The following is a 72089-nucleotide window of genomic DNA, read 5'->3' as shown; positions in this document are numbered from 1 at the left end:
ACAGATCCTTTACTACTTGAGCCACCTGGGAAACTCTTTGTCAATATACAGTAAATAGAGATATAATAACAGGAAATAGTGATAAGAATTTCCCAAGTCCCTAAATCATTCTTTCAAAACCATGCTAATATATGAATCCCATCCTTTGAGTCTTTAGTTGTATGATAACTTAATTGTCAAGTTATCTGATAAAATTGCCGTTTTTACTGCTATAAAATTAATATCTTTAAAGGATATGACTTTCCATTTTTCCTTTCAGCATCTGAATCCTCTTTCTATGTTAGGACTCCTCTCCACCCTCGACTATAGAACCTGAAAGAGATGCCAGATGTTGTATTTTCCAGCCTCCTTTGCAGCTAGTGTGTGGGCTTTCCTAGACCTTGAATAGAAGGGTAGAGGACTGAAGAAGTTATTGTTAAGTAGGTGCTTCCCAGGTGGTGCTAGTGGTAAAGAATCCACATGGTAATGCAGGAGACTCAAGAGATGATGCAGGTTTGATCCTGGGGTTGGGAAGATCCCTTGGAGTAAAAAGTGAATTTTTTTACTGCTCAAGTATTCTTGCCTGGCAAATCCCATGGACAGAAGAGCCTGGTGGGCTATAGTCCACGTGGTGGCAAAAGAGTCAGATACAGTTAGGCACACAACACATAGGGTGAAGATCTCAGTATAACGTGGAATTTGGTTTGGGTATAAAACAAAACTGAATGCAAGTTATCCTGACACAAAGAGAGGTATCAAGCAACAGAAGAGTATAATGCTGTGCGTCAGACCCCTTTCTCTCTTGGGCTTCCTCTAGAATTGATCTGACCACATGCTCTGTCTTCAAAGTACAAGATGCTTGGTTCTCTGATATTGTTTTATAGTGTTCATCCTCATGGCCATTATTTGGCAGTCTAATCCTTCTTTATGTACTTTTCATTAAGCTAGCTCTTACATTTTTAAAATGAGAGACTCTTGTATTTACTGTAGTTTTTCTTTAGTGTTGTAGTTTTCTCTTTGTTTAATTAGGATTGTTACTTTTTTGTTAGTGCCCTGGTTACAACATTACACAGGTTTCGCATGGCCTTCCTTAAGTCTTATTTTTCTGTAAACTGTTATTTCTAGAGTGCTATTCAGCAAAAAAGGAGGTTTCTTAGGAATACTATGTTGGGCTAGAGAAGAAGCAAGGGTAATTCCTTCTCTTGCTCAGTCATATCAAATCCCAGAGAGTCTTGTTAAGTATGCAGCTTTCAGAATCCACCTCAGATCTGATTCAGAATCTCCAGGAGGGATGGTTCTGGCAATCTGTTAACAGGTGACTCGGGTGATTCTTATGTTATACAAGTTAGGGAAGCTTTGTGCCCTAAGGGGGCACAGAATAGTCACGCTTTCTCCTCCTCCCAACATTAACACAGTATTGCCTTCAGTTAAAGACCCATTTAAAAATAATTAATGGCAACTATATCACTTTCGTGATTTAAATTGTCCTGGTCCTTGGGATCCTTCACTATGTCTGGTTTTATTCGCAGTGTTCCTTTCAAGGCAAGTCTTCTCAAACTTCATTTTAGCCACTCACACCAATGATGAACCCAAGCAGCCTGCCCAAAGGACCTGCTCTATTTCTATTATAATACATGAATTATCAAATATGAGGTAATACTAAAAGCTTTCTCTTTAAATGATGCAGGCAGGCTAAGTGAATTTTTATACTGCTTTACAAATGCTATGTGCAAATCTTGTGAAGATGGAGGCTCAGATGAAGGACAGGGTATAGATGGTGGGGAAAAGGGTGCTTGTCAATAGAAGCTTTATATGCTTTTAAGCAGAAAAGTACCTTACATTTAGAGGTTGTTGTTGTTTATTAGTTTGTGTTAGTTTTTGGCTTGCTTTCTTGGTCTAGTCCTGAATATTTTAAAGTGGGAATTTTATTTTGTTTACTTTTCCTGCTTGAGCTAAAGTACGGAAAAGACACATTATAAGCCTGTCATAAAAGATTTGTTGTAAACTGTGTAGTTTGTGTAATATTCTGTAAACTCAGAGTAATAAAGATAAACCAACCCATAATGGCAATGCTTAACATCCAGCAATTTTCTTCCATAAAAGCCTTGTTCATTATTCTTCTTAGTTATACCTCGGAAACCAGAAATCCCATAGTTTATATCAACATTCAGCTGGACTTATTGTTAGTTTCTCTGCTTATTAAAGAGAAACCCAATATATACCAATCAATCAGTAATAAGAAATAGTTGTTTTATATTAATAACACTCTACTCCTTCCAGTTATTTACATGTTCATCGATGGGAGGATTTGAATGTTCAGCAGTCAGTTTGGGTTGATTATCATGAAGAGCTGAAGCAACACTTTGCAGGGCTTTGCATCAAGAGCAGCCTTGAATTTGGGCTCCCATCCTTAGTCACTCGGTCATGTCCGACTCTTTGTGACCCCATGGACTATAGCCCGCCAGGCTCTTCTGCCCATGGATTTCTCCAGGCAAGAATAATGGAGTGGGTAGTCATCCCCTTCTCCAGGGGATCTTCCCGACCCAGGGATCGAATCCAGGTCTCCCACGTTACAGATGGATTCTTTACCAGCTGAGCCTCCAGGGAAGCGCAGGTCTCTTGTAGTGCACACCAATATGTTGGTAACTCCAGCAATAAAGTACTTATTGTCCCCACATGAACTGGAAGAAACCATCTGGGATGGCTGTATACAATATTATTCTGGGCCTTTACCTCAACTGGGCCCCTTCACACTGGAGAATTTCTTATGATTTGGTTGTTTTTCAGCATATCTAAGATCCCAAGTGCAGAAGCTTGAGGCATTCAGAAGTTTTGTGAGCTAACACTGCCATTTAGGGAGTTTTTCTTGTGCCATTTTTAGTGAGTCAGGTCAGAACTTTGCAGCTGTTCTGTCCACCTACTACAAATACACAAGACTACAGCAAAGAGTTTTTCACTGGTAAACACTTCATTAGTTTAATTATAGATGCACAATGTATTAGTTCCACTTGTGTTTGGTATATCAGAATTATTCGAGCTGAGTGTGATAACAGTATATGTGAGTTATCCTCAGAGACTGACACAGCTTTAAGTTCAACAGGAAGTTTGATCATTTAGAGTTTAAAAGAGTTTTAGATTTCTCTTTTTTCCATCATTTCAACTGAAATTTTATTTCTTAGCTCCTCCTTTCTACATACGCCCTAAAAGAACTGGTTGTTGTCGTGGATTCCATACCCCATTGCAGCATCCAGGTTTGGGACGCTCACTCCCCTGGCTGCTCAGAGTGTGGGTGGCCAACCTCTCTCCTTACATTGCCCTCACCCAAAGCCATTCTTGGAGGCAGCCATTCCAATAAAAAGTCACAGTCCTCCATTCAGTTTTCAAAACTAAGCCAGTTTCTAATCTAGAACCCATTTACTGAAGGAGAGTTCAAAGTTCCTGGAGAAAAGTTGATGGTAAACCCATGCCAAGTGTATACAAAATTGATGATCCCCCTGCCCCCTCAGTCTTTCCCCAAAGTGACCTACAGCCATTTATTTGGGTATTTGTACAACAGAAAATGGAGAATACATCATTTCAAGGTGTGTCAAACTTGAGGTCCGAGTTGACATTGATGACCTCGAATTCAAGCATCACCATAACCTCCAAGTAATAAGTAGAGTCCTGGTCCAGCTCCAGCTCACTGTGTGTCTGCTGGACTCATGGGTATACCCCATGGTCATTTCCTTGGTCCCCACATGTGTAATTCCAATGGACACATTTGGTAGTTGGCAGAATATATTGATGACTTGATATATAGGGTGAGAACTACTCTCTAACCATGGGGGTCTGGGTCACCCCTTTAGCAAGTCAGCTGACCAGCAGAGGTGATAAAGAGGAAGTGGAGAGTCTAGAATGGTGGCAGACAAGGGAATGATGCTCCGCTGTGGCTTTGAGACCACCTGCAGTGGCAGCGCTGTTGTTTATCCCACTCACCTTTGTCAGTTTCCATAGGAAGAGTCCAAATGGAATCATGCGAGAGCTGGACCCAGAATTTATTATTTCACACACATGAATCTGAGTGGCATGAGTGATAGACTGGGGTAGATGCTGCAATGTACCCCCAGACCCCCTCTTGACATCTGAGGCCAGCATCTCCCCAACTGTGGGGAATGTCAAACCTCAGGAATTGCCTCAACTGATGAGTGCTGCCCGGCCCAAAATCACACACACACCTGTCCTCGGCAGCTTGTTTCTAAAGCCTGGTCAGTGAGGGTGAGGATAAAGCGAGACCCTGATTCCCCTGGGGAAATAACTCGGAAGGGCATCTAATTCTGGGAGTTCAGGGGAGGCCTTTTTTGTGAAACCGTGTCAACAGTTCAAGTATCTCCTTTGCTCAGTTTTGTTTCCTTCTCTCCGCTAGGTTGTTGATCACAGGGCATAAACCTTCTGCTTGCGAATCTCCATCTCAGAGTCTATTCCAGGGAACTCCACCTAAAGTAGTTATTAAAGCAGAAATGATGCCAGATGTAAGGTGTGTGGTCATCTCATCTCATGGAAGCTTCTGTAAGTTCTCTCATATCTATCTGGATGAACTTCTGCATTAAACAAGCAGTGTAAAATCCGGAATATAGTAAGTTTACCAATGCCCTCCTTTTTCTCTTCCTTATCATTGTTCAGTCACTCAGTTGTATTTGACTCCTTCCGACCCAATGGACTGCAAAATAGCAGGCTTCCCTGCCCTTCATTATCTCCTGGAGTTTGCTCAAATTCATGTTCATTGAGTCAGTGATGCAACCAACCATCTCATCCTCTGTTGTCCCCTTCTCTTCAGGCCCTCAATCTTTCCCAGCATCAGAATCTTTTCCAATGAGTTGACTCTTTGCATCAGGTGGCCAAATTACTGGAGCTTCAGCCTCAGCATCAGTCCTTCCAATGAATATTTAGGGTTGATTTCCTTTGGGATTGACTAGCTTGATCTCCTTGCTGTCCAAGGGACTCTCAAGAGTCTTCTCCAGTACCACAGTTCTCTTCCTTATACCCAGCCACTGATTATTTCTCTTTGCAATGACTCTTGAGCTAGTTACCATCACCATCATTATTATATTTAATATACATCAGTTGTTTCTCATCTAGTTTAGACTCTTCTTGCCTCCCACCTCAGCTATTTCAGTTCTTCACTGATCTCTTGCCTCCTGCCTCTTTATTATATGCAATGTTTTCTGATTGATTTCCCCCAAGTTCTACATTATAATAGTACCTCACTGCTTATAAACATGAAATAGCTCAACTGTGTGGAAACTGCCTTTCTTAGTGTGACATCTGAAAGGCCTCTGCATTCTGGGCCATACTTTTTCAAATTCATTCTAATCTAATTTATAATCTATTTTATAAATAGCTATTTATAAAACTATTTTATAAATAATCTATTGAGTTTTTATAAATAGTTACTAATCTATTTTATAAATAGTTACTGAAAATTGATGAAGATAAAAATGCAAGTCTGCCTTAAAGTTGCTCAAAATGATTCAAAACTCCTGCTGCTGCCTCTTTCTTTCTATGTGCAATGCTCTCCCTTGAATAAATTCTCTCACAAATATTGATCCTTTTAAAAATACATAAAGTATTAAAGCACAATGAAAAATATAGAGAATTATTTAAAAAAACCTGTGTACTAGGTTTTAGCAGTTTTCAAACTTATTTATTTATCTTTAGGTTTTTGATCAATAATTCATTTGAGATGCTCCTTAATAATTTTCTCATATCTCATTCATTTCCAAAAACATTTTTCATTTTTTTTCTTTCCTTATATAAATTTAAGATATATAAATATTTCTTATATAAATATAAAAAATATATTTTTATATACTGTCTTAACTGCATCCTAGGTGTTTTGCTGTGCAACAATTTCATTATCATTAAATTCTAAGTTTATAAAATTTTCTTGACATAAGTGTTTGTATTTGTATTTAAATTTCCAAATGTATGGAAGTGTTATGGTTGTTTTCATGCTTTTATTATTTATTTCACACAATAGTCTTTGTTAATTTAAGTGTGGTAAATTTGAGGATATATTTTCTGTAGACATGAAAGTAATCTATATAAGTTGAGGGTTTATAGTTCTATGCATGGTTACTAAATATAGTATGTGTGATGTCATTCCATCTTTTACTTCTTTAATTCTCTTTGGGATTGATCTCAATTGTTGACAGAAGTATATTAACATTATTCACTATGCTTATACACTCCTCAACTTTCTAATTTTATGAATTTGTACTTAATGTTTGAGGCTATGTTATTTGGTACATATGTTATAATCAGGGAAGAAAAGTCATTTGTTTACTGTGCTGGACTTTTTTTTCTTCTTTTTTTTTTTTTTTTGGTGATGTTTTCAGGGATTTTAAATGATTTTTGTGTATTTACTTTTGGCTGCCCCGGGTCTTTGTTGCTGCCCTCTCTAGCTGTGGGTGCACAGGCTTCTCATTGTGGTGGCGTCTCTTACTGTGACTCATGGTCTGTAATTGTGGTACACAGGCTTTAGGTGCTCTGTGGCACGTGGAATCTTCCTGGACTGGGGGTCGAACTCATATCCCCTTCATTGGCAGGTAGACTCTTATCCACTGGACAACCAGGGAAGTCCTGTTGTGCTTGATTTTTAGCAACAAATGGCAAGTATTAACACTGGCTGTTGGGAGACAATTCTCTGTGGGTTGTTTATGTCTCTCCATCTCTTATAAGTGAGGTAGTGATTGCCCTCTGCTCTGAACTGTCTTTTCGAGGATGTCTGTATAGTGATCAACAGAGGGAGATAGGTAGTATATTCTTCTGGAGCAAAGGGCAGGCATATCCATTATAAAAGATTTGGGTTCCCTAAGCTCAGGATTCCACTCCTGTAACACCATGAATAGGCAACCTTTGGTTTCAACACCACTGATACTACCGGCCTTGGCAGGGATGAGAGGACTGATGCAAATATGCTGATTCCCATGCTGCCTGAGAAGTCTCTTCCCAGAAGTCTTCCATAAGCAACCATGAAATTGTCACAGGCTAATACAATAAAATCCTTTGTCTCTATCCCGGGAATCTTGTGCCGTCTACAAGTATCCCTGAAACTATGGCAGGCTAATATGTTACCTCTAACGTAGGGTTCATCTTAGACCCTTTAGAGCTCTTCCTTTCATGTTACAACTTGTCTGCATTGCTGCTGCTACTGCTTCTTTCATATTCCACAGTGCCTATTACAGCAAGTTCTATTTGATTTATGTGGTAGTTACCTAGAGAATTCTCTGAAACACAGTAAGAGTTGACTGATTATCTTTATTCCATTGCTGACAGAACATTGCAAAGTTGTGTTTTATACACCTTCCAAGTGGCTTTAGTCTGGATTTTAGCCTTGAAACAAGTTTATAAAACGTCTCTCATTTTTTTCCCAGCCAAGCCAAATGAGCTTTTTTGATTTGAGATTTGATCTGTCTGCCTTTACATTTTCTTCAGCGTGTTTTGAATGGATCCATTAAGTTTTTTTAAATATATATTTGAAAATCACTAACTAGTATTATTATGTAAATAACTTGACCTAAATATCAGTTCTAGAAATAAGGTCAGAACTTAGTTATCCAGATGGTCAAGTTCCTCAGCAGCCTCTTTCAAATAGTCTGCATTCTTCAGCATGCTCTGTCATATTTTTTCACATATTGTGTGTTCAGGCAATAAACATCATTTTATATTATTCTCTGCAAAAGTAAATGTATCACAAGACTAATAATATGTAATCCATGGTCAAATAGTAATGACTTTTGCATTTTACACTGTTTTCATTAACCTTGCACTTAGTCACTCAGTCTTGTCTGACTCTTTGTGACCCCCATGGACTATAGCTGGCCAGGCTCCTCTGTCCATGGGATTTTTCAGGCAAGAAATATCAGAGTGGGATGTCATTGCCTTCTCCAAATCAAGCCTTATGACTACAGAACCTGTAGTTCTGTAGAGGAAACAAAACAAAAACTACCAAACAAAACTACTGCTGAGAAAAATTGAATGCTGCCTATAATAATTGCTGCAGTTTGCTCAAGGTATTTATACTAGGAAAAATTAATGGTCCAAACAAATTCTCAGATTTTCATGTCTCTTAGAGCTGGTTCAGTGAAAGTATACTTGTTGGAAGTATAGAAAATTCTAAAGTAGAGACATAGTTTTGAATTTTGCTTAAATTTTAAATTGCCCATACCCTTAAAAAATTTTTAAATGTTTTATTTATTATTAAGTACAGAAAGAGATGTATAAAGCACATGTAAAGCATAAAGAGTTAGGATTCAACAATATATGCATGCCTAAGATGTTTAGAGATACCAATACATGTGGTTTATCTATTTAAGAAACCCAGGAATTCATGAGCACAAATTTCAGGAGAGTGGATACATCTGAAGTGACAAGAAAGTAAGTGGAAATAATGAGGGACTCACAGAAAAAATTAAAGGTGATAGCTGAGATCTTTCTATAAAAGTTGGAGGTAAGCATGCATATATTGTGAATTCTGACTCCTTATGCTTTACATATATTTTATATATCTTTTGTACTATCTCTACTAGCACTGTTGATGTTTTCTGTGAGCCCCTCATTATTTCCATTTACAGTCTTATTCCTTCAGATATATCTACTCTCCTGAAATTTATGCTTATGAAACCCTGGGTTTTTAAAATAGATAAACCACATACATTGGTATCTCTAAACATTTTAGTTTTCTGTGTTTTTACATCATTAAGTAAACAAAAATAACCTATTTATTCTTTTATAATTTCCTATTGCATTCAGTATTATATCCTAAAGATTCATCTAAATCCTTTATGATTTAAATTCCATTCGTTTTCACTGTTATCACCTTCAGTTTATGAGTACAGCACAATTCATGTATCCATTCTATAACTGATGGACATTTGTGTTGTTTCCACATTATTCTTCCAAACAGTGTGATGGTAAACTGTCAGTCTCTTGGCACATGGGTAAGAGAGTTGAAAGCAGTCTTACAACTGGGCAGTGAGTACAGGGATAAATAAAATGTTTTCCCTGAGGTGTATGAAACACAGTTTTAGGGTGACCAATTTCCAAAGCCTTTACTTCTATGTATGCTCTTTACTAAAATTAATCTCCCTGAGAGCTTGCCTGAGATGCAGGTCTGACTTGCTCACTTCCCCTTTTCGCTTCGCAAAAGACATGCTCACACAAAAGACATGCTGCCCACTATTGGCCCATCTTACTATAATGCTTTATTCAGGAGTATAATAACCTCTGAGGTACCAAACAATAGGACAGTTGGAACCACTGCTCTAGGATAGTGCTGAGAAAGCTAATTATTTGAGTGTCTGGTATAATGAGTGAAATTGTGTACCCCCCAAATCCATATGTTGAAATCCTAATGCCTTGTACCTTAGTACTGTGACTATATTTGGAGACAGAGTTTATACAGAGATAATCAAGTTAAAAGGAGGTCTTTAGGGTGAGTCCTAATCCAATATGACTGTCCTCCTTATGAGAAGAGGAGATTACACAAACAATACAGAGGAAAATGATGTGAAGACCAAAGGAGAATGCTGCCATCCATAAGCCAAGGAGAGAAGCTTCAAGAAAAAGCAACACTGCCCGCACCTTGGTCTCACACTTGTAGCCTCCAGAGCTGTGAGGAAGTAGGTTTCTGTTGCTCAAGCCACCCAGCCTGTGGTATTTGTTATGGTAACTATTACATCTAGGTAAGAAGTTCTGTTATTCTGGTGGGATTCTCCAGGCAAGAATATTGGAGTGGGTAGCCTCTCCCTTCTCCAGGGGATCTTCCTGACTCAGGGATCAAATCAGGGTCTCCTTCATTGCAAGCAGATTCTTTACCACACTCCTGGGTATATGGGGACTGGAATGCAAAAGCAGGAAGTCAAGAAACACCTGGAGTAACAGGCAAATTTGGCCTTGGATACACAATGAAGCAGAGCAAAGGCTAATAGAGTTCTGCCAAGTGAATGCACTGGTCATAGCAAACACCCTCTTCTAACAACACAAAAGAAGACTCTACACATGGACATCGTCAGATGGTCAACACCAAAATCAGATTGATATTATTCTTTGCAGCCAAAGATGGAAGCTCTATACAGTCAGCAAAAACAAGACTGGGAGTTGACTGTGGTTCAGATCATGAACTCCTTATTGCCAAATTCAGACTGAAATAGAAGAAAGTGGAGAAAACCAGTAGACCACTCAGGTATGACCTAAATCAAATCCCTTATGACTACACAGTGGAAGTGAGAAATAGATTTAAGGGACTAGATCTGATAGAGTGCCTGATGAACTAAGGATGGAGGTTTGTGACATTGTATAGGAAACAGGGATCAAGACCATCCCCAAGAAAAAGAAATGCAAAAAAGCAAAATGGCTGTCTGAGGAGGGCTTACAAATAGCTATGAAAAGAAGAGAAGCAAAAAGCAAAGGAGAAAAGGAAAGATATTCCCATTTGAATGCAGAGTTCCAAAGAATAGCAAGGAGAGATAAGAAAGACTTCCTCGGTGATCAATGCAAAGAAATAGAGGAAAACAATAGAATGGGAAAGACTAGAGATCTCTTCAAGAAAATTAGAGACACCAAGGGAACATTTCATGAAAAGATGGGCTCAATTAAGGACAGAAATGGTAGGGACCTAACAGAAAAAGAAGATATTAAGATGAGGTGGCAAGAATACACGGAAGAACTGTACAAAAAAGATCTTCAGGACCCAGATAATCACGATGGTGTGATCACTCACCTAGAGCCAGACATCCTGGAATGTGAAGTCAAGTGGGCCTTAGAAAGCATCACTATGAGCAAAGCTAGCAGAGGTGATGGAATTCCAGTTGAGCTATTTCAAATCCTGAAAGATGACGCTGTGAAAGTGCTGCACTCAATATGCCAGCGAATATGGAAAACTCAGCAGTGACCACAGCACTGGAAAAGGTCAGTTTTCATTCCAATCCCAAAGAAAGGCAATGCCAAAGAATGCTCAAACTACCGCACAATTGCACTCATCTCACACACTAGTAAAGTAATGCTTAAAATTCTCCAAGCCAGGCTTCAGCAATACATGAACCGTGAACTTCCAGATAGTTTTAGAAAAGGTAGAGGAACCGGAGACCACATTGCCAACATCTGCTGGATCATCAAAAAAGCAAGAGAGTTCCAGAAAAACATCTATTTCTGCTTTATTGACTATGCCAAAGACTTTGACTGTGTGGATCACAATAAACTGTGGAAAATTCTGAAAGAGATGGGAATGCCAGACCACCTGACCTGCCTCTTGAGAAACATATATGCAGGTCAGGAAGCAACAGTTGGAACTGGACATGGAACAACAGACTGGTTCCAAATAGGAAAAGGAGTACGTGAAGGTTGTATGTTGTCACCGGCTTTTTTAACTTATATGCAGAATACATCATGAGAAATGCTGGGCTGGAAGATGCACAGCTGGAATCAAGATTGCCGGGAGAAATATCAATCACCTCAGATATGCAGATGACACCACCCTTATGGCAGAAAGTGAAGAAGAACTAAAGAGCCTCTTGATGAATGTGAAAGAGGAGAGTGAAAAAGTTGGCTTAAAGTTCAACATTCAGAAAATTAAGATCATGGTATCTGGTCCCATCACTTCATGGCAAATAGATGGGGAAACAATGGAAACAGTGACAGACTTTTTTGTGGGGGGGGGGGGCTCCAAAATCACTGCAGATGGTGATTGCAGCCATGAAATTAAAAGATGCTTACTCCTTGGAAGGAAAGTTATGACCAACCTAGACAGCATATTAAAAAGCAGAGACATTACTTTGCCAACAAAGTTCCATCTAGTCAAGGCTATGGTTTTTCCAGTGGTCATGTATGGATGTGAGAGTTGGACTATAAAGAAAGCTGAGTGCCAAAGAACTGATGCTTTTGACCTGTGGTGTTGGAGAAGACTCTTGAGAGTCCCTTGGACTGCAAGGAGATCCAACCAGTCCACCCTAAAGGAGATCAGTCCTGGGTGTTCATTGGAAGCGCTGATGTTGAAGCTGAAACTCCAATACTTTGGCCACCTGATGTGAAGAGCTAACTCATTTGAAAAGACCCTGATGCTGGGAAAGATTGAGGGCAGGAGGAGAAGGGGACGACAGAGGATGAGATGGTTGGATGGCATCACTGACTTGATGGATATGGGTTTGGGTGGACTCCAGGTGTTGGTGATGGACAGGGAAGCCTGGCATGCTATGGTTCATGGGGTCACAAAGAGTCGGACACGACTGAACAACTGAACTGAACTGAACTGAACCTGGGTATATATCTAAATAAAATAAGAATAGTGATTCAAAAAGATACATGCACCTCAATGTTCCTAATGGAATTATCTATAATTGCCTAGATATGGAAGCAGGGTTTCTCAGGCAGCGCTAGTGGTAAAGAACCCACCTGTCAATGCAGGAGATGTTTAAGAGTTGTGGGTTCTATCCCTGGGTCGGGAGGATCTCCTGGAGGAGAGCATGGCAACCCACTCTAGTATTCTTGCCTGGAGAAACCCCACTGACAGAGGAGCCTGGCACGCTGCAGTCCATGGGGTCACAAAGAGTTGGACAGGAATGAAGCAACTTAGCATTCATGCATGCACATGGAAACAATCTATATGTCCATCCACAGATGAATGGATAATGAAGATGTGGTGTAGATAGTTAGATAGATAGATACACACAATGGAATACTACTCAACCATAAAAAAGAATGAAATTTAGTCATTTGCAGCAACGTGGATGGACTTGGAGGACGTTATGATAAGTGAAATAAGTTACAGAAAAGCAAATACTATATGATATCATTATATGTGGAATCTAAAAAATATAACAAATTAGTGAATATAACAAAAAATGAAACAGACTCACAAATATAGAGAACAAACTACTTAGTAGTTCCCGGTGGAGACAGATAAGGAGGAGGGGCAATATAGAGGTAGGAGATTAAAAAGTATAAACTAATACGTATAAAATAAGCCACAAAGGTATGTTGTAGAGCACTGGGACTATAGACAATATTTTAAAATAACTATAAATGAAATATAAACTTTAAAAATTGTGATTATATTGTACATCTGTAATATATAATATGGTACATCAATTATACTTAAATAAAAACATGTAAGAAAAGGAAAAATTTAGAAATCCAACAATTGCAAATTATTAGGCTAATTATGGTAACTCAAATAGATAGAATATTAGTTAGTCATCAAAAGTGATCTTTATACAATGATCATTCATTGTAAGAAGAAAGATGTTCATAATAAAAGGTGGAACACAAAATTGAATAAAAATTCCAAGTTCAGGGTGGAAAAAAATTCATTTCACAGAGAGATAATATTATTTTTTGCTTAATAGTATTTAGATAATTCAAAACATATTCAATGTTGTTTTTTATTGTGTACTATTACTATGTAAGGTTAACTCAATCATATATCAACATTTAAAGACTTAAGGTCACAGGAAATTTAAAAAATTGTAATTTAAAATTATAATCCTGTTTATATTTTAAGAAGAAATATTAATAAAAGACCCACAAGTCTAGAATATATGAAGGTAAAATTCAGTTTAAAAAGTAGACTTTAAGAAGATACAGGAAAAAAAAGAAAAAGTAACTGAAAATTTTTATTCTGTTGAAATAAATAATTTAGTGTTTTCTAAATAGTTGGTGAGTTTTAAATTACCATGCTATTTACATTCCACTGGAAACATTCAACAAGGTGATGTAATCTTTCATTTAAAAAGATCATATTCACCACATAACAAACATGTATTATTTGCAACTTTTTAAACTTAGGATAAAAATTTTGGATGGCAATTAGAAAAATATAGCGAAGGGTGTACTTTTCCAAAATTCTTTTAGATATACCACAAGCAAAAAAATTTTGAAGAACACTGATCTAGGTTTGATAACTAAAAATAGAATTGCTAAATCATAAAATGTTTATCTTCAGCTTTACAAAATAATGCCAGGCTGCATAGATATTGGCATGTTGAAATAGGTTTTTTTCCTTTTATCTTCACCAAGATTGGAATTTTCAGAGTTTAACAACTCTTTTTTTGAATCAATATGGATGTGTATACATTGGTGTCTTGCGCTTTTTTTCTCATTGTGCTTTTAAGTTGGATTTCCCTATTTACTAATTAGGTTAAGCATCTTTTCATGTTTATTACCACTTAGGTTTTCCATTCAAGCTTTTGCAGACACTTTCTTTTTTTTTTTTTTTTTGAGTAGTTTTTGTTTTTCTAATTTCTTTGAAATAATTCTTAACATTCTGGCTACTACCTCTTTTCAGTTACATGTATAGTATCAAGATACTTTCAATTCATGACTTATATTTTTATTCTTTTTTAGTGTTATGTGATAGACAAAAAGTTTGAACGATTTCTTTGCATCTTAAGAAATCCTTTTCTGCTTTAAAATCATAAAAAATATATTGTCACCTAAAAGTTTCCCTTTCACATTTAATTATTTAATCAACCTGGAATTGATTTTCATGCATGTCGTGCATGCATTCAATTTCATTTTTTTTCATGCAGATAATTATTATAGCTCCCCTTACTGGAATACAGCATCATTTATTTGCTCATTGATCTAAAGTGACAACTCTGTTATAAATCAACTTTGTAAATACATATGTGTAGGTCTGCATCTGGGCTATTGTTTTAGAGACTAACTCGTCATTTTCTGTGTAGCAGAAATTCTGTTTTCAGTTCAAGCCTATTTCCTTCTGGGCATACTGTGCTACCACATTTCTCAGCCCCTCTTGCAACTGAATGAGGCCATATGACTGAGTTCTATAGGGGATGTAGACAGAAGTTATATACATGATTTCCACACCTGGCCCCAAGTTTCTCACAAGATCCTTCACAGTCTCTCTCATCTCGAGTTTGTGGCACGTGTGTAGGACCCAGTAGGGCACTTCGAGTCCATAATCAACGACAGAGTCTAGGCAGGAGTCTGGGATTTTGAACTCCTCCCAATGCATCTTCGTGTATCTCTCCCTCCTCATCTGCTACTAGTTTGCCTTGGACGTTTGTTTTTATTATCACTTGTTTAAACACATGCAGACAATTGAGACCCAAGTGCATGAAGGGAAGTGAGAAAGTAACCAGGTCAACTACAAAAAACAGGTGTGGAGGTGCCAGGACTGAAACGCATGTCTTTCAAATATTTAGGATTTTTATTCTAGGCATAGCTGTTCCAATGAATGGTGAATACTGTCAAGAGTTTCCTCATTCTTTTCTACCTGAAAAGAAATCACATTAAGAATTCCTTGAACTTAAGGGCAAATGTTTCTGATGTTGTTTTTATAGTCCTTCAGTGATACAGATATCTATGCTGCCTAGAGCATTTGGAGGCAGCATCGTGAGCACAGCTTCTGAAACCAGCTTTTTTTTATACTTACTTGTCTGCAATTCATCTTAATTGTGGCACACAGAATCATCTCTAGTTATAGCCTGCGGGATCTTTCAGTTGGGACTTTCAAACTCTTAGCTGTGACACATGGGATCCAGCTCCCTGACCAGCCACTGGACCACCAGAGAAGTCCCCCCACAGCAGCTTGGTTTTGTACCTTGGCTCTCTTGCATAACTTGGTGATGCTGGGCAAGTTATTTAACCTCTCTGTGTCTGCTCATTTAGCCATAAAATGAAGATGATAATGATCTCATTCCATAGGGCTGATGTGAGGAGTAAATGAAATAGTTTATGTAAAGCACCTCGAACAGTTAGGCAGCCTAGATGTAGCAAGTCTTATTAAATGTGGGTTATGTAGTGTGAAAAATCCGAAGTAATGACATATATTTGAGGAGACAGAAAAGATAGGTGGGCAAGATTAAAAATTCAAATTGATGAATAATTGTGGAATTAGAAAGATGTGTTGCTCTAATAGGATATTCTGGTAAAAATTAAAATACATACTGGTCTTACCATCTGATGTATTTGTATCTGGCTATTAGGAAAACTACAGAAAAAGCCTATACACAGTGAGTTTTTTTTTTGAAGACAGTTGCCAAAGGAGCTTAAATTATTAATGTCTTCCATGAAAAGTATTATTGTATTTGAAAAACTATGAAGTGAACAACTCTTTGGTACATAAGCACATGCAATTTACAACTAGAATGTTATAATGAAGGGTACAAATAGCCTTTGTCAAAATGGAGATAAATAATTGTTCTAAAAGCTTCCCTCAAATGCTGCCAAATATATTTTAAGGTGATCATTGCATAACTCAGAAAAGACAAAGTGGACAAGAGAATTAAAAATATATGCTGCTTTATTGTCAAAATTGACAAACTTAATTTCCTTTAACAGGAATATTAATTTAAGGGTCTCTATAAAGCCATCACTATTTTGTGAGTATAAAAGACAAGAGTCAAAGACAACTGTTAGTGGGAAAAGGACAACAATTCTACATGCAGGCCAGATTCCTCACCCACAGAATCACAATGACCTTCAGAGCCCTAGGCAATAATAGACATGCAATACCAACTCAACTGATCTTGGCCCAGTCTGGTAAGATTGGCTTTGCGGTATCTTTCCAAGCACTTGAAGAGTTCCATTTGTTAGAACACTTGCTGATTTGAATAGTGAAATTTTAGATCATTTATGGGATTAGAAACAGGATCACACCTGCTTTTGAATTACACTAGGATGAAGCCATGGTCCCTACAGTGCTGGCCTCAGGTATGTAAAGTCCTGCCAAGAGCTTGGGCAGGAGACCTAAATAAGCTCCTTATCCATGACCGACAGCAAGGATGTGAAGGCCTTCCTGAACGAACATTATAAAGTGGAGGCTATGCTTTCCCCTTAACATCAAAAGATAAAGATCTAGCTAGTTGGAACAAGAGAAAAAAATAAAGGCCTTTATTGTTCCCTAGGGACAGGTGTCCAAGGATGAAGAAATCTGGGTGTGCATGTACTGGTTATCTAGATCACAATTTTCATACTCTAGTCTATACTATAAACCAGATGTGTGTGTGCATTAAGTCACTACCGTCATGTCCAATTCTGTGTGACCCCATGAACTGTAGGCTGCCAGGCTCTTCTGTCCATGGGATTCTCCAGGCAAGAATACTGGAGTGGGTTGCCATGCCCTCCTCCAGGGGATCTTCCCAACCCAGGGATCAAACTCAAGTCTTTTATGTCTTATGCATTGGCAGGTGGGTTCTTTACCACTAGTACCACCTGGGAAGCCCATAGACCAGATATCCATAGCCAAAGGAGACCTTGTAAATAGGCCCATCTCAAAAATTAAAAGTGGTGGTGTGCAGCTATCTTTGAATTTTCAGGTTAAGGAAGTTTCCTTCAGATCCCAGGAAAGGTTAAGGATGAGATGATATGGTGAGACAGTGATATCTGAAATTAAGTATATGTAAAAGTAAAATGAAGCTAGATTATCAAGTGAATAAGAAAGGAACCCGAACTCACTTATCCTTGTATACACTCACCATTCACTCAATAGAAGAGTAATCAACTACATGCAAAAAACCCAGCATTTTCCATTTTTCTAGTTTAAAGATAAAATTAAGTACGTATAAACTAGAAAAACTGATCATGTATTGTACCATATTATTTAAAACAATACTGTGGTTACTGAAATGGTAGCTCAAGTTTTTGCCACCTCTTTGAAACAGAAGAATGGAGAGGATGCAAAGAAACAGAAGTTTGTAACTCTGTTCTCAATGCAAGATTCTGTATTCACTTTTGCACGAGGTTAGGATCTAATTAAGCTCACCCACTTAATTAATTCTATCCTCCCGTATAAGAACTCTTCAAATTTGAGTAGGGGCAGGAAATGGGTAGTATGAGCTTTTGGAAATTTCGATGGGCTAAACAGCATTCATTTAAGATTCTGTGATTGAGAGGATCACACTGAAAACTTATAGAAAAAAAGCCATATAAAAATCAAACTAGGCAAGGTGGGTTTCTACAGTCTATTAGCAATACTACCTGGAAAACTTGTGGAGTCACATAAAAAACTAACATGTACTGCGGCTTTTCTTTCCTTATGCTATCCCATTCCATTTTATAAAAACTGTGGTAAATGCAGACAATGTACTCTCTCGCTGGTCATTTCTCAACAGCCCCAAATAAGCCCTTCAGTTGGGGTGGCTGTGAATATGAAACACAGGAAGATGAATTCAGTTTGGTGTGCCTTGCGGAGAGCAGGCAAGGCAAACTACAATGACTTTGGGCGGCTGTGAAGTTTTTATTATCCAATCATAAAAAGGACTCTTTCAAGTGCTTCCCTTTTAGCACTCTTCAATGACTGTTGTGCCAATCAAGGAGTAAAGCTTTTTCTTAACAAGTCGGAATCCTGAGCTCAGGATCAGAGTTCGCCTGAGGCCAGAGGAGAAGCGACCTCGGCTAAAGAAAAAATCCCTGAAGCTCGTCCATGAGCAGGTCTCCTGCTTAAACACAAGGGTGAGCTCAAAGGTGGGCACCACGCTCGAATCACACACAATCCTATCCAGCTTTTTACATACATTTTCAATTTCCAAGTTCACGTGCATAACACAGCCCCGCAGACCGCAGGGCTCTGTGGAGGAAAGTCTCAGGACGTCTTGAGCAATCCTCTGGGTCAGTTTCTCAGGAACAAGGACTCTGGAGCAGCCAAGTTTGGTGTGCTTAGATTTGGACAGACAATTCTCCAGCATTTTCACCAAACTCTGGCAAGCTGTCTCCTCAAATACCACCTCACTGAGGTTGGGCTCAGGAACAACATAATCCCAGTAGTCAAAATCTGTGGGAAATGGAAGTTTAAGATTAAAACTAACAAAAACAAACCCAGGAGCAGGAAAAATACACCCAGATTTGGCAACACTGTTTATTTCTATCTATCAGATCTACTTGTTTTAATATTTGTTTGGAAGTCATCTGATCCCACTTTGCTGTTAACTTTCTTTGTAATAAAGCAAATCAATTGACCTGAGACTGAAAGTTCATCTATGAAATAAAGGTTTTGATAAATAGGGTAGGTAGGCTATAACCATTTTTCAATAAATTTATATGTGTATACACACACACAATCTTAAAGACTATGCAACCAAATCTATTCTTGGCTATTTTAGAATACTAGTGACCTTCTTTTCTTTCTTGCTCCCTGATTTGCTTATGGGGGTTTTCAAGTTTTCTTTTATAGAGACTATGCATTAGGTTTGGACTAAAAATGTTAGTAATATTTTTGGACTCAGGATTGTTACCTTCTAACTCTAAGAATTCATTCATTATTGTAAAACAGTTTTTTTTGCTATTATTCTTTAATGATGAACTTAAAATGACCTTGATGATGAGCTATATTAAACATCAATTAAGTTTGTATTTTCTTTAAAAGTCTTTACTGGAATGACCTGTGGATCCCAATTTTAGCTTCAACCTCTTTGATTAAAAATTGCCCACAGAGAAGACTTCTGAGGTTCGCAAGGATATTTATAACTGGCTGGGTGGTTTTTTTTTGGAGCCAAGCAAAACAAAATAGTCCTAGGAAAACAAAATTAGATTTGCTCAAAGGAAAAGAGATAGCTCTGCATTTGGTCACCTACCTTCCAAATTAATCCTACCCCTTGGCAGGATGCCACACCACACACACAGTCAACTGAGCAGGTCACAGGCAGATGCCCTGTGGGCTCCCTGCCTGAAGCCTACTGCACCTATGTTGGCTACTTCATCACTTACACACTTAGATCACTGTGTGTGTGTGTTTAATAAATAAAACAAATGCGCTCCAAATTATAAGGCTCTTTTTTTTTTAAATCTATGTTGAAGACAGAGAATTTTAGAGCTTTGGCCTATAAAATTAGATCATCAACCACTTCACCTTCTAAATGAGGAAGGCCCAGCGATATTAAGCAATTGATCTATGTCCACACAGATCCTTAGTGGCAGCACAGCATGTTAATTTAGAAACAGTTGTTTAAAATTACAAAACAATATGTCCAGCATCACTGCAGTTTTAAAGCTGCCCTTTGGCATTAAAAAAAATGAAATAATGGGTATATCCACAAATAGAATACTACTCAGCAACAAAAAGGAACACATACTGATAAATCAACAGCATGGAAAAGATCTCAAAATCATTAGGCTGTGGGAAAGAAACCAGATACAAAGAGTACATATTATAGGATCCATCTGCATGTAGTCCTAGAGGTAAAAGTAATCTATAATGACAAAAAGGAGATCAGTGTTTCCCTGAAGACAGGGGAGAGGGAAAGTGGGTAAGCAAATGGGTATGTGGGGCTTTGGGGGCAGAAGGTGATGGTACTGGTTACACAGGTGAATACATTTGTCAAAACACACATAACTGTATACTTAAAATTCACCATAATTTCATAATCATGTAGGGTAGGGACCTGTATAGTTTTTAATCCCAAGGAGTCTATCAGCCACAGACTAGATCAGGTAGCCCTTGGGATTTTATTTTTTGCTTCTTTTGATTCTCACTATCACAGACAGACGATGCTGTTTTAAAGCATCTCTTAAAGATGGATTTTACCGCATCTCTAAAATTCAAGGACAGGGTCGACACGGCATGCCCGCCAATCTTAATCCATCCAGGGAATGCGGCCTTTGGAGGGAAGAGAGGTAGGCGGTTGGGAAACTCACCATTTAGTAGGCTTCCCGGGTGGAAGCCATGGTCCAGCAACTCTGAAATGCTAGCCGGGTTCTTACTGCTCAAACTGCCAGTTGCAACCATGGTCAACGGCTCTGTTTCCCTCGCGGGGCGGAACGGCCTTTCCGGGGCGCTAGAAAAAGGAGGCAAGAAGGACAGATCTGCAAAAGCAAGCAAGACGTGCAGGAGCTCCTAAAATGCCCAGCGTCCCCGGAGCGAACAAGGCCAGGCATTCATTTTCCAAAGGGGTGGAATCGGCCTCTGCAACTCAGGTTCACAAAACCCCGGGAGCAAAGACGCCAACTAACAGCCACAATCTTCAACTAACTCAAAGTTTGCAAAACTCGGAACCGACGCGCCCCGCGGAGCTCACCCCTGAGCCCAGAGGAGCGGAGGCCCCCGCCCCGATTCCTCCCACCCAGGCAGCCCCCGGCCTCACTTGCTGGGGGTGCGCCGGGGCGGACGCGCTCGCTGGTCCAGCAGCGGGTAAACCGAGGCCGGCCGGTCTTCAGGAAGCCCCTCCCTCGGGGGCTCAGCGACCTGCAGGCCCAAGCAGCCACCGGCACCTTGCTCACCCACCGCCCGGCGGGTTCAGGCTCCACTAAGCAGCATCGCCGCGGGGGCGGCGAGCACTTTATAGTCCGGCCTCCTCACCCGGCCCCGGCCCGCCCACCTGCACCGCCCCGCCCCGGGCCCGCGCCCCGCCTCCCCGGGGTCCGGTTGCATCTCCGCCCGCACACTTCCAGCCGCCCCAGGCGAGCCGCTGGGAGTTAAGGAAAAGTTTGCGGCAGGGTTGACACCTGTTGTTTCTTGGGTGGGCCACGGGTCACCACGAGTGCAATCCTGGGTGCACGACTCGCCCCAAACTGATCGCTCGCCTCCGCCACCAACCTGGATTCTTTGGTGCGACCCCTCTCCCCAGCGTGTGCACACACACTCACGCTCCTGATGGCCTTGGTGAGGTTCTGTCCCGGGGAAGCGGGAAGCTTTCTGACCTTTGTCTATGACCGTGACCCGAGTCTTTGCTCTGACATGCCGAACACTTTGCTTAAATATGTTTAGCTATTCAACGGGCATCATGTATGCACTTCGTGCTGGCCTCTGACGGAGTTAATTCTACTCTGCGTCGCGTCCCAAGGCTTCTGTACCATCCTTTCCCGCACGCGGTCAGCTCTAGCTTGGCTTCCCGCATCCGAGGCTCCCCAGCCTGGGGTCTTATCTGCACCTTCCTAGCGTTTCATCTATGACTAATGCTTTTTCTCCGGGAGAAGGGTGAGCCTGTTACTCTTCTAATTAGACCTGGCTCCAGAGCTCCAGCAGCTTGAATGAAGGGGAGTTTGCCAAGACACTAAACAAAACCTTTAGTTGGTAGTTTTATTCCTAGTTGTTTTTTTTTTTTTTTTTTAAACAGAATCTCCAGAGTGGCTGTATCAATTTACATTCCCTCGAACAATGCAAGAGGGTTTCCTTTTCTTCACACCCTCTCCCGGATTATTGTTTGTATATTTTTTTGATGGTGACCATTCAAACCAGTGTGAGGTGATACTTCATTGTAGTTTTGATTTGCATTTCTCTAATAATGAATGTTGTTGAGCACCTTTTCATGTGTTTATTAGCCATCTGTCTGTCTTCTTTGGAGAAATGTCTGTTTAGTTCTTCTGCCCTTCCTGCAATTAAAAAAAAAAAAATTAGTGGGATTTTTGCTGCTTCCACTACCTGGCTAGGTTTCTGGGAGCAGTTGTGGTTCGCAGGGAGCGAAGTTCCTGGCCAGCCCCATTATGGGAAGGAACCTGGGCATGGGCAGTCTTGAGGGGCTTGGGGGAATGAAGACACAGTGTTTTATATCCCTGTGAAGCTTGATGTCCTGTTCTGAACCTGAGCGCGCAGTGGAACAGAGGAGCCGGGCAGGGTCAACACCCTAGCACATCCCATCAGCAAGAAGCTACACGTTCTGTGTTCTTCCACAGCGCCTAAGCCTGCCTGTTCACTCTCTGCTGTGTCAGTAGGAGATGATCTGGTCAGAGCGAGCTTTCCCAAAGACAAGTGGGTCAGGAGAGGTGGGTGGTGGGTCAGGAGAGGAAAGGGAGGGGCTGCTTCAGGGAGAAGACTTTCTACAAGTAGGAGGTGCTACCTTTGGCTCCCAATCCTGTAACCTACAAGGATCTGTAGGTTAGGGCCTTGAGAAGCAGTTTCAGCTGTCCAGGTTAAAAACTCTTCTGCAGTAAAACAACAGCAGAAGGGATAGGGAAGGTATGACAAACAGATCAGTGGGAGGCAGAGCAGCAGAAATTAAAGCCAGCTCGACAGTCCATTTTTAACTCGGCTCAGGCAGCTGTGCTGCCTGAAGGTCAGGGAGCCAAGGAAGGAGACGCTGATAGGCAGATTTCCACTTCGACTTCAGCAATAGAAAAGGGCCAAATAGACAAGCCCGTTTAAGCCAAGCACTTGCAGTGGCAAGTGTGGTCAGGACCAATGGATGGTCAAGTCGGGGACGGCAGCTGCCTGGCAGCTGGGGGTAGGGTCAGGACATCACCCTCCTTATCTGGGTGGCAGTGCTAATAAGGCTCACCTGCTTCTAAGGAGAGTAATTAGGATTGATATAAAAGGTGATGTGAACCTATACTAGTGAAGTAAAGAAACGACCCATTTCAGTTTCCTTAGTGTATTTAGGCATAGGGCTTCTCAACTGGCTCAGTGGTATAGAATCTGCCTGCCAAGCAAGAGACTCTGGTTAGAGATCCCTGGGTGGAGAAGATTCCCTGGAGGAGGAAATAGCAACTCACTCCAGTATTCTTGTCTGGAGAACTCCATGGACAGAGGAGCCTGCAGGGTTATAGTCCGTGGGTTTGCAAAGAATCAAGACGCTGAGTCACTGAGCACGCATGCTTAAATGAAGTACTCCCAAAGGGCCAGAAAGATTATTGAACTTATAGAAAGTAGCAGCTACTCTCAGCTCACCTGAGTAACTGAAATTTTGCCAAGTCCTTGGGGATTTTACCACAGAAAATAATTTACTTATGTATGAAAGATGAATAATGTAATTTTTTAGCTAAAAGGGCCTTGCTTTCAGAAATTATAGAACATAAGAAATTACTGACATAGAACACAGTTCCTGGGATAATGAGTGGAGATTGTCTTTTAAAAATCGACTTAAAAAGGTAAAAAATCCATTCTGTCTCTGGTTTGCATGTTTTCAGGGTTAAATGAAACAGAGCTGATTTTTCCAAAGGAACTATAGAACAGAATTAGGAAAAACTATTAATAAGTGCCACAATAGTCTTGTCACAAGATAACACACTTAGTGTGTTAGAGTTTTTACTGTTGTGAATACACTTAATTATTTACAACTGAAAGCTGATCATATTGGGGTACCTCAGGTGTTTACCAGATACAGTGATGAAGTTTATTTCATTACCATTTTGTCATATCCTTTCTAGTTAATATTATAAAGATAGGGAGGGGGCTTACTGGAAATAACCATTGTATATGAAGAGAAAATCTAACTGATTAAATAATTGATTAACTTTCATACACGAGTGTACTATAACAAGCTACCAAAATCATAAGCAAGGACTTTAACTTAAGCATGCTTGCTTTATGACTATAATTTACTCATCTGTCTTCCCACAAAAAAGAGAAATAGCAGTAATGAATGGCAACAGTATATTCATCTGATGCATACACTAATATTTAAGTTCCATGCTTCCTCATATATAAACATAGTGTTTATAATATCACTGCTTATATAAAGTGCAAATTCAAACTACCAGCGATATTGTAAAAAACAAAGACAATATGATGTTTTAATGTGTTGTTATAGGAAATACTGGTGTCTTGTGCATTTGTGATTTAGAGTGTTGAATATTTATTACTTGTTTTGCCAGCCAGTTTTCTTTTTTTATCCAATATGTACCATTGCTCCTGAGCTCTTATTAATACATTTACATTCAGTGCATTGCTTATTTCATTTCATAAACCATGACACCAGAGGGGGAAATGACTGTGTTTCTTAATCTGTACAATGGATTCAGGGAGGATTTATAGAACATTGAAGTTGATCTGTGCAATATCCAAAGCCTCTTAGCAAACTCATAGGGTTGTTGTGAGGATTAAAAGAGAAACCCTTATAATCAATTCAAAATATTATCCCTTTTTTAAGAAAACAAATCTGAGATCTTTGATTTCACTCTGTCTTTAGCCTTCCTTGGTTGTGCTAAATTCTAACCCTCATGTGAGGTCTAAGTGTTCTTAGAGCCTGTTACACAGCAAATACTTAATAAGCAATAGTTATTGTTGTTGCTTTTATTGTTATCTTGAAATTGTAGTTTTCTGGTTCAATGAAGTAAACGCTAGGAGGGCTACATGGGGTTAGAGAAATATTGCTAAAGTATTAATAGAACATAATTTATGGTCTTTAATGTTTTCAGGAAATCTAGAAAATATTTACCACTGATTAGGAAAACCTTTTTTATTAGAATATGTGCATAACTGTTTTGGGGAGCAGTGAAGGAGATCTCCCAATGATATGTAAGAAAATATTGTGGGTAAAAAGTTACCATGATTAATGCTTGATAATCTATAAAGTGGTTTCCTAGAAAAAAATAAGACAATTAGAAGCATTGACTGTAAACCATCCAGTTGTGTCAAGATAAGTATGACATTCTGGATAGATAGTTCATCATTATTTTTATTTGTCTTTGAGGATGTTCCACCCAATAAAATTTCCATTTCATCATTAAACATGCAATATGAGTTATTCTATGATATATTGAGAGATTTTCCATTAAGTAACATGGAGCCTTATTAAGTATAAGGCGAAAAAAAAAAAAGATCCAAAATAAAATAATATAATATCTACTGCTGCTAAAAGCTGAGAGAATTTTCCAGCAGCAGAAGGCTTCGCTTCTCTAAATTCAAGCAGATAAATGGTTCCCATAGTGACTTTTCTCTTAAAATAGTTGTATTTTTTTCTCCTTATAAACAATGGTATGTATTATCTCCTTTAAAATAAAGCAAGCTGATATCTTTAAATGCAGTCTCTACTTTTCCTTAATTATGCATAGGTTTCTAATTCAGGTGCCTACAAAAGGGAATGTCAGCCAAGAATGTGGAGTAGGTCCTTGACATTTTTCTAGGGAAGCAACTTAAAACTTTGGCAAGCCCCAAATTTGAGAATACCAGAATGTCATACCATTTCTTTGGATTTCTTATAAATAAAGCTATGCATTCATGTAGGTGCTGGTCCTTCATTGTTCCCCCTCCCTTTGCCAGCCTAGTGTCCTATTCTGGTGGACAAGCTTTGTACAGCTTTTGTTATTCACATTTGTTTCCCAGAAAAGTTATAATTTGCTTCATGGCATAAATTTGGGGGATAGTATGAGAAGAGAATTAAATCCCAAGAATGCCCAGTGGACTAGATGGGGTTTCTGCAGAGTAGCCTTTGGAATATATCTGATCCCCATTCTGCAGATGTCAAGTATATTAAAATGAAAAAGCTTGATGAAGTCACAGAGAGGTTCCAGTTTTTTATGTTTATGGTGCAGTAGTTAAACATGTGGACTGTGGAGCCTAACTGTTTAGGTGCATATCCCAGCAATGACCCAGACTAGCTGCATAGACATCAGTAAGGTCTTTAACGTTTCTGTGACTCCACTTCTGTCTTTAAAATGGGAATTGTAATAACTTTACCTGATGAAGGGCCTTTGTGGGGATTAAATGAGTTAATACATAATGGACTCAATAAACATCAGCCATGATTATAACTGTGTATTCTGCTCTGATCTTGAAAAATCCCAATGCTCTGGTGATTTTGTTATGAAAAGGTAGCTGGAGGAGTGTGACATCTGTTTAAGGTGTGGATAAAAGTGTATCTTTGTTACACACTCATTCATTGGTTGGTTGACATTCAGAAGTATTTACTGAATATTAATTCCCTGCTAGGCACAGAGAATGCAGGAGTCTTTATATCCTAGAGACTGTAGTTTAGAAAGAAGTACAGACAAATAAATACAAGATTACAATTAACGAGCCAAGTTAGTCAGGGGAGCTACAGTGCACTGTGGCAGTGCAGTGATATAAGCACTAATATGTTCTGAAGGAGGTTTTATAGCCTTGCTGTTTACCTTGTTTCATGGACCAGTAGCATGAACATCACTTAGGAGCTCCTAAGAAATGCAGAACCTCAGTACTCAATCCAACTCAAACAGAATCTGCTTTTTAAAAAGATTCCTAGGTGATTCGTATGGTATGCAATTAAATTCTGGGAAGCTCTGCTTTTTCAAAAAAGTATTTATTTATTTGGCTATATCAGGTCTTAGTGGCAGCATGTGAAATTTTTAATTGCAGCATATGAACTCTTAATTGTGGCATAGGGGATCTAGTTCCCTGACCAGGGATGGAACCTGGGCCCCCTGCTTTGGGAGCATGGAGTCTTAGCCACTGGACTATCAGGGAAGTCCCGGGAAGCTGTGCTTTTAATTAAAGAGAATAAACAAAACAATAAGATGATCTAAGTATTTGTAAAACTTTTCCTGGGCCAATTAATAAAAAGTATTTATTGAGTCCCTACTCTATAATAAGGCCTGGCCTTGATGAAAGGTGGTTCCCAGCTGGGCAAATATTTGTGGATTCTCCATAGCTCCTCTTGGCCATTGTGGCCTTGGGCTTGGCTTGAGAAATCATGCACAGCTATGTGAAAACAGTCCTGTGCATATGAATAATATTATAGAAAAATAAAATCCTGTTTAATAAACTTGACACACTATCAAACTCTAAATTGTTTTTAACCTTGATGAAATGGAAGCCAGTTATGTAAAAAAGGAATGGGCTTACATTGTAAAATGTATTTAAAATGATTGATTGGTGGAATGTTAAATTTGGAAACAACAAATTTGGAAGGAGGGGAGTAGTATAGAAAGATATATGTCTTATTACCTCCAAATTTACTGGAGAGGGTAAGTACAGTTATGCAAGTTTTCTTCTCTTCTTCTGTAATCATATCATAAAATATACTTTAAAACATTGACTTGGTGTTTTGAAATATTGTGCTGTGGTTAAGAACTATTTTAATAAATGATATACAGTAACGGAGGTTCTAAATCATAAATTGCTGAAGCAGCCTTTTGGGAGATGTCAATATACTGGACGCACACTGAAGTACATTCAGTTGTGTGACATTATTGATGCACTGTATCAAGTTGAGCAATAAATGGTACTTAGAAAATTATTTATAGCAATGCATAATTACTTTGGCAGTAGATTTAGACATTCATATGCTAAAAGCAAAATAGTGCTCCCCTCCATATGTGGAGGGGAACAGCACACCTCAGTGATTTGACTAAAGGCTGTGACTCAGTCAGGCTAGGCTTCAAATGCTGGATCTGCCACAGACAGGCATCGTGAAATTGACTGAAATCCTTTGAATGTCAGCCTCCTCATCTGTAATGTAGAACATTAAAGGAAACAACATACGTTACATTTCTGGCAACAAAATTTATACATATGAAGAGCTCAGTCAAAGGTGACCATTCTGAATGCACATGGCTTATATGAATTTGCACATGTAAAAGCACATTCTATTTAAATAAATAATTTGTCATGTGCTGTGTTGGGTTTTTCAGGATGTAATAAATTTTACTTTGCAGATAATGGATAATAAATGGTATATTAGCAGGAGAATTAGGAGACCTGGCCCCCATATAGCTTTCACATGGGCTTGATCTCTGACCTGGAGACAGGATATAAGTTAGTAGAATCACCCAGACGTATTGAAAAACTAAAAAGAGATTCACCCAGCCTGGAGGAGGATAGAGTTATTTATGGATTCCAGAGCAATAGAGACCAAGGTCTGACTTTTTGGCAGTGTCTAGGAGGCAGCAGACACTATAGAGGAACTGGGCAGAGTTCCCATATTTGAAAAAGATTCTCACTGCACCAGGAGGGCCATTCAGAGCAGCAGGAAATGGCCAGATCTGATGGATGCTGATGGCAAAAGTGATGGACATGTTGTGGGTAAACAATGACTAGAGGGAGGCTGTCTTCATCCCCACCCCACTCCTGGAATCTCAACATTGCACAGAATTCACCGTCTTTGACATAAGCATTGGGTCTATGGAGTAGGAGGATGAGTATGGTGAGGGGAAGTGGGACTGAAATGAAAGTAACCTACTTCTTGGTGGAATAAAACATAAATATCAGATACTAAGCTAAACAGTAAACAAAAAAGCAGTAATATTGCTTATAGTTATACTTCTAAAAATGTTAATTTTTTGTTTCATTCAATTTTTTTGTTTGTTTGTTTCATTCAATTTATACATCATAATGTGGCTTTCTTGGACACTGTACTTTTAGCATTTATATCTAATGTAAGAGTTCCATTTTCAATGCACGGTTACTCTGAAAACTCCATAAATAAGATATGTACTTGTATTTTCTAAATCAGGAAACTATTTTAAATACACATTATAAAGATATAACCCTTGTAAGAAATTAAGTAGGTAGAATCTAACAAGTATAATTGTAAAAGTTAGTTTTAAAATAATGATCTTTACACTTTTATCTTACTCTTAAGTAACCTAGGGGAAGTATTACTGAGACAGGTCCAGAAAACTCAAAATAGATTAAATAATAAAGTTAATAAAGTAGAATTGACTTTTACTTTGCAATCAACTTAAAAGCTGTAAAGTGAAAAATCAAATTCCTGTTGCTAACTTCTCATTCATACCATTCTTTGTACCCCCTGCCAGGAAGTAACCATTTTTATTAGTTTTTATGCATTTTTCTAGAATTTCTTTATAGAAATACAAGCACATACTAATATATATTCTCATTTTCACTCTTTTTTACCCTAAAGGGCAAACTATATGTTCTTCACATTGCCTTTCTGTACTGACTATATAACTTCAGAGTTCTTTCTGTATGAACTGAGAGTTACTCTCTCTAGCCTATAAAGTAGTGGTGTTCTGCCTTATAGATTTTCATCTGACCTGTACATTACAAGGGATATTTTGATTACTGATAGATATTTTGCAGTTACATACAATTCTGTAATGAATAATTACTCATAAGTCACTTTGAATGTGGGAAAGATTAAGATAAATTCTCAGAGGAGGGGCTTTTGAAACCAAAGACAAATATGCAAATTATAGTTTTGAAAGATCTTGATCAATTATCTTTTTCAGAGGTTGTACAGTTTTGGGGACCCACCAATAAAGTATGAGGATTTCTCTTCTCACAGTCTCTCCAACATTTGTTCACTTCATAACTATTTTAAACATTTACTATGCCTTTTTATATAGTTTTAATGTGCTCTGAAAACCTATTGGCTGGAAGTTGCAATTTCATTCATTCATGGTAGGAAATGTCCTATTTTGAAAAGGGAGAAACTGTAAGTGGAATGTGTTAATCACAATTCTCAGGAAAAATTAGAAATACATCATAGTTTTCCTGATTCCCAGTTTTGGAAAAGTATTAGGGCTGTATCTACAATGATTATTATAACTTCACTGATTGGTCAGTTAAGGCAGCAAAAGTTTTTTGTTTTTTGTTTTTTGCTACAGCTACATTTAGTAGTGCTAAATTTTCAATCAAATGTTATGGTTATGTATTTTGGTTATGTAAGGACATTGCTATGTTTATTGAGGCCAAAGTTCCTTTGGTTTTGGTTAAGGAGAAAATCTGCATTTAAAAAGAGAAAGACATCTTTTTAAACATAAAGTTTACAAATTGCCCATAATTTTATTTCAGTGTTCAGATAATTCAATAACATTTCCCTCTTTTAACCACTGCAAAATTAGAACTGTATTATAGCTCATGGTAGAATATTCAGTTAGATGAAATTAGTACATCAGATGTCTGTGGATATAACTACTGAGTACAGAAGACAGCATGGGTTCAAGTGCAGGTTTGAGAATGTTCTAGATCTGCTCTGTCTAATTGATAGCCACTACACACATGTTGCTATTGAGCACTTTAAAATGTGACTGGTCCAAAGTGAGATGTGTAAAATACACACCAGATTTCAAAGACTTAATCAAATATAAAGAATGCAAAACATCTCATTAATAATTCCAAGATTATGTCTGTTACATGTTGTAGTGGTAAGATTTTGATATATTGGATTAAAGAAAATATATTATCAAAATTAATTTCACTTGCTTCTTTTTAGAATTTTTTTAACATAACTACTAGAAAATTAAAATACTGTATGTGGTTTGCAGTCATCGTTCACCTTAAGAAATACAGGGCAATACTATTCTGGATCTTTGCCACTTCACCTTAAAAAAGGAAGCATAGTAGCTTCTTTGCATATAAATGAGGATTTGAAAATTCTTTTTTTATTTTGAAGTATAGCTGTTTTACAATATTGTGTTAGTCTCAGGTGTATAGCAAAGTGATTTGGTTATACATGTGCTTATATTCTGTTTTCTTGAGGGTTTGAAAATTCTTAAAAGTATACTCTATAAATGGTAACTATTAAGTTGGGGGATCAGGTTTACTGAGATATACTTTAAATATATTAAAACCTACTATATTTAGTGTAGCGTTCTCAAATTTTAAACAACTCTTCCAGTCATGTACCCACCATTACCACCACAATCAATATAAACAATCCCATCACCACAAAATGTGAGTATTTGTAATCAACCTCTTGCCTGAGGCCCGGCCCTGGGCAAACATGTTACACATATGGATTCACAGTCTGTAGACTTTTGAGTCTTGTTTCGTCTGCTTAGCATAGTGCATTTGAGATTCATCCAAGTTGTTGTGTTAGTAGTTCTTTCCTTTGCATTTCTGAGTACTATTCAATTGCATATATGTACCACAATTTGTCTATCCATTTGCAGTTGAGGGACATTTGGGTTTTTTCCAGTTTTTGAGGATTATGAGTAAACTCAGTGTATATACTTGCTTACAGATTTCTGTATTAATATACATTATCATTTCTCGTGGATAAGTACCAAGAGAATGGAATTGCTGAGTCATATGGTGTTTGTTTAATTTTATAAGAAGTTGCCAAAATGTTTCCCCAAGTGGTTCCAGTTTCGTACTTCCCCCCAGCAATGTATTAATATGAGTATTCCAGGTCTGCCATACCTTTGCCAGAATATGATACTGTCATGCCTCTGCTTCATTTCTTTTTAATTTTAGTCCTTCTAATAGGAATGTAATAGTATCTCATTATGGTGTTAATTTTAATTTTCTTCATGACTCATTTTGCTCAACATCTTTTCATGAGCTTATTTGTTATATGTATATATTATTTGATGAAATATATATTGAAATCTTTTGCCCATGGATTTTTTTGAGACTTGACAGTTCTTTATTATTATTGAGAGTTCTTATTATTGAGACTTGAGAGTTCTTTATGAATTTAAGATACAAGTCCCCTATTAGATTTGCAAACATTTTCTACTAGTATGTAGATTTTTAATTCTTTTAGCAGTATATTTTGAAAAAAGTTTTAAGTTATGATAATGTCCAATTTGTATTTTTATGAGTCATATTTTTGTGTCATATCTAAAAATTTCTATATAACTCAAGATTACAAATATTTTTCTCATGTTTTCTTCTAGAAATTTTATAGTTTTACATTTTTGTGTATGATCTACTTTGAGCTCCTTTTTATATATGATAGAAGGCTTGGGTTAAAATTATTTTTTTTTACATATAGATGCCCAGTTGCTCTAGCACCATTTGTTGAAAAGCAATATTCTTAATGGAATTGCCTTTGCAACTTTATGAAAAGTCAATTGACTATATACATGCTACTTTATTTTTGGTATTTATTGTATTCTATTAATCTATATGCCTGCCTTTTACCAATATCACAAGTCTTGAAATCAAGTAATGTGAATCTTCTAGTTTTGCTCTTCTCTTTCAAAATTATTTTGACTTTCTAGTTCCTTTGTGTCTTCATATGAATTTAGAATCAGTTTATTAATTTCAGAGGAAAACGTCTTCTGGGATTTGATTAGAAATACACTGAATACAGGTAAGTTTAGAGCAATTTATATTTCAACTTTTGAGTTTTCCAATAATAAACATGATACAAGTTCTCCATTTATTTAGGTCTTTGATTTCTTTTTTAAACATCTGTAGTTTTCAGCGTACAGAAACTGAATATATTTTGTTAGATTTATATTTATTACATTTTATTTTAATTTAAAATGTCAAGTTCTAGTTGTTCATTGCTACATATAGAAAGAAGACAATGGCAACCCACTCCAGTCCTCTTGCCTGGAAAATCCTATGGACAGAGGAGCCTGGTGGGCTGCAGTCCATGGAGTCGCTGAGAGTCGGGTTCGACTGAGCGACTTCACTTTCCCTTTTCACTTTCATGCATTGGAGAAGGAAATGGCAACCCACTCCTGTGTTCTTGCCTGGAGAATCCCAGGGACAGCGGAGCCTGGTGGGCTGCTGTCTATGGGGTCACACAGAGTCTGACACGACTGAAGCGACTTAGCAGCAGCAGCAGCATATAGAAATGCAATAGAAATATAGACATACTATAAAAGTGCAGAAATACAAGATATAAGAAAATTGATCTGTTCTTTAACTCTTGCTAAAATGACTTAGTAGTTCTACTAACTTTTAAATAAATTCTTTGGGATTTTCTCCACAGGAAATCATGCTGTCCGCAAATGGATAGTTTTATTCCATTCATTCCAATCTGCTTTTGAATTTCATTATTTTACTTTTCCTTTATTGCACTGAGCAAACCCTAAGGTGGGATGTTAAATGTGAGTGGTGAGAGAGGACATCCTTGTCTTGTTCTCACTCTCGGGGAAGCATGCAGTTCCCACTGTGAACTGTGATATTAGCTGGAGACATTTTGGAGATTCTCTCCATCACACTGAGGAAACTGTCTATTAATCCTTGTTTGCTAAAAGGATTTTTATTATGAATGGATGTTAAATTTTGTTACATACATTCTTCTACATCTTTTGTGATGGTTATGTGATTTTCTGCTTTAATCTGTTGATATGGTGAATTACATCTATTGATTTCAGAATGTTGAACCAGCCTTACCTTTCCTCATGATTTCATATTCTTTCATATTCATTTCATATTGCTTTCATATTCTTGGATTTAGTTTGCTAGTATTTGGCTAAGCTATGACAAACATAGACAGTGGATTAAAGAATGGAGACATTACTTTGCTGACAAAGTTCCATCTACTCAAAGCTATGGTTTTTCTAGTAGTCATGTGTGGATGTGAGAGTTGGACCACAAAGAAGGCTGAGTGCCAAAGAATTGATGGTTTTGAACTGTGGTCCTGGAGAAGACCCTTGAGAGTCCCTTGGAGAGCAAGGAGTTCAAACCAGTCTGTCCTAGAGGAAATCAACCCTGAATATTCTTTGGAAGGACTGATGCTGAAGCTGAAGCTCCAATACTTTTGGCCACCTGATGGGAAGAGCCGACTCATTGGAAAAGACCCTGATGCTGGGAAAGATTGAAGGTGGGAGGAGAAGGGGACGACAGAGGATGAGATGGTTGGATAGCATCACTAACTCAATGGACATGAGTTTGAGCAAACTCTGGGAGATGGTGAAGGACAGGGAAGCCTGGCGTGCTGCAGTCCATGGGGTAGCAAAGAGTTGGACACGAATGAGTGACTGAACAACACTTTGTTAACAGATTTTGCTTCTATTTCATAAGGTATGTTTTCTGGAGTTTTCTTTCTTATACTATCTTTGTTTGATTTGGGTACCAGGGAAATATTGCTCTTATTAAATAATTCATGTAGTACTTTCTCCTCTTGTATTTTCTGAAAAAGTTTGTGTAGAATTGATGTTAATTCTTTTTTAGTTTTATTTTAAATACTGTATCTGTGGAGACTTTCCTCACACTTGAATCTAAATTAGGTCCCCTCTGTTATTAGCTCTGCTGGTATCCTTTTTATTTATAAATTTTACCATGAGTATAATTTACATTTTTTGGAAGTTTATTTCTTTAATGCCAGCATTCTCTTCTAAGAGGTCAGGTCCATGTCTGTGCTGTTATATGCCCATTGCTTAGCACAATGTCTAATAAATATTGAATGAATAAATACATGAACCCCTAGGATTTAATGATTGTCATTATTCATTATTCATCATACAATTGTGAGCATTTTACCTATAATTATTTACTAGATATTTATGCGAACTTCCTACCATGAACAGGAAAACATTTCAGACACATTTAATAGGTATTAAAAAACATTATTTTGTAACAGAATTAGATAATTGCAAACATAATAGCTTTCCATGTGGAGTTAGCATTTCTATACATAACCTTATAATATGAATTGAACAACCTAAAATTTTGAGGAAAACTAGAACTTAAGTTTAGCCTTAGCATGAAACAAAGATTTTAGTAAAAATAAAATGATGTTTTATTTAGCCTTTACAGATTAAATGTAATAGATTTAAATGAAGCATTCAATGTTCTACATTTTCCTTTTTTAAAAAGTAAGATCAGCTAAATATGCTTTGGTAAAGCAAATAGCAAGTTAGTCAGAGCAGTAAGCAACATACAGACCATATGGCCGAGATACTAGGGTATAGAAGCAGCCTTCTGTGTTGAGGTTTACAAAGGAAAAAGTGCAAGGAAGGACTTGCAACTTTCATGGCTTCCATTTTAAATAATGTTTCAACTTGTTCTCTTTGAGCAACTGCCATAATTCTGTTTCTTTCAGTAGCAGCAGAAGTTTTGGGGAGTGGAAGAGAAGGGATGCCTATGAGTAGGCAATTAAACATGTAGAAGAAATCATAACCATGTTCGAAATAAAATTAAAACACAATTAAAATTCAAGCAAATGTGAGTTTCCCTTGCCCGTCAACTTTCATTCATTCAATCTTTCATTCTTTTGACAAATTATTTTGAGGGCCTGGTTTGTGCGAATGGGCTTCCCAGGTGGCGCTAGCAGTAAGGAGTCCACCTGCCAATGCAGGAGCTATAAGAGACATGGGTTTGATCCCTGGGTCAGGAAGATCCCCTGGGGGAGGGCACGACAAGCCACTGCAGTATTCTTGCCTGGAGAATCCCATGGACAGAGAAGCCTGGTGGGCCATATGGTCCATGGGGTTGCAAACAGTGGAACATGACTGAAGCAACTGAGGTCACGTGTACTAAGTGTGGTGAGGGGCGGGAGTGAAATGGGGAACAGTGTAGATACGGAATTTGTCTTCATGGAGCCAACAGTTTAGTGGGAGAAAACAGTACGTAGGAACTAGCAGCAGGTGATATGAAGTCCTTTGATAACGGACATAGTATAAACAAAAGGAATATTAACCTAGTCAAGGATGTGGTTATTTGATTTCCTGTTTAAAATGCTATTTGAAAGATTTGAAGGAACTGAGTATATGAAAAGGGGTGAGGAGTGGAATAAATGTTATAGGCAGAGAAATTAATACTGTTGAAAGTCAATATCCAGTGGGCACTTTCCAAGTGTTCCACATGAACAATTTCTTGTAATCTTTATAATGATCCTATGAATTGAGTGGTGTCATTCCTAACTTAGGGCTGAGGATGAGGAATGAGGAGCACAGAGATTTAGAAGCTTGCCTTAGGTTACGCAGGTAGTAAGTGGTACGGCTAGGATTTGAACGATGTTACTCTGTGTGTGACTATTTGCAGGAACGATACGGAATAGCTGGAGTGTGTAATGATGATGGAGGGAGGTTGCAGGTTGGGGGAAGTAGGCGAGTAAGTGGTGTCAGGAATGAGATTGGAAAGGATGGAGATATGGATCAAGTTCTGAGGAAGCCACGTAAAGGAGCAAATTGAATATCACTTAAATGTGAGCCATGTTCTCTCACAATTTAAATTCCTACCTTGAGCTCTTTCATCTTACTTGGTGTAGTAAAGAATATGGTCTTAACTCAGCTGACATGACTTAAACATGACAAAGACTATATTCTAGTGGAAAATTATTTTGCTTGAAGAGAGTTTTTCTACCCCTGAGCCAAGTAATCAGGGAAAGCTTCCTTTTGTGAATTTACAGCTTCCTGACAAACTATCCATTGTGTATAGTTTTGTTTTGTTGTCTTTTTTTTTTTAACTGAAATATATTCATTTTATTTTTGTCTTTTGGTCAGAATAATTTATTAAGAATTATTACTTTATATGCTACCATGACACAGTGAAGTATCCTATTTTATAGTAAGGATATATCACAAATGATTTGTTATGAAATATAAGGTATTACATTTTATGAACATTTTAATTGAAAAATAACTCAAATTCAATTTTTTTCTTGCATATAGCCATTACATTGCAATTCTTCTTTATGAGTGGGAGCAGAAAGGGTTATTTTTAGCATGCATTCATTGTGTAAGGAGGGGTTTTGTGCATGTAAATGACATCTGTTGAGTATATCAATGTGGATAATCAATTGGCATGAAGTGTGTTCTTGGGAGGTTTTCCTTTAACTCAGGAGATTGTGTTTTTAACCCTAGCAAAGGAGCCAGGAAAGGCAGCAGAGTTGTTCAACATCAGTATGTGACCGCTGTGGGGAAAACAGAGCAAGCACATGTCTCTTCAATAATGGGTCAGTTGTGAACTCTTTGAAAACGTTAGAAAGGCATTGTAGACAAAGACTTAGAACTCCTTATTAGGAGAGTCTTGCTCAGAATTGATTTCTACATCCACATATTTTCAGAACATTGGACTCATAGCCCAACATTTTTCTGAGTAGAACTGGGAATGTTTATTGACCAGCAGAATGGTCTAAGCTCCAATCCTTTTCCAGAGGCAGATCAGAGATTTTATGGCTCTTCAGGATTATTAGATTTATGTGATTCTACTTCCTTTCATTAGTAACGTTTTAGATTATGCATTCCTTATAAAATGTATCTCAGAAGATGATTTTGTATATCTACCTTTTTAAAAATAAATGTATTTCAGATGGAGGTTTTTCGTGGGATGAAAACTTCTTTAGACTACTTCAAAGAATTATTGCAGTAGGCCCCTCTGGAAGGAAAAGGAATTCTTGTCTTTGTGTTGGCTTGAGTCCTTGCTCTGGTGTCCTGACCTCTGTACTAGGAATGCAATAAATTCTAATTTTTGGTTTGCTGATTCAGAGTTAAGAAAAAAATCTCCTGCAGTCCCGTTTTATTGTCAACCCTCTTAAATCTGGAAAAAAGGAGAAATTATACTTTATGGAATTCTATAAAGTGGCTTCACTTTGGACAAGGAGAAAAGAAGGGAGCCTCCTTTTATGCATTAGACTTTCTTTGAGTTCCAGGGCTGGTGAAGGGGCCACAAACGTCAAGGCAGCATGATACTAATTCAGCTGACATGTGCATTCCCTCATACACGACTGTTGCCACTTAAAAACATTAAAAGCAAAAAGCACACACAAAAAATAGAAAATCAATGATTGACAGTCTGACAGGACAAGCTGACTCAGCAGTTAAGTCACCGTTTTCCTAATTTCTGGAAGAAATCCAATGCGTGATAAATAGAGTTTTTCTAGAAATTAATTGGTAAAAGTATGTAGTCCCCTTGGACTTTGGCTCTTCTAGCTGGGGAGCTTTGGTCTGGTGAGGTATGATAGGTCTCCTCACACAAACCTTGAAGTCGTGAGAAGTGGAAGAGTTGGCCAATACTCTTATCTGGTACTTGTTCATTTGGGGATAAAGAGACCTGCCCAATCATCTCTTTGCATATGGCAACATTCTTAAACAAATACTTTGTACCTGGACAAGGAGCTGTGCTGTGTTCAGTCGTGTTCAACTCTTGAGACACAGTGGACTATATAACCCACCAGGCTTCTCTGTCCATGGGATTTTCCAGGCAAAAATACTGGAGTGGGTTGCCATTTCCTTCTCCACTGGACAAGAAGAACCCTTGGTAAAACTATGAAGCAGGGAATTTTACTTTTAATGACCAGCCTCCCTTCCTCTCCACCCAACCTGACCATTTTTACTCACTTCCAGCCAGCTCCTGCAGCACAGTTGGGCTTTCCCAGATACTTAGCTGAAAACCCTGGCTTCTTCATTGTAGGTCAAGTTTGCCCTCCTCTGCCATGCCTCATACTCCCTTAATCCCCCTTAATCCCCCTTCAAAAACTACTTGGCTCAGTTCCAATCACTAAGTGCTCTTATTTTTAGGCAATAACGGATGGCCACAACCCATGGGATATTCTGTAATTCCTTTTAACGCATTAGATTGCTTATATTTTTCTCTCTCTTGGATAGTATAATTCTGTCTAGTTTAAAAGGTAAACAATTAGAACAGTTCAACAGATGAGTGGGAATGGCCTTTATAGGCCATTTATTCCACATTCTTTCAATTACTGCCTATTCCACAAATACCTAGAATTCATTTTATGGGTATATTGATGTTCCTTGTTCTTGAAGACAGTTCTGAGCAGCTAAGGCTGTTTGGGAGTTTTCAAAATAAAGAGCAAAGGAAAAAAAGTGTTGTATTACCTTTACATATTTTCCGGATAAGTCTTCAGGACTAGAAGAATCCCAGAAAGTACACAAATTTTGTCTATTCACATTAGTAACCTTTAAGACATAATCTGGGGGTCTTCCCAGGTGGCTCTAGCAGTAAAGAACCTGTCTGCCCATGCAGAAGACCTAAGAGACGTGGATTTGATCCTTGGGTTGGGAAGATCCCCTGGCAGAGGGCATGCCAACCCACTCCAGTATTCTTGCCTGGAGAATCCCGTGAACAGAGGAGACTGGCGGCCTACACATAGGGTCACAAAGAGTCAGACATGACTGAAGTGACTTAGCATGTACACATACAAGACATAATCTAGTCTAATTGTCTGACTTAAAAAGCTGGGAAACAGAGATAAAGAGAAGGGAAGTATATATAAGGTCACAGAGATTGATTATTGACAGAATGGGAACCAGAACCTAACTTTTAATATAATTGATATGACATATTTTATTTCAATAAAGATGAGTGATAGCTTTGAATATTTATTATAAACATTGGGGCTTTATATGTCCTATTATAAAGATAATTTTTAAAACATCATTCTCTCCCATTCTTCCTCATAAGTTCCATTTCTAATTTTCTTTCAAATCTAACACAAATTGACCTTCCTGGAATAAAATGCATGAGATTATCTTACTCCAAACTTATTGTATTTGACATTAAGTTCAGTTCAGTTTAGTCGCTCAGTCGTGTCCGACTCTTTGAGACACTACGGACTGCAGCACACCGGGCCTCCCTGTCCATCACCAACACCCAGAGTTTACTCAAACTTATGTCCAATGAGTTGGTGATGCCATCCAGCCATTTCATCCTCTGTTGTCCCCTTCTCCTCCCACCGTCAATCTTTCCCAGCATCAGGGTCTTTTCAAATGAGTCAGTTCTTCACACCAGGTGACCAAAGTATTGGATAACTTTGTCCTTCCAATGAATATTCAGGACTGATTTCCTTTAGGATGACTGGTTGGATCTCCTTGCAGTCCAAGGGACTCTCAAGAGTCTTCTCCAACACCACAGGTCAAAAACATCAATTCTTTGGCACTCAGCTTTCTTTATAGGCCGACTCTCACATTCATACATGACTACTGGAAAAACCACAACCTTGACTAAATGGACCTTTGTTGGCAAAGTAATGTCTCTGCTTTTTAATATGCTGTCTAGGTTGGTCATAACTTTCCTTCCAAGGAATAAGCATCTTTTAATTTCATGGCTGCAGTCACCATCTGCAGTGATTTTGGAGCCCCAAAAATAAAGTCTGCCACTGTTTCCCCATCTATTTGCCATGAAGTGATGGGACTGGATGCCATTATCTTAGTTCTCTGAATGTTGAGCTTTAAGCCAACTTTTTCACTCTCCTCTTTCACGTTCATTAAGAGGCTTTTTAGTTCTTCTTTGCTTTCTGCCATAAGGAGGGTGTCATCTGCATATCTGAGGTGATTGATATTTCTCCAGGCAATCTTGATTCCAGCTTGTGCTCCATCCAGCACAGCATTTCTCATGATGTACTCTGCATATAAGTTAAATAAGCAGGGTGACAATATACAGCCTTAACGTACTCCTTTTCCTATTTGGAATCAGTCTGTTGTTCCACAAATGTTGTTCCAACAGCTGTGACTGTTGTTTCCTGAACTGCATACAGATTTCTCAAGAGGCAGGTCAGGTGGTCTGGTATTCTCATTTCTTTCAGAATTTTCCACAATTTATTGTGATCCACAGAGTCAAAGGCTTTGGCATAGTCAATAAAGCAGAAACATATGTTTTTTCTGGAACTCTCTTGCTTTTTTGATGATCCAGCGGATGTTGGTAATTTCATCTCTGGTTCCTCTGCCTTTTCTAAAACCAGTTTGAACATCTGGAAGTTCACGGTTCATGTATTGCTGAAGCCTGGCTTGGAGAATTTTGAGCATTACTTTACTAGCATGTGAGATGAGTGCAATTGTGCGGTAGTTTGAGCATTCTTTGGGATTACCTTTCTTTGGGATTGGAATGAAAACTGACCTTTTCCAGTCCTGTGGCCACTGCTGAGTTTTCCAAATTTTCTGGCATATATAGTGCAGCACTTTCACAACATCATCTTTTAGGATTTGGAATAGCTCAATTGGAATTCCATCACCTCCACTAGCTTTGTTCATAGTGATGCTTTCTAAAGCCCACTTGACTTCACATTGCAGGATGTCTGGCTCTAGGTGAGTGATCACACCATCATGATTATCTGTGTTGTGAAGATCTTTTTTGTACAGTTCTGTGTATTCTTACCACCTCTTCTTAATATCTTCTGCTTCTGTTAGGTCCATACCACTTCTCTCCTTTATTGAATCCATCTTTGCATGAAATGTTCCCTTGGTATCTCTAATTTTCTTGAAGAGATCTTTAGTCTTTCCCATTCTGTTGTTTCCTCTATTTCTTTGCATTGATCACTGAGGAAGGCTTTCTTATCTCTCCTCGCTATTCTTTGGAACTCTGCATTCAAATGGGAATATCTTTCCTTTTCTCCTTTGCTTTTCACTTCTCTTCTTTTCATAGCTATTTGTAAGCCCTCCTCAGACAGCCATTTTGCTTTTTTGCATTTCTTTTTCTTGGGAATGGTTTTGATCCCTGTCTCCTGTACAATGTCACGAACCTCTGTCCATAGTTCATCAGGCATTCTATCAGATCTAGTCCCTTAAATCTATTTCTCACTTCCACTGTATAATTATAAAGGATTTGATTTATGTCATACCTGAATGGTCTACTGGTTTTCCCTACTTTCTTCAATTTAAGTCTGAATTTGGCAATAAGGAGTTCATGCTCTGAGCCACAGTCAGCTCCTGGTCTTGTTTTTGCTGACTGTATAGAGCTTCTCCATCTTTGGCTGCAAAGAAGATAATCAATCTGATTTTGGTATTGACCATCTGGTGATGTCCATGTATAGAGTCTTCTCTTGCGTTGTTGGAAGAGGGTGTTTGCTATGACCAGTGCGTTCTCTTGGCAAAACTCTATTAGCCTTTGTCCTGTACTTCAAGGGCAAATTTGCCTGTTACTCCAGGTGTTTCTTGACTTCCTACTTTTGCATTCTAGTCCCCTATAATGAAAAGGACATCTTTTTTGGATGTTAGTTCTGGAAGGTCTTGTAGGTCTTCATAGAACCGTTCAACTTCAGCTTCTTACATTGCATCAGCTTTTAGGAAAATGTTTTTGGTATGTTTAACTATAGAGTCCATTCATTTATTTAAAAAGAAAGCTACTGTGTCTGGTTTGTTTGTCTGATTTTCCCCCAAAATAATTATTCTCTTTTCACTTCACAGCACCCAAAGGATGCTCTGAAATGCTGATGTCAATGCTTTTGATGTCTTTCCTTTTCCCATCCTGTTCCCTCAGCCTTCTTTCTTCTGGGCCACTGTAGTTTGAAAGCAGAAGGTGTAGTGGAGATTAAACCAAACATTCTCAGGGCTGATTGCAATTGAAAGCACCTTCAGCTGGTCTTTTGGAAGATATGGCCTAAGGGAGACTTGTATCTTTTTAGTTATACCACATTCAAAGCTAAAAATCTGTAAGTAAATAGGCTGGAGGTATGGAAAGCTGGTTGTAAGGGAGAAAAAAATGCACAAGGTTTTTAAAGGTTTGGAGGAAACAGTATCTAATTTAGATCAACCTTCTGTCTCTGCTTTTTATATCCTTGCTGTGAATTCAGGAAAATGAGCTCCCAGTTTAATTGTACTGTGGATGTGCGCTGTGTAGCTGTGTGTTTAGAGATCTCATAAATTTTTGCACTTTAAATGATCCCTATAATGCCCTGAAAGAATCAAGTCTTCCTGGAAAATCTCAAACTTGCTCCTGGGGAGTTTATTTCTCCCAGTGGAATCTGATTCACCATGATATTTATAGTGGATGTTTTGATTCTGTGCTGGTGCCTTGGGCTCACAGTGCATTTTTTCTAGACAGTGTTGTCATGAAATGTGACTTGCAAAACTATTTAAAGGCTAAAGCAGTCTTTTAAAAAACATTCTTTTAGGCACAAATCAAGACTGAAGGCTAAACTATTTCTAAATACCTCTCTCTACCTACCCCTCCTGGCTTCTGCTGGACTCTGACGTGAATTTTGATGCTTAAGAATTAACTGAAAAAACATCTAATGGAATACAGAATCTTACTCCCGTATCACTAGGGGAGGGTATAAATTTTAGCCTCTCTCTTAGTTACCAGAAGCAAAAGTCAGTCTGACTTAAATCTATTACTGAAAAGATTGTAGTTTTTGTGTGCTCATCATTGTGGAACACATTTACCCCCACTTCTGAGATAAACAGGGTGTGAGGATAGTTGTGTAGCAAAGAAGGTTCTCTTCTTCCTCCTCTTCCCTTCTCTTTCCTCTGGGAGAGGTATAATAGTGCTTTTTCTAACAGTGCTCAGAAATTATGTTCTGAAAGGTGATTGTCATTAGTGAGGTGAATTTGCTTCCTTTCTGTATGTTTGCTTTTTATAGATGCTTGGTTATGAAAGCATGACGATGTAAACTTCTGCAATGGCCAGGAAGGATCACCAGGTTTTCAGGACAAATCCAGGAATGGTGGCCAGTCTGAATTTGAAAAGCCTCCAGGATGGAGCTGGGGCTTTGGGGAGAGGCCAGAGGAGTTGAAAATGCTGATATGGAAGTCAGAGGGAGGAGAGAAGAGCAGGAGAGACCAGAGAGGAAAGGTCTGTAAGACTCACCCCAGAAAGACTCGTAACCAGTGCTTTTCAGCAAGGGTAAGTTGCCCCAGTTTCATCTGGCAAGCATTCAACCTCTTCTAGAGTCATATTTGGCTACTTGCAACTTGGGGTTAGGTGATGCTGGTGTCTAGTGAGGAAGGCTAGTTGCTGCTAACTGCCCTGTGATGTATGGGACAGCCCCCCGACAGAAACTCAGCCAGCCCCAGATGTCAACAGCGCTGAAAAACCTGCTCAAAACCATCTGAGAAGGGACTCAGTGGGAAAGAGTAATGTTTTGAGCACCCTCTGCACACTCACACAAAACCAGCTGATGGCACATTATTTTCTTCCTGGTAGCTATACTTTTGACTCTCCTAGACATTGCAGGTCAGCTGGTAAAGAATCCGCCTGCAATGCAGGAGACCTGAGTCCAATCCCTGGGTCAGGAAGATCCCCTGGAGGAGGGCATGGCAACCCACTCCAGTATTCTTGCCTGGAGAATTCCACGGACAGAGGAGTCTGGCTTGCTACAGTCCATGGGGTTGCAAAGAGTTGGACACAACTGAGTGACTAACACTTTCACTTTTCAGACATTGTGGCCATAGCTAAGGTTTCAGCATTAGGTTTTTCTCCCCACATTCTTTACCTGAGACTCTATCTGTAAACACACACACACACACACACACACACACACTCATATATATTCCCCTTTTCCTTGGCCTATTAAATCTCTTCAATCTTCCTATATCTTCAGCACTTCCACCCCTGGCCCTTTGCCTATCTTATCAGCAAAGAAATACTTGTTAGGAGGTAGTCTGTTATTCACTTATTTATCCATTTCTCCAATGAATTTATTGAGGGCCTGCTGTGTACAAAGCATTGTTAGATACTCTTTGGATCCATCAGTACATCTGAACAAAACAAAGACTTCTTGTGGAGATTACATTCTAGTGAGGAAGATAGACAATAAGCAATCAATATGTAATACATAAAAGAGGTAATTTTTTAAAAGTGTTATCACTTTGTTAAAAAAACAAACAAAAAAAAAGAGGATGAAGGTAAAGGAGACAAGGAGGAAATGGTCATATATGTTCTTATTTTCCCTCCAAATGCTAACCTTTGGTAAAAGGAGCTCCAAATACAGTGATGAGTCTAATAACCCCAAGTCCACCCAGGCAATTCTCTTCCAAGAAAGGTTGAATCCCAGGAGCATGTTTGTAAAAGTTCTGCCAGTTCAATTTATGAAATGGTTCACTGGTCTTAAGCTTAAAATGTAGGTCATCTGGAAGCCCAGGCATTGGATTATGGTTCAATAATTTCTTGAGGCCGCTATGCTATTACTGATAGTGAATGAAGGCGGTTTTCCAGAAAAAGATGACTTTTTGGCCAGCACAGTATCTGCTATTACTCTTGCTATGAAGTCATAAATAGCACACTTTGTAACTTTAAGCCGTGTATTCTTTGTTTTGTCAATTAGCTCAGAGAGATTTTCAAATAACTTAGGCTGTAGGTATTTGCACTGTGTACAAAGATGTGGAAGTCAGAGTCTGGAAACTTAAAGAGTTCACATCTAGAAGAGGTGGACTTGGGTCATACTTCTCTCTAGTGTGTAGTTACGTGTGATCAAGACAAAAATCAAATGACAAAATACAGAGGACCAAGAAAAAAAATCACAACCAAAGATGCTGAGGGTACTCCCTGGAAAAGATGGCCTTTGAATAAGTCTTACTTATTGAATATGGTTGAAACAGGCAGAAAGGGGAGATGGACTGGGGAGCTTCCCAGCCTAGAAAGAGTAAGAGGCAAGCAGTAGGGATGGAAGGCTGACAAAAAGTGTTTTGGAAGCTGCAGATTAAGTGTGCATTCTGTGAGCACAAGCAGGTTTTTGCAAAGGATTGCTTAAAACTCTTAAGAACCAGATGGGTTCAGATCATACATCTGAACAATTCAGTTCTCTCACCCTCTTCTCAGTTTTGAAGTGTGGGGCAGCCCATTGGAAAGGTTACAGCACTGCTTTGGAAGGCTAGGTTTTCTTCATAATATTTTTTAAATTTGTGCTTAAGTTTTCCACTTGAAAACCTTTGTCCAGTTGAAAGACTTCACCTGCGTGAAACCTTCATTTGAGGCACTCAGGCTTCTAAAGCCAGTAAAGCTACATTTCAGTGAACCCTCCCCATTGAAAAACTTGCTGCTCAAATTTTCCCCTCCTATTCCTTCTGGATATCATGCATTACCAATATCATCACTTTTCTGTCCTACAGCTCTGCCAGTCTTTTCAGTGTTGAGCTTTATCATAACTGTTAAAGAGGAAATTATGTATTAACTCAAAAGGCTGAAAACTATAGTGCAATAAGGCAATTACATTTAAAAACCTAATGTTGGCAATGTAGCTTCAAGACAATGTACATGGAGCAAAGTATATTCCCCAGATCCAAATGAAATCCATTATGCTGTGTGCCCCATAGCTGTTTGGGAACTCATGCATATACAATAGGCAGCATCTTCAGAAGTTGATTTATTTAATCAGAGTGACTACTTATTGAGCATTAATTAAAGAATTCAGGCACTTTACTTGCCTACTCCCTCCTCCCCCAACACACACTTTTTTTTATCATTGCTACCTTATTTAATTCTGGCAGAACTGTGTGAGGTAGGGATTATAATTCTGACTATGTTACAGGTGGAGAAACTGAGGCTCAGAGAGGTTAAGTAACCTGTCTATGGCCCTAGTGATGGAATGGATACAGGCTCTTTGAAGACCCATTTCTTGGAAAAGACACTTTGCAAGAATATGACCTTCTTGCTCACCCTGTGGGAAGTTGAAACAATGCTAGCAAAGACTCATATTCTTACATCCCTACTTAGGAGTGGGATGCTCTGACTTGCTTCTTTCTTTTAAATGAAAAGATTTGCTTTTCATATTGGTTGGTATTTTTCAGAGTACCCAGGATTACATTTAGGTCGCCCTTGAAGGGTGGTGGGTGAGAGAAGAATTTTAAGGGTTTTGATTTAAGAAGGAGGAAAAAGTAGCAGACTTAGGTTTTCTGACATCTAGATCTTACTAGTGCTTACTCCATACTTTTTAAAATAGCACTTGCCATATTGTATTTTAATTTTTCTATTTATATCTGGTCTCCTTCCCCTCACCTTTAGGTAGTGAGTTCTTTAAGGATAGATGCTGTGAAAGTGCTGCACTCAATATGCCAGCAAATTTGGAAAACTCAGCAGTGGCCACAGGACTGGAAAAGATCAGTTTTCACTCCAGTCCCAAAGAAAGGCAATGCCAAAGAATGCTCAAACTACCGCACAATTGCACTCATCTCACACTCTAGCAAAGTAATGCTCAAAATTCTCCAAGCCAGGCTTCAACAGTACATGAACCATTACCTTCTAGATGATCAAGCTGGATTTAGAAAAGGCAGAGGAACCAGAAGTTAAATTACCAACATCCGCTGGATCATTGATAAAGCAAGGGAGTTCCAGAAAAACATCTACTTCTGCTTTATTGACTACACTAAAGCCTTTAACTGTGTGGATCACAACAAACTGTGGAAAATTCTGAAAGAGATGAGAATACCAGACCATCTGACCTGTCTCCTGAGAAACCTGTATGCAGGTCAGGAAGCAACAGTTAGAACTGGACATGAACAACAGACTGGTTCCAAATAGGAAAAGGAGTACGTCAAGGCTGTATATTGTCACCCTGCTTATTTAACTTATATGCAGAGTACATCATGAGAAACACTGGGCTGGAAAAAGCACAAGCTGGAATCAAGATTGCTGGGAGAAATATCAATTACCTCAGTTATGTAGATGACACCACCCTTATGGCAGAAAGCAAAGAAGAACCAAAGAGCCTCTTGATGAATGTGAAAGAGGAGAGTGAAAAAGTTGGCTTAAAGCTCAACATTCAGCAAACTAAAATCATGGCATATGGTCCCATCACTTCATGGCAAATAGATGGGGAAACAGTGGAAACAGTGACAGACTTTTTTTTTGGGGGGGGGGCTCCAAAATCACTGCAGATGGTGACTGCAGCCATGAAATTAAAAGATGCTTACTGCTTGGAAGAAAAGTTATGACCAACCTAGACAGCCTATTAAAAAGTAGAGACATTACTTTACCAACAAAGGTCTGTCTGGTCAAGGCTATGGTTTTTCCAGTGGTCATGTATGGATGAGAGTTGGACTATAAAGAAAGCTGAGTGCTGAAGAATTGATGTTTTTGACCTGTGGTGTTGGAGAAGACTCTTGAGAGTCCCTTGGATTGCAAGGAGATCCAACCAGTCATCCTAAAAGAAATCAGTCCTGAATAGTCATTGGGGGGACTGATGCTGAAGCTGAAACTCCAACACTTTGGTCACCTGATATGGAAAACTGACTCATTTGAAAAGACGCTGATGCTGGGAAAGATTGAAGACGGGAGGAGAAGGGAACGGCAGAGAATGAGATGGTTGAATGACATCACTGACTCAATGGACATGAGTTTGAGTAAACTATGGGTGTTGGTGATGGACAGGGAGGCCTGGCGTGGTACAGTCCATGGGGTCACAAAGAGTCAGACACGACTTAGTGACTAAGTGATACTAAGTGAACTAAGGATAGAGACTGTGTCTTTCTCAATTTTGTTTCTCCAAACTCTGTGTGGTCTATACAATGTCTGAGAAGTAGTAAGTGTTCTATAATCCTGAGTTTTCAGTAACACCTAGGACATGAGACAAGAAAACCTGGATGGTGCAGAGGAAAAGCTCAGACAACATAGAAAGAAGAAGCAAGACTAGAGAAGAGAGATAAGCCCAATCATCCAAATACCCCAAGAACTGATGGTTGACCTGATTGGTTGTGTCAATCGAAACAACTGATTATTTTGTTTTTAAAACAGATTTCCCAGCCTTTCCAAATTTGCAATTTTTGGCAGTTGAATTATTAGCAAACTACTACCCTCACCTAAAATCACAAGGATTCCTTCTCCTATTGTTCCATGCTGACCTGTGTTATTTTAAGTTAGTATGTAGGATTAATGGTTAGAGTACTTTTAAAATCAGTCATTAGTTTTTCTAAAGGCAGGTGGTGATGTGGGCTTTTTTTATTGGCATCATTTTGGTAAAATGTTCATTTTCTTCATCTCTACTTAGATTGTGTGTATAGTAATTTTGTATTTGACTAAGCACCTTTATAGAAAATAAGATAGGTGTTTTCCCTCAGAGTGTAAATTTGCTGAAGTAAGATAAGCTGTTACTTCATCTTTTCCTTTAAAAATCTATTTTTTCCTGTTTCTAGTCAAGCATTTATTAAATCATTAGGAGAAAAATTTAGGTCATCTTTTTAATGTGCACTGACCTAGTTACGTTTTCTTTCTAAGCAGCTGTTTAAACTAGATTTATTGAGGAAAATAGTTGGTTCAGTCTTGCATTAAGTCAGATAGCACAGAAAAATGAGGAAGATTTGCAAAGTCCAGGTGAGCTATGTGGCCCTTTCTCCCCTTTGCTGTCTTTGGTTCTGCCCCTTTCCTTTAGATATCAAGGTCTTATTGGCTATATATAATTAACTGTTTTATATAGTGTCTTCCTTTGAAAGCCTCTTAATTCATATTAAATGGTGATGATTCTAGAATCATCATGTTGCTTGGATCCTTCCCCAAATTAAAGGACACATTCACAAAGAACTGTTTTGTGAATAATGAACATAAGCAACAGCCATACAATGGCAACAGCTCACTGGACAGTTTGAAATTGCACGTCTAATGCCCTCAATTGTTTCTTTGAGAGTTGTGTCTTCAGAAACATAAAATAGGATCGTAGAGTGAGTTCATTCTTAATAAATGAAAATTTTATATTCCCTTTATTTGACAGAAGATTTTCTTTTGCTTTCACATTAATGACAGACTTCTAGATGACTATGTATGGAATTCTCCAAATTTCTTAGAATAATCCTGCTAAAAGTCTAATGGGTCACAGAATATCTCTGTTCTAGATGGAGTCATTCTGATGGAATATAAGCAAATGGTCCCCTATTCTAGTGCCAGCCTTACTGTAAAATTATGCCTGAAATACACAGAGATCTTAGGAAAATTTGACTTTGTTCACTGTCTTCCACTGTTTTTGTTTTTATCTAGCTAATTTGAATTTCAGGGAAAACTCAGCTGAATAAAACATTTCATGTAAATTTTGTTTGATCTGGTTTACAGTTTTACTTCTAATGAGGCACCGATTCTTAAATCAGCCAACTGGAACTAATAATCCAGCAGAAAGGCGATGCTCCCTAACACAGTCAACCCTTCCTGTTCTAGGGGATTATGCACTCCAATAGCCTGCTTTAACTGTTTGTTGAACAAACCTATCTCCCTTAGTTATGCAGTCTTTGAAAATGGTTCTGGTTTCCTGTCAGCACCTTGGGAATCTAGAGAGGGGTTTGGAGGAAAGCCTTAAGAATCTCCTGCCTTTCCTCCTTTATGAAGCAAATTTGTTTTCTTCTTTCAGTGGCTGCCCTTTCCTCTGTCATCCTGGTCCTATTTCTGCTCTTTTGTTCACCTCTATGCCATGAATAGACCTGTGGTTTCTCTCTCTCTACATTTAATCTTTCCTCTCCGCCCCTGGGAAAGCCAGAGTCCTCATGCCTACCTTGGGAAATCGTACCCATGAACTTCAAGGCTCAGCTTGAAAGCCATCTTCTGCTTGAACCCTTTCCCAAACACCTGTCTCTTTCTCCCTCTGCACTTCTTCAGCATTCTGGCTGGTACTGTATCTACTGCAGCCTTTCTCTCTTCCTGATTACTAGGATCCTTTGTGTATATCTTATCTCCCCTACTAGGCTATGAACTCCTGGAAAGTGGAAACTGTGTCCTTATTTACTCTAAAGAACACAGTTCAATACGTGGTATAAAATAGGAGCTCAATGGTTTCTGGAGTGCGTGCGTACAGATAATATCTTAGGGAATATGCTCTCACATTAGCCAGTTGCATCCCCTCCATTTCACACTGCTTTCTTTCACCCCAGATTCCAGAAGTAGCAGGTCCCACATGGAGGGGCAAGTCTTGGGCTCTCTCTCTATCTCATGTGTCTATGTTAAGCTGGCCAGAGGCTTGCCAATAAGGGTCCTGATAAAAGGGAGCCACATCTAGGACACGAGACAAGAAAACACAGTTCATTTTGATCTCAACATGCTGCTTGTTGGTTTCAGTGCCCATCTCATGGAAATGAAATATTTATTTTCCTATTATCCATTTAATACCTGGATTTTAAAAAATGTGTTTATATATGAGCAGAACAGAAAAGAAGATGCTTCTATTTTTTTATGAAAAACTGACTGCATTAGAGAGAGATTATCATTTGATTTCACAGAGGAATACATATTGTAATTATTAGACTGTGAAATGTCCCCAAGCAAAATTTTCTTAAAATCTCATTAAATATAACTTCTTTAAGTTCTAAACTCTAATTTCACTAACCAAAGGCAATGTACTCATGTAACTAGAAAAGTTTAAGACATTCAGAAGAAGAGTAGTAAAAAAAAAAAAAACTAAAAATTCAAGCAATTCATCCAAAGCAGCAAGTGATAAATGTGAAAACTACTGCTGCCAAAAATGTAACTGTAAGCATAAATTCAGAGGAAAATGTAAAGGAACGATGCAATGTTTAACATACCTTTTAATGGTAAAGTCTATACTATATACTACTGCGTCTGGAGTGATTAATGATGTTGCAGAGAAATTCTCATAGCATCCTTGGGCTTGACTCTGATGAGAACCACTTTCAATAACTTGAAGATGTTTTTCATGCCCAGTTCACTCATGCAGAGGGTAGGACAGAGAGCATTACTGCTAGAAAGAGAACTTCTAGGACTTGGCAAGTGACTCAAGGCAAACTCAGGATTATAAAGCAGGAAGGCACAGTGTGTTGGTACATGTGTGAAGCAGAAAACCTTGGTAGAGATTCATTAGTAGAGATCATTCTACCAAGATTTAATGAATAGAGTGTACCCATGAGGGTACTTGGGGGGCATAGGGCTTCCCTGGTGTCTCAGAAAGGAAAAAATCTGCCTGCAATGCTTGAGACCCAGATTCGATACCTGGGTCAGGAAGATCCTCTGGAGAAGGGAATGGCTACCCAGTCCAGTATTCTTGCCTGGAGACTTTCATAGACAGAGGAGCCTGGAGGGCTACAGTATATGGGATCACAAAGAGTCAGACATAACTGAGCGACTAACACTTTCACTTTCACTTGGGGGTACTTAGAGCAAGTATGTTAGAGAAACAGTAACAAAAGGTCCTAAAAAAGCAACATCTAGGACATGAGACAAGAAAACCTGGATGGTGCAGAGGAGAAGCTCAGGCACCATGAAGGGGCGAGACTAGAGAAGAGAGTGAAGCCCAAGAGCCGTAGCTATAGGTTTTCCCCTGCTTCCTTTGGAGGAGAAAAGGAAGTGTGAGGACTTAATTCTGTATCCTCTGTAGATGTTTTTATACATTTATACCTAAGGCAATTCTGCTGTTATTTTTGCAGTGCATAGATTTACTCTTTTTTCAGCGCTTCTTAGGTTGTAACCACAAAATCTTAATATAAAGAACCCACTGTGGGGATGGAATTTGCTGATGATTTGAATTAAGATTTTCATGAGTGGGCAGAACTAGAGGTAGCAGATTCACAAATCTAATTCACCTCACAATTAAAATATACAGTAAAAATGTAATTTGTTTATTATAGTCATAACTAATTGGCCTTCCTCCAAAATCCCTATTTACTAATTACCAGGAAAAACATTCAAATGTTCTATGTGGTTTAAAGCTGCATTGGATCTGGGAATTTAAATAGTCCATTTAGAAAATAGTCTTTCTTGGATAAAAATGCCCATTAACAACAGAAGCATCCCTCACTCCTTTTGTTCTGCTTTGTTTCCTGAGGTGCATGGAAGGGTCGTGACTTCCATGGCTTTGGGGAGGTGGGGAAGATTCAGGAACCTCATGCTAGATGTTCCTGGTTGACCCACTGTCACACACAACTAAAGTTTGTGACCAGTATAACTCTCACATGGCTTGGGTTCCTGCAGCCTTGAAGATGAGGCTGGCTTGTTATCAATCACCTAACTCTCAGATCTGATGAGAAGTCACATTTGGCCTTGAATTTGGGGGTCTGCGCTATAGCTCTTTCTATGGAATCCTTTGTGGGGAGTCTGCTGTCAAGCACCTACCATTCCCCTCACCCCAGACTCTCAACACCTGAATGTGCCCTGTGGTCACCAAGGGTGATTTGGAAAAGGAGAATTTTCAGCTCTCCATTCCCACTGTCTACACTTTCCTCACAATTTGAAGTGGCCATGCACCTGTTAGATGTTGAAACGGGTCATCTCTAACCTGGATCTTCAGAGGGAGTGGGGACAGTAGCCTGTCTTTGACCTTGGTTTGCCTCAGTGTTAGAAAGCTCTTCTCCCCTCTGGGGCAAAGTCCACAGGACTGGACAAGGTCAGTTTTCATTCCAATCCCAAAGAAAGGCAATGCCAAAGAACACTAAAACTACCACACAGTTGAACTCATCTCACATGCTAGCAAGGTAATGCTCAAAATTCTCCAAGCCAGGCTTCAACAGTATCTGAACTGAGAACTTCCAGATGTTCAAGCTGGATTTAGAAAAGGCAGAGGAACCAGAAGTTAAATTGCCAACATCTGTTGGATCATTGATAAATCAACAGAATTTCAGAAAAACATCTACTTCTGCTTTATTGAATACACTAAAGCCTTTGACTGTGTGGATCACAACAACTGTGGAAAATTCTGGAAGAGATGGGAACACCTGACCACCTGGCCTGCCTCTTGAGAAACCTGTATGCAGGTCAGGAAGCAACAGTTAGAACTGGACATGGAACAACAGACTGATTCCAAATTGGGAAAGGAGTACGTCAAGGCTGTATATTGTCACCCCACTGATTTAACTTATATGCAGAGTACATCATGCAAAATTCCAGGCTGGATGAAGCACAAGCTGGAATCAAGATTGCTGGGAGAAATATCAATCACCTCAGTTATGCAGATGACACCACCCTTATGGCAGAAAACGAAGAAGAACTAAACAGCTTCTTGATGAAAGTGAAAGAGGAGAGTGAAAAAGTTGGCTTAAAGTTCAACATTCAGGAAACTAAGATCATGGCATCTGGTCCTATCACTTCATGGCAAACAGGTGGGGAAACAGTGGCAGACTTCATTCTTTTGGGCTCCAAAATCACTGCAGATGGTGACTGCAGCCATGAAATTAAAAGACGCTTACTGCTTGGAAGAAAAGTTATGACCAACCTAGAGAGCATATTAAAAAGCAGAAACATTACTTTGCCAACAAAGGTCCATCTAGTCAAAGCTATGGTTTTTCCAATAGTCGTATATAGATTTGAGAGTTGGACTATAAAGAAAGCTGAGCGTCAAAGAATTGATGTTTTTTAACTGTGTTATTGGAGAAGACTCTTGAGAGTCCCTTGGACTGCAAGGAGATCCAATCAGTCATCCTAAAGGAAATCAGTCCTGAATATTCATTGGAAGGACTGATGCTGAAGCTGAAACTTCAATACTTTGGCCACCTGATGAGAAGAACTGACTCATTGGAAAAGACCCTGATGTTGGAGAAGATTGAAGGCAGGAGGAGAAGGGGACAACAGAGGATGAGATGGTTGGATGGCATCACCGACTCAATGGACATGAGTTTGAGCAAGCTCGGGGAGTTGGTGATGCAGAGGGAGGCCTGGAGTGCTGCAGTCCATGGGGTTGCAGAGAGTCAGACTCTACTGAGCAACTGAACTGAACCGAACCGAACTGATCTGATAAAAGGGCACACCCATATATTTAGTTTTTTAATTATTTATTATAAAAGTTTTTTTTTATTTGTTCTTTACTTGATTGATGAAAAAAGAACATGGATGTCGTATTCTATTTACAGCTCTGAGAATTGTATAAGAAATAGCCAATTTAAAAACAACTTCATGAAGCCATGAATACAGCCATTAACATCCATTAACATATTGTTTGAAAACTGTAAGCTGTTTCTTCGTAACATGAATTAAATTATCTTTACATTTGTCTTGGTATCTTTCACAAATTCAATGTTTGCTTGTCGTTTAATTCTAGGGAAACAGTAGGGGAGTGATCATAGCATGTTGACTTTTATGGAAAATCATTGATAATATTTTGAGTGGAAAAGAAATTTGACTTACCCTTCTGAATGCAACTCAGAACATAATCTGAATGCAGCTCAAAACATTATCTGAATTTCTTTACTTTTATGTAAATATTCTGAAAAATGAAATCAGTGATATGTATTTAAACAATCTGATTTTAGAAATCTGAGAACCAAGAATGACCGCTGTTGAAATGTTTTTAAAGGTTATACTCCTTAATATTAGCCTTCCAAATATAAGGTTTTGTTTTTAGCTGTAGGTAGCACTGTAATTCTTTGCATATGTGTGTCATATTTTAGGTACACATACCCATATTCCTAATATAATGTTTTCAATCTTTTGATATCAAATACATTATTCTGTGAAAAGCTGCCTCTTAGTTATGAAACTTACAGAGGTTTTTTGGATCTGAAATCATGCTTCTGGTGGTATTTACCCCAAACTTCAGCAATCTGCTAAAAAGTGAAACATCCCTAAAACCCTTCTGTTCAAATTAGAAGGGACTGGAATCATCATCTACGCTTTCTAATATAAAGAACATTCTCTTCTCCTTGGGGGAAAAAGAGTGTAAAAGAAAGACTTCTATCTTCATTCAAGCATCTGTTAACATAACACCATCTTCTACAATCAGGGATATTTTATCTTCCTGATTTTATCTGCTTTAAGTCTAACTTACAAGGTCCCTTTTATTTTAGTTCTTTTGACTTTAGAATTTTAGCTTCTCTGACATTATTTTGCTTTTATTATTATCTTTTTTTTATTGCAATAAAAATCACATATGTGGCACAGTGGTGAAAGAATCTGCCTGCCAATGCAGGAGACAGGAGATGTGGGTTTGATCCCTGGGTCGGGAAGATCCCTTGAAGAAGGAAATGGAACCCACTCCAGTATTCCTGCCTGGAAAAATTCCAAGGACAGAGGAGTCTGGCAGGCTACAGTCCATTGGGTGCAAAGAGTCAGACACGACTGAGGAACTGAAAATGTACAAACTGTACAGTTCAGTGGTACTAAGTACATTCACAGTGTTATTCGATTCTGACCATCATCCATTTCCTGAATTTTTCTCTTTTCTAAACTGAAACTTTGTCTTATTAAACACTAAGTCCCCCTGTCTTCCCTTCTTGCATCCCCCACCCATAGCATCTGCCAATGTACTTTCCGACTCTATGAATTTGACTATTCTAGCACTTTCACTTTTCACTTTCATGCATTGGAGAAAGAAACGGCAATCCACTCCAGTGTTCTTGCCTGGAGAATCCCAGGGATGGGGGAGCCTGGTGGGCTGCCGTCTATGGGGTCGCACAGAGTCGGACACGACTGAAATGACTTAGCATTGCATTGTGGAAATGCATTGTTTTTTAATTGCATTTTTCTTTGGGTACACATTTATCTTTTGATCATTTTAAAAACTTGAAAGTGAAAGTTGCTTAGTCGTGTCTGACTCTTTGTAACCCCATGGACTATACAGTCCATGGAATTCTCCAGGCTAGAACACTGGAGTGGGTAGCTGTTCCGTTCTCCAGGGGATCTTCCCAACCCAGGGATTGAACCCAGGTCTCCTGTATTGCATGCAGATTCCTTACCAGCTGAGCCACAAGGGAGGCCCAAGAATACTGGACTGGGTAGCCTATCCCTTCTCCAGTGGATCTTCCTGATCCAGGAATCGAACCGGGGTCTCCTGCATTGCAAGTGGATTCTTCACCAACTGAGCTAGCAGGGAAACCCCTTTAAAACTTGAGTTTACCAGAAAGTTTCTTTTGCAAGAAACTGGTCACTTCCTTTCCCCCTTTCTCCAGAACCATTCCACTATTCAATAATTAGAATTTTACTCTCAGGTTAACCTCATGACTCTTTTATTTAAACACAAAGGGAAGACTAAAACGGGTTTGCCTGATTTCTACAAAACTATGCTTATTATAGTTGTGTCTAGAAACATCCTGACAAAATTTGTTTCTCTTTTTTCTGGATCATTGACATTATGCAATTATTGTTGTTCAGTCACTAAGTTGTGTTCACCTCTTTGCGACCCCATGAACTGCAGCATTCCAGTCTTCCCCTACTTCCTGGAATTTGCTCAAATTCACATCTATTGAGTTGGTGATGCTATCTAACCATCTCATCCTCTGCCACCCTCTTCACCTTTTGCCTTCAATATTTCCCAGCATTAGGATCTTTTCCAATAAGTCCATGTTTAGTGCTCTAGCTACTAGATTCTAGAGGTGACTTTTCTGCTATATCTATACTTCCTCAGTGACAGTCAGAAAAAGGCTAGCCTTAGAAGATTTAATTTTTTAAAATGCTCCCTTTTTAAAATGGTATAAAGATGCTTTGAATACACAGAGTTTTAAAATATTAAGAATCTCAGAAGGGATAGGTTACCCACTCCAGTGTTCCTGGGCTTCCCTTATGATTCAGCTGGTAAAGAATATGCATGCAATACGGGAGACCTGGGTTTGATCTCTGGGTTGGGAAGATCCCCTGGAGAAGGCAACAGCTACCCACTCCAGTATTTTGGCCTGAAGAATTCCATGGACAGTCCATGAAGTCGCATAGTCGGACACAACTGAGTGACTTTCACTTTCACTTTTCACTTGTGTAGCATTATGGGAGATTTTTTAATGTTTTTTAGTTTTTAATTTTTACCTCTTTGTGTTTTCTAATTGTTCTGCAAAAGAAAAAATAAAAAATTCAATAGTCTCTGTTTTACAAAAAACAATGAATATGCATTTCACACAATTTATATATCACTAATGTTTGTCCTTATTAAACAATCCTGCTTTTAGCCCTACTGTCTTCTACTGTGGTTTCTTCCTTCCCAAACTCAAGAACCTCATGAATTTCTCTTCCCTGAGAGCTATTTCCATAGAATGCAAAAAGAACCCATGGACACATTCATTGATTTATTTGTTTGGTCTCATGTAATTATTGAAACTTTTTTCCTAAAATTGAACTGAACTCAAACTATTTATTTTTCCAAGATAGCCAGGAATTCTTCTTTTAACAGATTTCCTCTAATGTCCAGGTGTCAATAGCACTGCTGTCTAACCTATAACTGCTCCATCTTGGATATCCAGAGTCTTATTTTCAGGGTTATTTTGGCATCTAAATTGCTAGAATAGAACCCCCAAAGGGATTCTGACAGTTTTTATTATTCCCTCTCCCTTCTACCTTCTTGCACTGCCATTTTCCCCTTTGTGCTCTAAGGAGAGATCCTTTAGAATGGAAAACACACATACTCCAGCATTTCCTTTATTCATATTCTTGTTCAGTGCCAGACATGGAGAGTTGCAGAGGATGAGGTTGCTCTGTGGTCTTAGTTGAAATTAATACCTTTTTAAAGATGCAGCGGTGAGTAAATAAGTGACAGCAACCTGTCAATCATGAAAGCTGTGCCCAGTGGTCCAAGATCATGACACTGCTCAACGCTGGCTGGATCCTGCTCAGAATAATCTGTTGAGACGTGAGCACATCCCTTTGCAGAGGATGGACAGTTCACAACACTTGCATGCTGGACCAAACAATGCTAATGTAGCATTTTCTTGAAATCTACTGTGTTTCAGCAACTTGATCAGACTTTACCTATATTATGTCATTAAGAGATAAGTATTATTCTTGCCACGTTTTTATGGATTGAGAGACTGAGTTTTAGACACCTTACTTGGTCAAAGTCATGTACCTATAGGGTAGATGAAAGATTATTGTCGTTTAATTGCTAAGTAATAACTGACTCTTTTGCAATGCAAGATTAAAACCCTGGTTTTTCAGAGTCTGATGCCCCTGCTCAAAGCCCCACGTGACACTGCTCTACAGAGTCCCCTGCCCAATGAGAGGAATCAGGGCTGTGGTATATGAGAAAAGGCTATAGAAGCTGTTGGGCAGATGTGGCAGAAAGAGTAGAGGGAAGAAGAAAACTTGCGGTGGGAGAAATGGAAGCTGCCATCAAACATTTTAAGGGCTATAATGCGGAAAAGAGCTTCCATTTGTTTCTTGTTTTCTAACTCCAGAGGAATAAAAGGCTTTTGGGGTGGCAGTCACTGAGCCATAGAACAAAGAAAGATCTCCCTAGCTCTCAGTGGTACACAGAGGAGATTTGCTTTTAGAAGAAGCAAGATCCTGCCTCTAGAGGTGTTGCATAATTGGCAGAGATCGAGTGGGAAATATGCATTAGGTACATGATGGGCTATCTTTAAAAATTCCTTTCAGCAGTGAAATATGTATATAAACACACTTTGTAGACTAGAGAAAATTGATCTGGAAACTCATCCATTTTAATAGAATTTACACTGCAAGCCATTTTCCTAGTAACATGAGAGTAAACAGCAGACCTTGTCTTCTCAGTTTCCTGAGTGGTCAGAGGTGTGAACTCTTGAGATGCTTGCCATGGTGGTTGGGGATCTGTGGTTGGAAAAACCTCAGTGATATCTCCTAGAACAAAGTCTGTTACTCTAATTTCATGTGTTACATGCCCAAGTCCATTTTCTATTGCAGTTGCTGGATGGACAGAGTGGGCAAATCTGTGTTCATACTAAGTGACCTACTGTGAATGCGTGCTTTTCATTATCCTTTCTGGAGTGGAAATCTTCCACCAGGATGGCAAAGGTGAAAGAAGAAATTGGTGGCACATCTGAGGTGCTTTCAAACCCCGAGTAGGCAGTAGTGACTCAGGACATTTCCTTTTAGCAACCAACTCCCTCGGGGATACTCCACATTATCTATGTATCTCCAGGCAGGATTTCAAGACTGGTATGCCATTTTGCTTTTTGTTTAGAGTGCATAAATTCAGAAGTTGTGTGAATTGCTTGCCAGGTAGCATAGCAGTATTACAACAGGTGATGGCTTTTGAAACTGACCACATTGAACTTGAGAAGGTAAAAGCAGGGCTTCCCACAACTGATCTTGATCAGCAACATTGCAGTAACATTGCTCTGAATCATTTACTCAAAATGACACCTAAAACACAACGATAACATCTTTTCACCAGAAGCTTCCATGTCATTTCTTAATCACAACTAAAAAGAAATAAGAAGACCCTGAAGCGGTTTTAGTTTCAGTACTGTCTGGAATGTACTATGGGATTGAGAAAAAGGTTATGTAAGGATGACTTTGGGTGGGGGCGGTGCTTCATCAGAATCCAAAGGGAAGAGCAGGGGCAGCATTTCACTCCTTTCAGATCAAGGCAGGTCTGTGCTGTTCTTCACTCGCTAAGTCGTGTCCAAATCTTTGTGACCCCATGGACTGCAGCACGCCAGGCTTTTCTATCGTTCACCATCTCCCAGAGTTTGCTCAAACTCATGTCCATGGACTCGGTGATGCCATCCAATCATCTCATCCTCTGTTCCCTCCTTTCTTCCACCTGCCCTCAATCTTTCCCAGCATTAGGGTCTTTTCCAATGAGTCGACTCTTCCCATGAGGTGGCCAAAGTATTGGAGCTTCAGCTTCAGCATCAGTCCTTCCAATGAATATTCAGGGTTGATTTCCTTTAGGATTGACGGGTTTGATCTCCTTGCTGTCCAAAGGACTCTCAAGAGTCTTCTCCAGCACCACAGTTTCAAAGTATCAATTCTTTGGCATTCATCCTTCTTTGTGGTCCAACTCTCACATCCGTACATGACTACTGGAAAAACCATAGCTTTGACTATATGGACCTTTGTCACCAAAATGATGTGACTGTAGTCTATTGTATTGACTCCTCTAGTATCTTGTTAATGTTTAATTTTTATTTATATTGATGTATTTATTGTACACAGTCTTTAAAGTCAAATAATATTAAAGTTTGTTTTCCTTCTCACCATCTCATTTTACACTCTTTGGGTCTGATCATTCTCAACTTTTTCAGCTATTGCATCCAATAATCACCTGTGTATCTTTATTGGCACGATTCCATTACTAGTCTATCATACTTTATATTTTAGATGTTACCTATTGACTATAGAAGATGAAAATTTTGCTTTCTTACACCCCTCTTCATGCAGATATATTTATTCTTCCTGCAAACCTGCAGAATACCTTTATGGTTAAGTCCATATTCAGGGTTTTCATTATTTTGTATTTGTAAGTGTTCACTGCTAAGTATACTTCTGCAAACTTTTATTTTTGCTGTGAATTACTTGCTTTTTTCTTTCTTTTACTCAGCTTTCTTCAAGTTTATGATTAAGATTCCCTGCATCCTTTAACAGAAACTCCGAAAAATAGCTTTCAATTCTCTTTCTACACATTTTCCTTCCTGCTTAGCTACAGTCCTGGGACTTGTCTTTGCTGTCATGCAAGGAGATCTCATGTGGTACAGCTTCCATTTTTTGGATATCATGCCTTGATCTTTTTGGTTTAATTCTTTGTTTCAATAGAGCATAACATCTAGCAATCTCCTTTAAAAAAAAAAAGGTGTATACCATACACAAAAATAAACTCAAAATGGATTAAAGATCTAAATGTAAGACCAGAAACTATAAAACTCCTAGAGGAGAACATAGGCAAAACACTCTCTGACATAAATCACAGCAGGATCCTCTATGACCCACCTCCCAGAATATTGGAAATAAAAGCAAAAATAAACAAATGGGACCTGATGAAACTTAAAAGCTTTTGCAAAACAAAGGAAACTATAAGCAAGGTGAAAAGACAGCCGTCAGATTGGGAGAAAATAATAGCAAATGAAGCAACAGACAAAGGAGTAATCTCAAAAATATACAAGCAACTCCTGAAGCTCAATTCCAGAAAAATAAATGACCCAATCAAAAAATGGGCCAAAGATCTAAACAGACATTTCTCCAAAGAAGACATACAGATGGCTAACAAACACATGAAAAGATGCTCAACATCACTCATTATCAGAGAAATGCAAATCAAAACCACAATGAGGTACCAATACACGCCAGTCAGGATGGCTGCTATCCAAAAGTCTACAAGCAATAAATGCTGGAGAGGGTGTGGAGAAAAGGGAACCCTCTTACACTGTTGGTGGGAATGCAAACTAGTACAGCCACTATGGAGAACAGTGTGGAGATTTCTTAAAAAACTGGAAATAGAACTGCCATATGACCCAGCAATCCCACTCCTGGGCATACACACCGAGGAAACCAGATCTGAAAGAGACACGTGCACCCCAATGTTCATCGCAGCACTGTTTATAATAGCCAGGACATGGAAGCAACCTAGATGCCCATCAGCAGATGAATGGATAAGGAAGCTGTGGTACATATACACCATGGAATATTACTCAGCCATTAAAAAGAATTCATTTGAATCAGTTCTCATGAGATGGATGAAACTGGAGCCCATTATACAGAGTGAAGTAAGCCAGAAAGATAAAGAACATTACAGCATACTAACACATATATATGGAATCTAGAAAGATGGTAACGATAACCCTATATGCAAAACAGAAAAAGAGACACAGATGTACAGAACAGACTTTTGAACTCTGTGGGAGAAGGTGAGGGTGGGATGTTTCAAAAGAACAGCATGTATACTATCTATGGTGAAACAGATCACCAGCCCAGGTGGGATGCATGAGACAAGTGCTCGGGCCTGGTGCACTGGGAAGACCCAGAGGAATCGGGTGGAGAGGGAGGTGGGAGGGGTGTCGGGATGGGGAATACGTGTAAATCTATGGCTGATTCATATCAATGTATGACAAAACCCACTGAAATGTTGTGAAGTAATTAGCCTCCAACTAATAAAAAAAAAAAAAAAAAGAACTGCCATATGACCCAGCAATCCCACTTCTGGACATACACACCGAGGAAACCAGATCTGAAAGAGACACATGCACCGCAATGTTCATTGCAGCACTGTTTATAATTGCCAGGACATGGAAGCAACCTAGATGCCCATCAGCAGATGAATGGATAAGGAAGCTGTGGTACATATACACCATGGAATATTACTCAGCCATTAAAAAGAATTCATTTGAATCAGTTCTAATGAGATGGATGAAACTGGAGCCCATTATACAGAGTGAAGTAAGCCAGAAAGATAAAGAACATTCCAGTATACTAACACATATATATGGAATTTAGAAAGATGGTAACGATAACCCTATATGCAAAACAGAAAAAGAGACACAGATGTACAGAACAGACTTTTGGACTCTGTGGGAGAAGGTGAGGGTGGGATGTTTCGAGAGAACAGCATCGAAACCTGTATATTATCTAGGGTGAAAGAGATCACCAGCCCAGGCTGGATGCATGAGACAAGTGCTCAGGGCTGGTGCACTGGGAAGACCCAGAAGGATCGAGTGGAGAGGGAGGTGGGGGGGGGATCGGGTTGGGGAATACATGTAAATCCATGGCTGATTCATGTCAATGCATGACAAAAACCACTACAATATTGTAAAGTAAAAAACAATGGATACTTAAAAAAAAAAAGGTGTATAGAAGCAACATTTTTGGAAAACTTGGGTATCTGAAAATGTGCCAACTTACTCCATTCTAATGTTTGATTAGTATTGAATTGGATGATAATGATAAGGTGAAGATAATATTAACACCACCTCATATGATAGTTGTGATTTTTGGTATTTAAATATTAAAATATATAAAAATATTTAAAGAGATCCATGACACAAAAGAGTGAAGAATAACTTAACTGTAATCCCCCTCTTTCCTCCATTTTATTGAAGGATAAACAAATTACACGAAGGTTATGTGTCATGTTGATGTGACATTTGCTTTTACAATAGCTGAGTTCAGCACCCCAGTCTTCTGTCTCCTTGTCTAAAATCTTCCCACCTTAGCTTTAGCCAAGTTTATATTTGAGCCTTAACTATCATTATTTCTCACATATTTTACAAGGGAAGGTAAGGTAAAAGTTCTTTGTTCTGAGATTCATTGCCTACAATTAAATGTGGCCTGAAAGATGCTTCTGAAACCAGAAAGTATGAAAGAAGCAGCATTTAATTTTTCATTATTTATTCTTCTTACCTGGCCATGAGAAACACGCAAATATAGATAAATGAATGTAGAGGCAAAACCTTGACAGTATTATGTGACTCAAGTGTACATTGGAGGCTTGAGAAAATTACAGTCATGTTAGAAGAAAAAACTCAGCAGTGGCCACAGTCCATTTTCATTCCAGTCCCAAAGAAAGGCAATGCCAAAGAATGTTCAAACTACCACACAATTGCACTCATCTCACACTCTAGCAAAGTAATGCTCAAAATTCTCCAAGCCAGGCTTCAACAGTACGTGAACTGAGAACTTCCAGATGTTCAAGCTGGATTTAGAAAAGGCAGAGGAACCAGAAGTTAAATTGCCAACATCCGTTGGACCATCAAAAATGCAAGAGAGTTCCAGAAAAACATCTACTTCTGCTTAGTTGACTATGTTAAAGTCTTGGACTATGTGGATCACAACAAACTGAAAAATTCTTCAAGAGATGGGAATACTAGACCACCTGATCTGCCTTCTGAGAAATCTGTATGCAGGTCAAGAAGCAACATTAAGAACTGGACATGGAACAACAGACTGGTTCCAAATCGGGAAAGAAGTACATCAAGGCTGTATATTGTCACCCTGCTTATTTAACTTATATGCAGAGTGTATCATGTGAAAAGCTGGACTGCATGAAGCACAAGCTGGAATCAAGATTGCCGGGAGAAATAACAATAACCTCAGATATGCAGATGACACCACTCTGATGGCAGAAAGTGAAGAGGACCTGAAGAGCCTCTTGATGAAAGTGAAAGAGGAGAGTGAAAAAGTTGGCTTAAAGCTCAACATTCAGAAAACTAAGATCATGGCATCCGGTCCCATCACTTCATAGCAAATAGATGGGGAAACAGTGGCAGACTTTATTTTTTGGGGCTCCAAAATCACTGCAGATGGTGATTGCAGCCATGAAATTAAAAGACGCTTGAAGTGAAATCACTCAGTCGTGTTCGACTCTTTGTGACCCCCCCACGGACTGTAGCCTACCAGGCTCCTCTGTCCATGGGATTTTCCAGGCAAGAATACTGGAGTGGTTGCCATTTCCTTCTCCAGGGGATCTTCCCAACCCAGGGATCGAACCTGGGTCTCCCACATTGTAAGCAGATGCCTTTACCATCTGAGCCACCAGGGAAGTCCAAAAGATGCTTACTCCTTGGAAGGAAAGTTATGACCAACCTAGACAGCATATTAAAAAGCAGAGACATTACTTTACCAACAAAGGTCTCTAGTCAAGGCTATGGTTTTTCCAGTGGTCCTGTATGGATGTGAGAGTTGGACTATAAAGAAAGCTGAGAACTGAAGAATTGATGCTTTTGACCTGTGGTGTTGGATAAGACTCTTGAGAGTCCCTTGGACTGCAAGGAGATCCAACCAGTCCATCCTAAAGGAAATCAGTCCTGGGTGTTCATTGGAAGGACTGATGCTGAAGCTCAAACTCCAATACTTTGGCCACTTGATGTGAAGAACTGACTCATTGGAAAAGACTCTGATGCTGGGAAAGATTGAAGGTGGGAGGAGAAGCGGACAACAGAGGATGAGATGGCTGGATGGCATCACTGACTCAATGGACATGAGTTTGAGTAAACTCCAGGAGTTGGTGATGGACAGGGAGGCCTGGCGTGCTGCAGTCACTGGGGTCGCAGAGAGTTGGATACGACTGAGCAACTGAACTGAATGGAACAAATACATGTAATTTTTTACATGTATAATATTTGCAAAATGTTTTCACATGTAATTTACAAACCACCTGATATAGTAAATTATCATTGCCCATGTTTACAAAGGAGAAACTGAGGACAGAAATTTAAAAAGATTTGCCTTAAGTCACCCAGTTAGTAAGGGTTAGCACTGAAACAGGAGCACTTGCCTTCTGATTCCAAGCTCAGTTCTTTTTCCATCATACCACGTGGCCTCCTAATCACCATTAGTCATGCTGCACTCGTTCTCCAGTAATGGATACATTTCAGAGGTAAGGCTGAAACTGGAGTGGGCTTTGCTGTCCTTGAGGGTTTGTAGTTATGCCCTGTGCCGAAGAAATATGCTCTGTTAGCCTGCCAGGTATGACTAGGCTGAGGGCATGTGGCCTCAAGAACTGGCCAGATACAGGATCCCAGGGAATTTGGGCCAATGCAGTCATTCACCGAGAGATCAACTTTACTCCTTCTATTTCAGGTAGGTGTTAATAGTAGATGAGTGTACAAAATACAAGGGACATGAAGCAAATGCGGCAGCAGAGATTTATGAAGTTACTATACTCCTCGAAGCACCCAGAATAATGTGCTATAATTCATGTCCAATTTTTTGTCAGCTATATGAATCAATAACAATTTTATTTAAAATGATGTTGCATGAAGGATTTCATCCCTTGGTTTAACCTAAGAGGTAAATTACATAAAATGTTTCTTATATTAAAAAATTCCTTTTTATTAATCTTATCTATTTTACTTTAATATTTTTATAAAAAAGAAAAAAATTTCCATTGGGAGTAAATCTGCCACATACAGGACATGACATGATTAGCAATATGTAGTAATATAGAGTGAGCATTTCTGGCTTGCTTGAGATGGGGAAGAAAGTGTTAAATCTTTTTGCTGCTTTTGATTTAACACAGGTGGAACCTCAAAAGGTATTCAACATGATTAGTGTTATTTTTTTAAAAGTGTGAATTGCAGCCTCAGAGGGAAGCCCGAAGCAGATCCTGATGGACAAAAGGTTTGAATTTCATTCCCATTTGGCCACGGTCATGGCTGGGACTACAGAAGTCAACACTGCTCTGGATAATTAGAGACCTTGACTTCACCAGACATGGTCTCATTTTCTCATAAATATAGAAATGCCTCTTTAGTAAAGAGCTTGTAATTAAAATTATCCATTTTGGACAGTATTTCTGCTGGAGCCACTGGATAATTTATCACCTTTCCTTTGCCATAGCTGTAATTGTTTTGAACACTGTATACATCTAGGTTGAAGAAACTGTTTCAAGGAAATGTGTTAGGAAACACTTAAAAATAATACTCAACCTCATGTCCTGCATTTGTGACTTTAAATATTTAACAACTAAATTTTACCCAACCCCTGATTTCTCTCACTCCATTTTTTCCACAATTTTCTTCAAAAATAAAAACCTCTTGAACTTTAAATTTTTCTATCTATGCTTAAGTACAGTTTTCTCTACCATTGCTTATATTGCTCTACGTGGCTTTAATAAATTGAAGAAGGCTTCTTAGGGAGCACCTCCAAACTCCATCTGGCTCTTGGTTTTATGCTGCCTCCGCTCACCAACCAATCTTTGTGGTCTCTTAGAAAGAACCCAGGCATGTGGTGGGGCTCATGAAGAGGATATGTATAAACCAAAAGAATTACAAGCCCCAATTATTTGAGCAATTTAAAATTAACTTTGATTTAACCACTACTTCATCTGTACTGAATGAATGTGCATCTGTGCTCAGTCACGTCCAGCTCTTTGCAACCTCATGCGCTGTAGCCCGCCAGGCTCTTCTGTCCGTGGAATTTTCCCAGGCAAGAATACTGGAGTGGGTTGCTATTTCCTACTCTGGGAGATCTTCCTTATCCAGGTATCAAACTCTCGTCTCTTGTGTCTCCTGCATTGCAAGTGGATTTTTTTTTTTTACCACTGTGCCACATCTATAATGGTGTTTTCCAGTTGTCTATATCTGAAAATTCCAGGTATATTTCTTCAGTGTCCCACTTGCTGGAGAGGTGAGAAGAGGGCCGGCAGTGTTGGCAAACAGCTAAGCAACTGCTAGACTATCTTGATGGATATGCTGTCAATCTGCTTTGCTGTTTCCCCCTAGTTCTGATTGTGGTTCTGAATTCTTCGAAGACTGAAAAGAAATTCCTGTACTTCACAATTGAGCTAACAGCTCAACTAGAGGAAAAATACTGCTGAAATCTGTCAGTGAATGTTGCTAACTTATGTTGCATTCATAGACAGGGAGAAAACTAAGCCTAACAAATCCTTGGGAAGATGTGCAAGCTGGCTGACAGGTGTGACATCTCAGCACAGTAAGTTAAAGCAACGCTGAGCAGTGAGTGTTGTCCAATGAGACTTGATTGGTCACAGATGACAATTCCAGCTCCCTGAGGTGTTTCTCCAATGTCTGTGATTAATATCAAATGTCAAGAAGGCTCACTTCCAACAATAAGGTCTAAGACATACTCAGCTAAAACAACATAGGATTTTCATTTCCCATAACCCGGTGAAGCTATCCAGACATTTCCTGGGGGATTATCCCCAGGATGAATTACATAAAAAGGGCACTACAAGGGCTTCTTCCTTAAGCAAAACTTCAAGCTGTGCACAACAGAAGCAGATTCTTATCACTTGCATGAGGAATGGTAGGACAGGCCTCTTTTTTTTGCCAAAGTTGTTGTGTAGTCCAAGATAGAAGATTCTGAGATAGACATAGATAGAAACTGAATAATACATAATCATGGAACAATGACTTCAGTCAAAGCCAGAGTTTGGTTATACATATTCAGAGTGGGTAAAGAAGAGGGGTTCTTTGACTTTTTAGTTATTGATGCAGTACAATTGATTATAAATATGTGTGTGTATACATGTATATACATTTTCTTGCTTTTGATGCCTACAATAGCCAAAAGTCTTAGCACCAACATCAATAAGATGTATGTATTTATTTTGCAAAAAATATTTTTATAGGAGATGCTTCAAGTCAAAAGTATTAACTTAGCATAGTTTGTATAGGAGACATAGATGGTTTTCCATCTTTTGACTCCAGAAAGGGGTTATTTTTAAGCCCTAAATTGTGGATGTGTTCCTGTTTCACATGAGTATACTTTTGGGGAGAGGTCATAAGTTGATAACAAAATTATTTTTATCATTTAATATTTAATTCCTTAGGTTAGTATTTCAGAAGAAATCAAGAAATTTTGACTTAAACATCCATCTTTTTTTTGTTGTCCCCTACCTTCTACTTATCACTTCTATTTCTACACCTCTCTCTTATACTCATCAATAATTCGACAGGGATTTGAAGTTGATTAAAGCAAGAGTGTGAATAGTAAAATAGAAATACAAAGTCAAGAATGAATATATCACTATTATACATAAAAGAAAAATAGGTTTTAGGAAAGTTTAACAAGCATACATGACTAGGATCTGAATTTGAGAGCCTGGGAGAAGGATCTGTGCTGCTCTTACTTTAGTCAGGACTGTATCTCTGTGATCTGCCAGTGAAATGACAATTGTATGGGATCCTTTGTGGTTGGAGGACGAGTCAATAAATGCTCTGTGATTAGAAGTGACATTGAGAGTTAGGGTGGCTTGAAACCAAGCTTACACAACACCAATATTAGCAATTAAAAAGTTTTTTAAAAATGAGAGGGTTGAAGATGGAGGAAGGCCCTGAACTCACCTGTTTCCATAGACACAATAAGTCTACAATGGCACAGGGAATAATTCCCTTGGAAAGGGATCTGAAAACCGGATGAATATAGCTCCCACAATTTCACATTTTGCCTATTTGATAGGTAAACATTGTTGTATTGTTTTAATTTTCATGTCTTGTGTATTTACTAGTAAGTTCGAGAATTTTTATTTCTGAGAAAATTACACTTACGTTCTTTACTTTTGTTTTTTCCATATTGATTTGAAGAAACTCTGTGTATATTAAGGAAGTTAGCTTTTGTCAATTTCAGTTTTAAAATATTTTCATCAGTTTGCTTTTTTTCCTTTAACTACATTTATGACAACTTTGACATAGAGAATTAAGGATTATATAGTCTTGTTTGCAATTTTTTCATTAATGGCTTTCCTTATATGCCTTTTATTGTCTTGTTTGGAAATCCATTTTACTTGGAAAGTCCTCTAGCTGTAATTTTTTTTTCCTGTATCTATTTCTAGTGTTCCTTTTTTTTTTTTTTTAACATTTAGAACTTTAAGCAATATGAAGTTTATCTGACTATTTGGAATGAGGTGAGCATCTAGTTTTATTTTCTTCCATTTGGATATTTTTCCTATTGTCATTAAATATCATTGAATAGTCCATTCTTTTCCCACTAATTTGAAATTCTGCTTTTATTATATACTAAATATCCATGTATTTAAGGATAAGTTTCAAGACTGTATTTTCTTATTAATTTCTGCATCAGAACTGTGCATCAATAAGTACTGTAACCTTTATGTATCTTTTGTTACAGTAGGGAAGAATAATAAAATATATTTTTATTATTAATAAATAAAATATGTTTATTATAACTAATGAAATAATTTTTATTATTCTTATTTTTCATAACATTCAAATGTTTTCTATGGTGATTATTTTTCAAGTAAGGGGCATTTATTTAGAACATCTGTTTAGGTCATCTTTTACGTTTGTTAAAGTTGTGTATTTTCTTATAAATTTGATTTATAAGAAATCAAATTTCTTATTTATTTATTATTTACATCCTATTTATTTATTTATTATTTCATTAATACTCCTAGAGTTTGCTTATTTATTTTAAAAGATTTTTTTGATATGGACCATTTTTAAAGTTTTTACCAAATTTGTTACAACATTGCTTCTGGTTTGTGTTTTGGTTTTTTGGCCCTGAAGCATGTGGGATCTTAGCTTCCTAACCAGGGATCAAACCTGAACCCTTTACATTCAATGGTGAAGTTTTAACCACTGGACCACCAGGGAAGCCCCCCTCTTATTTATTTTTATGTGTTTTTAATTCCTTTTTGTTGCTCTTATTACTGAGATTTTTTTTCTAGTTAGGTATTCTTGGTATAAAGGAAAGCTTTGGTTTTGTGATATTTTAGCTTAATTTAGCTTGTTAATAAACTCTATTAGATCCAATTGCTTCTAATTTATCCATATTCTATTGAAGATTTTTTCTAGCTCATGGCAGTATATGACTGCCTCAAGTTCTGACTCAGCCCACAAGACTCGGCTCAGTTGTCTGCAAAACTCCTCCCCTTGTGCAAGGGGGGAGTTGTGTTATAACAAAATGAGCACCGAAGGTGCGCTGAGCACACAGGAACTGGACTCTGCTTTATACGCTGCATCAGCTAGGGCTGGGTTCAGGTCCACATATCAGAAAACGTGGAGTGGTTTAAACATTACAAGATGACGTTTTAATTGAAATATAGTTGATTTACAACATCTTGCTAGTTTCAGATGTACAACAAAGTGATTCCGTTTACATCTGAAAAGAGTCTTTTTTTTTCCCGTTTATTTTTATTAGTTGGAGGCTAATTACTTTACAATATTGTAGTGGTTTTTGTCATGCATTGACATGAATCAGCCATGGAGTTACATGTGTTCCCCAACCCGATCCCCCCTCCCACCTCCCTCCCATCCCATCCCTCTGGGTCTTCCCAGTGCACCAGGCCTGAGCACTTGTCTCATGCATCCAGCCTGGGCTGGTGATCTCTTTCACCCTAGATAATATACAGGTTTCAATGCTGTTCTCTCAAAACATCCCACCCTCGCCTTCTCCCATAGAGTCCAAAAGTCTGTTCTGTACATCTGTGTCTCTTTTTCTGTTTTGCATATAGGGTTATCGTTACCATCTTTCTAAATTCCATATATATGTGTTAGTATACTGTAATGTTCTTTATCTTTCTGGCTTACTTCACTCTGTATAATGGGCTCCAGTTTCATCCATCTCATTAGAACTGATTCAAATGAATTCTTTTTAATGGCTGAGTAATATTCCATGGTGTATATGTACCACAACTTCCTTATCCATTCGTCTGCTGATGGGCATCTAGGTTGCTTCCATGTCCTGGCTATTATAAACAGTGCTGTGATGAACATTGGGGTGCATGTGTCTCTTTCAGATCTGGTTTCCTCGGTGTGTATGCCCAGAAGTGGGATTGCTGGGTCATCTTTTTCAGATTCTTTTCCCTTTTAGGTTATTGCAAAATAATGAGTATAATTTGCTGTGATGTACAGTAGGTCCTTATTGGTTATCTACTTTATATATTGTGGTGTGTTAATCCCAAACTCCTAATTTTATTCTTGCTATGAAGTCTGAAGGTGGGAGTCAAGGGCTGGTTGTGTGGTTTATGAAGTCATCTGTGACATCAAGAAAATTGTTCCTACATTCCAAGAAAATGTGCATCGGAAATTATGTCTGGTTTCAGGCCGGCAGGAGGAAGAAGAGCTGAAGAAGTCCACGATGCCCCTTCTTTTAAGGCCACTTCTTTAGAATCATCCCAACTTCTTTCATGTATAGCCCATAGGGTAAACCTACCCATATGGCCATGGATAGCCAGAGAAAAGTCTGGGGAGGATGGTTGTGGCTAAATTAGTTG

At 38.6% G+C, this 72089-nt stretch overlaps 1 protein-coding gene and 1 long non-coding RNA gene across 2 annotated transcripts; one reads left to right on the top strand and one right to left on the bottom strand.

The window, feature by feature from the left end:
- Nucleotides 1-16261: 16261 nt before the first annotated feature.
- Nucleotides 16262-21237, bottom strand: DDIT4L (DNA damage inducible transcript 4 like). Its single transcript, XM_043871364.1, has 3 exons — nt 21054-21237; nt 20608-20747; nt 16262-18748 (listed from the first exon to the last, which is right to left on the bottom strand). Exons 2-3 carry the CDS (start codon nt 20696-20698, stop codon nt 18258-18260), a joined length of 582 nt encoding a protein of 193 aa, XP_043727299.1. The 5' UTR covers nt 20699-20747; nt 21054-21237; the 3' UTR covers nt 16262-18257.
- Nucleotides 21238-34136: 12899 nt separating this feature from the next.
- On the top strand, nt 34137-47006 carry LOC122673569. The gene is made up of 3 exons (XR_006334719.1): nt 34137-34273; nt 43512-43774; nt 46871-47006. It is a non-coding gene; the product is annotated as an uncharacterized LOC122673569 (long non-coding RNA).
- Nucleotides 47007-72089: the final 25083 nt, after the last annotated feature.

Source organism: Cervus elaphus, chromosome 17, assembly GCF_910594005.1.
Source record: "Cervus elaphus chromosome 17, mCerEla1.1, whole genome shotgun sequence".
NCBI classification, from domain to species: domain Eukaryota; kingdom Metazoa; phylum Chordata; class Mammalia; order Artiodactyla; family Cervidae; genus Cervus; species Cervus elaphus.
Note: the sequence above shows the minus strand (reverse complement) of the source record. Positions and strands in the feature narration are given on the sequence as shown.

Bases quoted from the DNA above. Each gene is read 5' to 3' on its own strand.
- DDIT4L (XM_043871364.1), bottom strand. From the start codon at position 20,698: ATGGTTGCAACTGGCAGTTTGAGCAGTAAGAACCCGGCTAGCATTTCA. The intron at 18,749-20,607 runs GTGAGTTTCCCA...CATTTCCCACAG, and splicing joins CCCGGGAAGCCTACTAAATG to ATTTTGACTACTGGGATTAT.